The following is a 72,089-nucleotide window of genomic DNA, read 5'->3' on the forward strand; positions in this document are numbered from 1 at the left end:
CACATCGCCCGAAATGAACGTTATGTTAGCGTAAGCTAACAAGCTAATCCTGATCAGCGGCAGAGCCATAGAGAACAGCAGACAGTGTGGACTGGGGAAAGGGAAATGGGGTGGGGGGGGGGCACTCTCCCTTTCTCTGTGTGTGTGCGTGCGTTTGGAAAGACGATGAAGTCACTAGTCAGGACTCAGGAGAGGAGTATATTGTAGTAAACTGAGGATTACTGAGGATGCACAGATAATGTTGCTATTCAAATATAAAAAGGTTTCGAGAGGAGTGGAAGTTTGAAGACAGACTAGACTACAATATGATGCGGGGGTGGTGAGTTGAAACAGTGTGTGTCCCCGACCCCACTTCTATGTTTCAATAAATTATTTGCATTTAAAACTATTAACGCTGACTCATTCCTTCAGTCCACTCAAAATTATGCTAATATTCCTTATGTTGTTTATGATATTAATTGAAAATAGCATATGAGAGTATTATATAGTAATAATAACACATGGCCAGGCCTGCCACGATAACACATTTTGCTGGGTGATTAATTGCCCCCGAAAATATCGCGATAAGCGATATTATTGCGACCGGTTAGAGATTTTTTTTTTAGACATTTATTTCCCAAAACTTTTATTTTGAAGCCCACCGCTCCGTCTTTTCCGGTGTTTTAGACTTTTATTTTGAAGCCCACCGACCGGACCGGAAGTATTGTTGTGATTATCCTAGCAGAACCTATGAGCCGACAACTTGTCTCGTCCGGTTCTGTGTTTTTGAGCTAATGATAAAACAAATATTGAGATTGTTGGTGAACAACTAACTTTAGGTTAGTTTTAACGTTAGCTACTAACGTTAGATGCAGCTACTACAGGCAATCAACGATGAGGAGGAAGTGTCAAAGCAGTATATAATAGAATAGCTGTGGTGCGTAGGCACTGCAGCACGACTCGAAACTACCTACTACGTTATAATAAATGAATTCATGTTTAACTTGTCCCCGTGTCCAGTCCTTTGACTAGCCCCACCCGTTCATTGTAAACAATGATGCATGTAATTGTATTAACGTTATTCTGTGTTGTAGCTATGCTATACGTTGTATTTCGTTTGTTAGCTATTTAGCTAATGTTGTTAGCATTGAATGAGAATCAACACTCGATCTTTCATCTTTATTTAGCAGTCCAGTTTCTCCGGGCAGTAGCGAGTAACTACTTGGGTCTAAAAATAGCTAACGTTACACTATAAATAACGCTACTTGGTTAAAAGGAGCAACACTATTGAGAAATGTAGTTAAGCTATGTAGCGTTGCCCCACGGAGCTCCTGTGCTGTGCTCTGTAGTAAAGCCAGCGGCCCGCCTCCCAACACGGACAGTGACTGACAAGGGGCACTGGTTCCGCCTCATTAAAACAAACGCGCAAATAGCAATTAATCGCGCCCGTCAAAATCATTGCATTAATTTTAATTATCGTGGCAATTAATCGATTTATTGCTTATCGCGGCAGGCCTACACATGGCGATATACTAAAAAGCTATTTAAAATTTTTGGCTGGTAAAAAATCTGCCTGGCTGGTAGTTTTTAAAATCTACCAGCCAAATGGCTGGTAAGTCAAAAAGTAAATTTTGTTCCCTGCCTACACACACACACACACTTACATTTAGTCATTTAGCTGACGCTTTTATCCAAAGCGACTTACAAGTTCTGTACGACAAGACAGCAAGAAGGGTACAACTCTATCAGCTGAGTAACAATGTTCATCAAAGTGTTGCGTGTTACAGTGTAGGTTAGTTTATTAGGACAAGTGCATGACAGTAAGGTTAGTCACGTTTTTTTTTTTTTTTTTTTTGATTATATATCATTTCAGATAATGGTTGAAGAAGTGAGTCTTTAGTCGACGGCGAAAGATTGGACGGGATTCGGCTGTCCTAACTGGGATGGGTAGTTCACACACACACACACACACACACACACACACACACACACACACACACACACACACAAATCAAAGTAAAAAAAAAATTGTTTAAAAAAAATTTCCTTTGAAAAAAAAAATTAATTTTTTTTTTTTTTTTTAACTTCGATTTTTTTTTTATGTTCGAAGCTTGTGCCATCGAACGAAGCTTCGAAGTATTTAAGACAGCCTTACATAAGTCCACTTCTTCATGTTGCTCAGTTGCTGGTTTATACTTCGGTCCTAATGTTGGCGCAAAGTTTAATTTAGCCTACTGTGTTGTTATAGCTGTACAGCTTACTAAACTACTAGCTTGCTCTTTCAATGCTGCCTTGCACACAGTCAAACCAGTCCAGCTGCAGTTCCGTAGGTTAGGTTTAGCTGGGGCCAATCTCAAGTTTCTCAAGTTTCTTTATTAGTTGTCATACAGAAGTACAGAATACTTTTATACAAAATGCTTCTTTCTGTTACATTTTGTATAAAAGTATTCTGTACTTCTGTATGACAACTAATAAAGAAACTTGAGAAACTTGAGATTGGCCCCAGCTAAGCCTAACCTACGGAACTGCAGCTGGACTGTTTTGACTGTGCAATGCAGCAATCTCTGATTGGATTTGAAGGTTGTCAATCATTCAACCCGCGTTCGTGGGTGGCTGAGGCAAATCTGCACAGGCAGTGCTTAGATGACTCAAATAGCCTATTTTGATTGGATAATAGAATGAAAAGAACTGCCTGTGCAGTGAAAGTTTCACTTAGTGATTGACAGCTAGCCATGACTGACTGCAGCCCTGACCAAAGAGCTCAGAGCTGTCACTTTTGGCAATTTTTGAAGAAAAAAATAATTCACTGGCATTTTTTTTACAGAGGAAAACATGTCTAATAAATAATAATAATAATAATTAAAAAAAAATATATATAATTATATATATATATATATATATATATATATATGTAAATTAATAATAATTATGAATTATGAGTGAATTTGTGTTTCACGTGTTGTCATAGAGAAACCTCCACTGTGGTAAAGGTAACGCTTAAAATGTATTATTGCAGCGGCAAAAGGCGCAGTGAAAATGTTGGGTGCACCTAAATTATGTGCTGGTGCACCTAAATGAAAAAGTTGCAACCAATGTAAAAAGTTAGTCTGGAGCCCTGGTCTGTGATCAGTACATAACTATCCTACATGTCTGTGATCAATACTATCCTACATGTCTGTGATCAATACATAGAACTATCCTACATGTCTGTAATCGATACATAGAACTATCCTACATGTCTGTGATCAATACATATAACTATCCTACATGTCTGTGATCAATACATAGAACTATCCTACATGTCTGTAATCAATACATAGAACTATCCTACATGTCTGTAATCAATACATAGAACTATCCTATGTCTGTGATCAATACATAGAACTATCCTATGTCTGTGATCAATACTAGAACTATCCTACCTGTCTGTACTTTTGACTGTTGCATGGTTTGGAGAGCTAGGAGGCAACATTACGCTCTAGCCTAAAGCTAACATTTCCTTTTTTTCCATTTTAAACCTTTATTTCAACTTGTTAGGAAGTGGCGGTTTCCCTCATGTAGATTAGATTAGCTGTCATTATACAGCACAAGTACAGTACAACACAAAGAAGTTTGGCAGATGTAGGCTATTGTCGGTACATTATGAACCATGACATGAAGGTATCTTTTTCTCTTCACCTGCTGTAATTTAGCCTTCAGTTTTTTGGCAAATAATCCACTGCGTCCACCATGATTAATTTGTTTTGTGCATCTTTGTGTCGACATCTAGAGAAACCCCTAATGGATTGTCCAGACGTCCACACGCTGCCCATCACCCGCGGCAACAAGGATGGGCTGCTGGACATGGATGAACTTGCCAGAGGTGATCATTTTACCACTTCATTTACATTCTTTACATTCTTTAAAGTAATTTTGTTCTTAATTTTCATCATTCCTAAATACCTCATGGATGTCAATTGTTAGGTATAATTAACCGTGTACCGTGCTTCAATCTGCACTGTAACCAGTATTGAAACAACAAGACAAGAGAGGTTTGATCGTACAAGTTCTGCAGTAACAGGGAGCGTGTCTGATGGTCAGCACACACTGAAGAACACTTCCCGTTTGCAGTGTTTTTATTACAGAGAGCTTACACAGACACAAAGGGAACATGTGCTACATTTCAAGCAGCAGTTAATTAGAGCTGTCTGTCTGGGAGGCCCAAACTTTCATTGACCTTCCGTTAGCGAAATACATGTCTGTCACCAGAAAGAGGAACTCCACTTTCTAAGCCGGTACGTGCACTTAGAAGCATTTACCAAGAGACATGTTAGTACAGAGACATAATGAATTAGGAAACACAGATACATATAGAAATCAAGGATAATGACTATAGTCGTTCATCTGTCATTCATTTGCAGATAACGTATACATAGAGTATAAACATATCTTTGTTTATCTTTGACATTTCCCCCCTTTTATCAAAAATGAATTACAACACTGTACTTTTGTCCTTCAGTTACCTACATCTGCTCACGCTTTTCTGCAGGAACGTCATTTGTTTTTACAGTGCAGATTGAAGCACGGTACACGGTTAATTATACCTAACATCAATCAATCTACATTTTATTACGGACTCAGGGTCCATATAAAAGACAATACATAGAATAAATTACATATAAAAGCACCATAAAAAACATAGTTTAAAAGATAAGTCTTGCATAAAGACAACGGTCTCTGGTGGGGTTGAAGGACAAAACCAAGATGATCTCATTTACCTGGCAAATACATTTCTACATACAATCTCTTAAGGCAGCTTGGGATGGAAGTCCTGCAGCCACAAACATCTTACTTGCACTACACCACCCTCACTGACACCCCCCACTGTGTTACATTAACACACCCTACTGGACTATATACTTGTCCACTGTATTGTTACTCTTTCTAATTAGTGTATATAATTGTATAATTGACCACATCTGCCCAGTTGCACAGCCCTGGCCTATTCCTATTACATTTTACTTATAATTATACTATATCTATTGTGCTATATTTAGTTAGTTTATATCTCATATAATTGTATTCAACCTCTTGTATACAGTCGTACAGCCCTGGCCTATATTTTATTTCATAAATATATTATTCGATTGTGCTTAAAGGGGAACTCCAACATTTTGGGAAATTAGCTTATTTAACATCTTCCCTGGAGTTAGACAAGAAGATACATACATTTTTTGTCTCTGTGCGTGCATTTAGCTTTGGGAATAGACGCTCCGTTAGCATAGCTTAGCTTCATCACTGGAAGTGAGGCAGATCCGTAGCCTTACAGTGCCTTACAGTGTATTGCAAGGTCTGACATTGACCAAACTTTATATGCATGACCTTGGTGGGCTCTAGGTCAACTCCTGAAAAGGGGGTCAATGTCAGACTTTGCAATCAAAAGTTAGGGGGCTAATAACCCTTGCCATAATTTCAGTGCGCCCCCTAACTTTTGATTGCAAGGTCTGACATTGACCCCCTTTTCAGGAGTTGACCTAGAGCCCACCAAGGTCATGCATATCAAATTTGGTCAATGTCAGACCTTACAATACACTGTAAGGCACTGTAAGGCTACGGATCTGCCTCACTTCCAGTGATGAAGCTAAGCTATGCTAACGGAGCGTCTATTCCCAAAGCTAAATGCACGCACAGAGACAAAAAAGGTATGTATCTTCTTGTCTAACTCCAGGGAAGATGTTAAATAAGCTAATTTCCCAAAATGTTGGAATTCCCCTTTAACTCATTCAGCGCCGGGGATTAGACGGGCCCTGTTGTAGCTAGGCCAACGCTTTAAAAGATGAGAGTGCGTCACCTTGTTTGCAGGGCTATATTATATTCTATATTATAGCTATGGATACAATACTATGGCCCATTTGACATCAAATATCTATCGCTCACTATGTGAAAAAGAATAAATTTTTTCATCCATACGTTCCTGTGTTATAAGTGGTTTTACAATGGTCTGGGGTCATTCCTGAAATGCTCAGGAATAGCCTTCTGCGTTTATTATACTATAACCGTTGCCGTTTCTTGCCTGGACCCGCTACTATTCTCAAATCAAATAGTTTTTTGATGCTTTGATCGTCACCAACGGCATACGTTGTGGAGTAACGTTACACACACACGTTCGGATCAAGGTGAAGACATGGTTGGATCAATGCAAGATTGATATCATATAGCCCTTACTTTGACTAGGATGTATCCCAAAAAGAATATTCCAATTATCTGATCGCGATTCCAAGTATTGATGTCCATCGTCGCCAACATTATCCATCACACATCATGCATCGGGAGCATTTGACACTTCTCAATCCGACCGGTATAACTGCTCCACTTGCCCAAAAAAAAGCTGACCCGGAGATATTTGATCGACGCACAGGCCAAGATACAAGGTTTCAAAGGGTGCTAGATACCGCCATCTAGCTGGATGCGGCCGGTATTGCACTTTGGCGATCTCAGACTCATTCCCTATGGTAACGCCAAGGTCCCCGGATGAATAATGAATAAAAATATCGAATAAACGACCAAAACCCGAGATATCTCTGGTCTGGCGCCCAACCGCTGGCGAGTTAACCCGACGTATCTCGGGTTTGGCGCCCAACGTGTTAACGTAGCTCATATTTTTTTTTTTTTTAATTGATCTTTTTCCCCCTCCATTTTCCTCAGATTTTCTCCCATCCCAATGTTAGTCGTATGCCAATTCCCAATCCCCTTCCTGGTCGCTGCTCACTTACCCCCCACAGTCAGATCATCTGGGAGAGTGGAGGCTATCACGTGCTTCCTCCGACACACGTCCAGCCAATCAACCGCTTCTTTTCACCTGGCAGCGCGGAGCCTCCCTGAGAGGGCGTAGCGTGTGGAAGGATCACACTATCCCACTCAGGTCCTAACCGCTCTTAGCAGGTGCCCCGACCGAACTGTAGGAGTCGCTGTTTACAACGACCCGGACCCACCCCGCCAGCTTCTCCCACCCTCTAATACAGCCAATTGTATTAGTGTGAACGGCCAGCCAAGCTGGTGACAACCCCGGAGCTGTGAGCTGGATTCGAACAGGCGAATCCAGCTCACAGCTCCGGGGTTGGTGACGAACGCAATCTCCGCTACGCCACCTAACCGCCCGCTCATATTTCATTTTATTTTACTCCACCACTTTATTGTATTATCTGACTGTTAACACATTGAGTGCCACACCCCTTCTGGGAAGTGACCCCTTCCTTGCCGTCCATTAATCCCATGTAAACGTAGTTGTAGTTTGTAGAGCTAAACCTATATTTTATAGTATAGCTATGGGTCTAATAACGGGGTCGAGTCTCAGTGACAAAAACAGATTATTTTTTCATCCGTACATTTCCGTTTTATACTGTTTTGAATATAAATATAGTTTGGGTGCTTCTGAGTCATTCCAGGGAAAAGACGCGAAACTTTTTTTGTGTAATTCAATAAACACGTAATTTTTCGCCTGATTATCGAATCTTCCTGAAATCAACGCTAGATCATAATTATTATCCTTCCTCATGCACGCATGCCAGGGCCGCCTCAAGGGGCGTGCGAGCAGTGCGGTCGCACAGGGCCTCGCGGGGAAGGGGGCCTCGTGAGAGAAAAAATTAAAGAATAATAATACTTATTGGCAATCACTTTCCATCACAGACCTAAAATCTAGTTTTGTTTACATGCTTATATAATTCACATTAGACACGTTTGTAGAATGTGTCTGACTTATGGGCTCTGCAGATATACTATTGGAGCTCTGCGGCTCTGCAGATACACTATTGGAGCTCTGCGGCTCTGCAGGTACACAGGGCCTCGCATTTCTCCCAGACGGCACTGGGAGAAATGTCTCCCCCCCCCCCAGACACAGAGACGGCGTCGATTGGGGTAGAAATAAATATCAGATCAACGCAAGCTTTCATATAGTGTCCTTACCTGGTCTCTGATGTAATGCAAAAAAAATAATCCAAATATCTGATCGCCATTCCAGTTATCCACAGCGATCCTGTCTCCGACGTTGTTGGGCATTGCACTTCAACGTGCGGGTGGGGTCAGTAGTCAAAACCATCCCTACAAGCGTGTGTTTTGCCGGAGTGTTTAGGACCTGCCCCCATGCCGCAGCTCGGTAGAGAAAATAAACAAACCCGTTTCTAACAGGGTGCAATAATGGCCGGTATAAGAGGGCGGTATAAGACCGTCTGCCAGCTCAGACACATTCAGTACAGCATACACAAGGTGCCCCGCTGAATTATGAATGACAAAAGCGAATAAAAGAAATACAGTGAGAAAAACGTAGATCTACGTTTCCGGCACTCAACGATCGGGCGACAGAAACGTAGTTCTATGTTAACGGCACCGGATGTGTTGATATCTGTCCGCTAATGTCGCACCAGTAACGTCCAAAGCAAATTCCATGTATGTGAAAAGTACATGGCAATAAAGACCATTCTGAATATGTATGTATATAGTTGTGTATATGTATGTGCGCGGATGTATGTATATTTGTATGTGTATATATTGATATGTGGGACTTCGGACCCCAGGAAGACTAGCTGGTGCCATTGGCATCAGCTAATGGGGATCCTTTTTAATAAACAAATAAAAATATGACTGTTCTCTCAGTTTCAGAAAAGGACACAGACTGGTTTGTAATCCAAGGTTATGAGGAGCTTGGAGAGAAAAGTGGAGCTAAACTACAGACGAGACTCTTGGAAATCCCGCTCAAGAGATTGTCAGCGGTAAGATGGGGAAGAAAATATTACATTGGGAGTTGTTTTGCATAATCCATTTGCAGATTTGAGACAAAAACCTTTACATAAATTATGATAAAAATATAGATATACCGTATTAATTAAAAAAAATTATAATAATTGCTTGCCTAGTCTCGTTCTTGGCTGGGTCTTGCTTAACTAGGCTTGCCTAGTCTTGTTCTTGACTGGGTCTTGCTTAACTAGGCTTGCCTAGTCTTGTTCTTGCCTGGGTCTTGCTTAACTAAGCTTGCCTAATCTTGTTCTTGGCTGGGTCTTGCTTAACTAGGCTTGCCTAGTCTTGTTCTTGGCTGGGTCTTGCTTAACTAGGCTTGCCTAGTCTCGTTCTTGGCTTGGTCCTGCTTAACTAGGCTTGCCTAGTCTCGTTCTTGGCTGGGTTTTGCTTAACTAGACTTGCCTAGTCTTGTTCCTGGCTGAGTTGGGCTTGACTGGGTGTCTGTTTGTAGCCTAATGTCTCTTAGCGAGAGAGAGAGGTGTGGAGAGAGACACTAACCAAACACACTGCAGCACAGTTTGACACTGGTCTTGGTTGATCAGGTGGAGAGCATTAGAGAATCTGTTTGACACTGTGGTATTGGTTGATCAGGTGGAGAACATTAGTCTGTTTGACACTGTGGTCTTGGTTGATCAGGTAGAGAGCATTAATAATAATAATAATAAACTTTATTTATATAGAATAGAATAGAATGATCTTTATTGTCATTGTTAAAATGTTACAACAAAATTTTAAATGCAGCCCTAGGTGCTAGCCGTCATCAAAGAGAAGTCGCCTATTCTCAGTCCTTGCCCCACAATGGTGGAATGAACTACCCACCCCAGTTAGGACAGCCGAAACACGTCCAATCTTTCGCCGTCGACTAAAGACGCACTTCTTCAACCATTATCTAAAAAAAAAAAAAAAAAAAAACGAACTAACTAATTCTACTGTCATGCACTTGTCCTAATAAACTAACCTACACTGTAGAACTCAACACTTTGATGAACATTGTTGCTCAGCTGATAAGAGTTGTGCCCTTCCTGATGGCTTGTCGTACAGAACATGTAAGTCGCTTTGGATAAAAGCGTCAGCTAAATGACTAAATGTAAATGTAGCCGTCACACAGTCCTAGATCATAAAAACACAGTCCTAAACACAGTATTAAATATTAAACAAGAGTAAGGCATAATAGACATAACATAAACATAAACAGGGGGGTATAAAAGATAATTGCACTATCCCTTAGTGTTGTGTGCATGTGTGTGTGCATGGGGGGGGGGGGGGGGGGGGTGCAGGCAGAATGTTGTTTAAAATTTTAGCTGAGTTTAGTGCACATATGGCCCTGGGATAGAAACTAAACTTCAGTCTGTTAGTCCGGATGGGTATAACGCTGAAACGCCTGCCCGAGCGCAGCCGTATGAGGTGTTTGTTGCCAGGGTGGTGGTGTGCTTTGCATCTTCGCCATTCCTTTATGCCCACGTCGCGTTAAAGACAGAAATTGGTTTGGAGCGGGGCGCCCATCCGTGCCGTGATGTGACCAACGAGACACAGCACATACACATTCCACACAGAGAGGCTTCGATCGCGGGAAAAAAAATATCGGATCAACGCAAGATTGGTAATATATAGTCCTTGTCTTTGATGTAATGCAAAAAGAATAATCCAATTATCTGATCGCCATTCCAAATACTGGTCGCGGTAGTCTGTCCCACGTTATCCAGCATTGCACATGAACGGGCGGGCGGATTAACTCGTCGAGGCATCCGTGGTGACCGCTTGTCTTGCCGGAGTATTTAGACCCCGCCCGCACGCTGCAACTCGGCCGAGAAAACAAACTACATAGTTTCAAATGGAGTGCAATAGCGGCCGCAAGACCATATATAGTCATCATTTTCGTTGACAAAATTAACACTGGATGTATGCCGCTCCCGCCATATATCCAATCAATTAAGATCTATAAGTTATTTCTAAGGACCTTGGCCGCTGAGGTTAAAGGGTGGGGAAGGATTTATCCATTGCGGGGTCTAATACCAGGTTAAAATCACCACCAATTATGAGCTCCGAGGGGGTGCATGTCACTTTAAGAAAAAGGTTCAGTTATAAGTTAGGGTCATCTTGGTTTGGACCATATACATTATCTTAACTGCCACCGACCCGGCCCGGGACGTTTTAAGGATTCGGGACACATCAGTAAAACGGAGTAGGTGGATCACTATGGCTCAGGGGAGGCTGCCTTCATCTGGTCGGCGTTGGAGTGTACGGTGAGCCTGTTCGATCTCAATGGATTGCCCGGTGTCTAGGTCTACTATTTTCGGGGGCCATACTAGCGTTTTTACCCTCCACACCTTCCGGGAAGACTGCCAGTCTTAGGTTCCGTCTTCTCTCTCTGTTTTCCAAATCGTCACGCTTTTCTTTCAGACCGCTGACTTCTTCCTCTGTATTTTTATTATGTTCGCTGAGGTCTTGTTGTAGGGAGTTGAGGCTATCACTATAGCTAGCATGCACTTCTTCTATTTCCTTAACACGGTGCCCTAGCGCCCGGTTGTCACTGATAAGACTTTGCACCGAGACATTTAGAGAGTTCAACTTGAGTTCCATCAAGGTTTGTATTCTGTCGAATACTTTTTCCAGTTCCCCAAGAAACCATGCCGGCGGGGTTTCACTGCTAGCCTCGGTGTTAGCTAACATATTAGCCAGAGAGTTAGCTAGAGAGTTAGCTCCTTGTGGTTTCACGCTAATGCTAGCACCACCGTTGGGCGATGCAGTCGGCTTCTTGCATTTATCTTACTTCGCTTCAGGTTCTGGTTCTGGTAGTTTGCAGGCTGTTTGACGCAGAAATGGGCAAACACGCTATTGGGCGCGCATGTCACATGACCTGGCCAATCAGAGCGCCAAACGGGAACGCGGAAGGACAAGCCAGTTGCCGAAAGGATACACGCTGCCACCCCCCCCCCCCCTCCACAACAGCCGGCGCGCCAGTGACGTCACTAGCCGTAGACCTAACGGTGCCACTGAGCGTAGAAAGAGTTGAGTTTGTCCGTGAGAGAGGCGTCGTCGCTCCCCATTGAAGGGGCGCTGACTTTGTAGTCAGTTATCGTCCTCAGTCCCCGCCATAAGCCTCTTGTGTCATTCTGTGCCATTTCTGCCTCCATTTTGTCAGCATATGTCCGTTTTGCAAGTTTGACAGCCTTGCGCAGAGTGTAGACCGAAGTCTTGTACTCTTCCATATTTCCTGTCTCTCTGCCCAGTTTGTAGGCAGTGGTGCGAGTATTCAGAGCTGCTCTGATAGTACTGTTAGTGTCCACCCACGGTTTCTGGATCGGGAACACCCGCACCTTTTTTGTGGGAACAATACTATCAGCAAGTGTTATGAAGCTCACGACAGTGTCTGCGAACTCGCTGACGTCACTGGCGCTTTCTTGAAACATATCCCAGTCGACACCCTCGAGAGCGTCCTGAAGCGTGGCCTCTGATTGGTCGGACCATCTTTTTACCTCACGTGACATGACTGCGTCACGTGATCTGAGCAAGATGGAGTCATGGTCCGATGTGCTTGTGGCTCCCGCTAGTGGAGGAGCCGGTACGCGTGTACCACTTCCGCAACGGATTTGATTTCCGGGGTTGGCCTGATTGGCCACTAAGCCCACGTGACCCTACGCTGGCACGCCCCCCTTACCCCGCTTACGCCTGAGAGTCACACACAGCTAGCGCCAGCCAGAGAGCCTTGCTACTACTAGCCGAGTGATGAATGAAGCTCTATCTGTTTCACCTAACAGCACTATTGCTCCGTGATCATAGCCATCCATCTCTAAAGCTAACCACTATTTGTAAAAGCCACAACCACGTTACCATATGTAATAATGTAAATCATTGTCGTTGTACATATTGTGTATATACCGTTAGAAGCTAACGCAGCTTATCCTGGTAGCTATTATTGTTGTATTATTGTTGGCCGGCATGAGTGCCCGATTTGGGGATGGTTCTCTCCTCCTTGTATACCCTTGTCCTCACAAGTATTCTGCCAGGGAACTTATGGACATGACAATAGTATTTATAAGGTGTTTGATCATTGTGTCGTTGTACATATTGTGTATACACCGTTGCGTTAGAAGCTAACGATAGCTGCGAGCTAACTAGGCTACAAGCTCAAACACCCTACAACCACCACTATTGTCGTGTCCACAAGCTCCCCCGGCAGAACACCCGCAAGGACAAAGGCACACAGAGGAGAGAACCACCCCAAATCGGGCACTCATGCCGGCCAACAAGCGACATGCGTCTATGCCTGTTAGCACAACAATAGCTACCAGGCTAAGCTGCGTTAGCTTCTAACGGTGTATACACAATATGTACAACGACACAATGATTTACATTATTACATATGGTAACGTGGTTGTGGCTTTTACAAATAGTGGTTAGCTTTAGAGATGGATGGCTATGATCACGGAGCAATAGTGCTGTTAGGTGAAACAGAGCTTCATTCATCACTCGGCTAGTAGTAGCAAGGCTCTCTGGCTGGCGCTAGCTGTGTGTGACTCTCAGGCGTAAGCGGGGAAAGGGGGGCGTGCCAGCGTAGGGTCATGTGGGCTTAGTGGCCAATCAGGCCAACCCCGGAAATCAAATCCGTTGCGGAAGTGGTACACGCAGCTGGTACAGCTTTGTACCCGGCTCTGAACGGGGGTGTAGCAGTGGTCGAGCGTGTTTCCTCCCCTGGTGGAGCAGGCGATGTGCTGAAAAAAGGATGGCATAACTTTTTTCAGATTCGCCTGATTGAAGTCGCCGGCAATGACCATGGCTGCGTCTGGATGTTTAATCTGGTGGATGTTGAGATGGTCCGCCAGCTCTGCCAGAGCCCTGGCGGTGTTCGCTTGGGGAGGGATGTACACCGCGGTCATAATGATGGCGGTAAACTCTCGGGGGAGGTGGAATAGGCGACATTGAATGGAGAGATCTTCCATGTCCGGGGAGCATGAACCGGAGAGTATCTTTATCTCCTTGGGGCTAACCCAACCGTTGTTGGTAATGAGGCAGACACCCCCGCCGTGCGATCTGCTCGGAAGACTGTGAAGGAGTCCGAGGGAGAGACGCTGTGGTCCGGAGTCGCTGGTTTCAACCATGTCTCCGTAAAGCACAAGACGTTGCAGTCTCTCACTTCTCGTTCTCGTTGGAATCTGACCCGCACCCTTAAATCGTTTATCCTGGTCTCCAGCGAACGTGCATTTGCCAGGAAGATGGATGGGATCGCCGGTCGGTAAGCAGATATTTTTAGCCTTAATCTGACTCCACTTCTCCTACCTCTATGCTTTCTCTTTGTCCTACCGCCGCCTTTGTCCCGCTTGATCTCCGATGGCCAATCTTGGCATAAAAGTTTAGGTCAATAAGTGACTGGCGGTCGTATGACGTCCCCGCCAGTGTGGTTTCCATAAAAAAAGTAGTAAAAATAAATACGTATGATACTGTATTATGGTACTATATTGTATTGTATATATCACGTACTATATATCTCGCATCACATTATATATGTTATATATGTGCTGTATACACTATTATGTACTATATACTATTATATACTGCAGGTATACTATAATGTAATGTGTACTGTAATGTGCACTATATGTGTGCACTGAAATGTGTACTATATGTATCTATGTATGTATGTAAATAAAAACAAATAAAAAAAAGAAACGTAAGTCTTCAGGGGTAGGGCCCGACAAGCCTAGTGCTTCAGCCCTTTTCGGACAATTGGACAATGCTGCAATAGCAGCTGGTAAAACTTTGGTGTTATGGAATGACCGTTGTTATGTGTCCAAAGCCCGAAAAATAACTGAACTGAACTGAAACTGAACGAATGCAAAACACACAAAAAATATGAACTCTTAATTGGTGTACTTCTCTCTCCTCCAGGCACAATTGCTGCATTGCTCCCCAACAACAAGCAGAGATATAAATGAGTCAAGGCCTCACTGCTGTGACCAGTGTGGAAAGCGCTTCATCAAAAAGGCAGCTTTTCTAATACACCAGCGTATTCATACAGGAGAGAAGCCCTGCCACTGTGACCAGTGTGGGAAGAGCTTCAGTACCTTTGCACAATTAAAGATTCACCAGCGGCGCATTCATACAGGAGAGAAGCCCTACCACTGTGACCAGTGTGAGAAGAGCTTCAGTCAATTTGGACACTTACAGAGTCACCAGCGCAATCATACAGGAGAGAAGCCCTACCACTGTGACCAGTGTGGGAAGAGCGTCAAGACCTCTGGAGAATTAAAGATTCACCAGCGCATTCATACAGGAGAGAAGCCCTACCATTGTGACCAGTGTGGAACGCGCTTCCGTAACTCTGGACACTTACAGATTCACCAGCGCATTCATACAGGAGAGAAGCCCTACCACTGTGACCAGTGTGGAACGCGCATTCATACAGGAGAGAAGCCCTACCACTGTGACCAGTGTGAGAAGAGCTTCAGTACCTTTGCACAATTAAAGATTCACCAGCGGCGCATTCATACAGGAGAGAAGCCCTACCACTGTGACCAGTGTGAGAAGAGCTTCAGTACCTTTGCACAATTAAAGATTCACCAGCGGCGCATTCATACAGGAGAGAAGCCCTACCACTGTGACCAGTGTGAGAAGAGCTTCAGTACCTCTGGACACTTAAAGAGTCACCAGCGCATTCATACAGGAGAGAAGCCCTACCATTGTGACCATTGTGGAACGCGCTTCCGTAGCTCTGGAAACTTACAGATTCACCAGCGCATTCATACAGCAGAGAAGCCCTACCACTGACCAGTGTGGGAAGAGCGTCAAGTCCTCTGGAGAATTAAAGAGTCACCAGCGCATTCATACAGGAGAGAAGCCCTACCACTGTGACCAGTGTGAGAAGAGCTTCAGTACCTCTGCACAATTAAAGGGGAACTATCTTATAAATGGCCTTTTTGAGTGTTTAGCATTGTTTCCTAGCTATGTGAACTTATATTAATATGATCTATGTCTCAAAATTCTCATATTGGCGCATTCTTCCAATTCTCCTCTCACAATATTCACCCTCACTGAACTGAGTCGTTTGAAAATGTGCCTATATGTGATGTCATATAGTCGCTGCTGCATGTTAATGTTCAGGGGAAACAGAACCTGCACAGTGGTTTAGGTGGCACCTGCAGCTGCGGCTGCAAAACAGCTCGAAATCTTGAGGTAGAAAAATGCTGTTTTTGAGGACTTGATTAGAAATACAAAACAATGAATAAAAAAAATATATATATTACAGAGGTGTTCCATAGACTCACAGGAATTGTGTAAAAGTGCCCAAATAGTGAAAGAAATAGTAAAATAGTTCCCCTTTAAAGAGGCACCAGCGCATTCATACAGGAGAGAAGCCCTACCACTGTGACCAGTGTGGGAAGAGCGTCAAGTCCTCTGGAGAATTAAAGAGGCACCAGCGCATTCATACAGGAGAGAAGCCCTACCACTGTGACCAGTGTGGGAAGAGCGTCAAGTCCTCTGGAGAATTAAAGAGTCACCAGCGCATTCATACATGAGAGAAGCCCTAACACTTTGACCAGTGTGAGAAGAGCTTCAGTACCTCTGGAGAATTAAAGAGTCCAATCCGATCCAAAATGGCGGATATCCATTATAAGAATGGAACTCTACTTACAGTACATTTCATTCTCAGTTCTTGCTGCACGCCTGGTGATACTAAATCCAGATTTAACTTTGCCACTGGAAAGAGATTTGGGCCAATCCATAAATGTGCGAATTGGCTATAATATGGTCATTTATAGACCTGATATTCTATATTCTATAATAATATTTCAAATTGCCTGTGTCCGGATGGCAGAATTCAGTACTGTATCTACAAAACCTTCTGTTTAATCATCTTCCCTTTATTCATTTCCTTAGATTTATTTGTACAGGTGATCTCAAGAAGGTGCTGAACGAGCTCAGTGGCCATTTTTCATGTCTGGTCATTTTTAGCATGGTGTTATTCACTGTCAAAGATGCTAAGAAAAATCATAATTTATATTGTCCTTTGTTGCATCACAATTTACTCAAGCCTAGTAACAGACACAATATACCTGAATACATTCCCTGAGATCCATAGATGTCCCTAGATATTAAAAATAAAAAGATAAATAATATATGTCTAACCCTAACTAACCTTACTGTCATGCACTTGTCCTAATAAACTAACCTACACGGTATCACGCAACACTTTGATGAACATTGTTACTCAGCTGATAGAGCTGTACCCTTCCTGATGACTTGTCGTACAGAACTTGTAAGTCGCTTTGGATAAAAGCGTCAGCTAAATGACTAAATGTATGTATTTAACGTTAAAATATTTCTTCTTTTCTATACCTGACATCGCTGCAAATGAGGGCAATCTTAACTTTTTTCTAGTTAAAATAAAGGTGTGAAATTAAATGAATTAGGATCAATGGTATTCAATACAGTGAAATAAGCAACCAACAGTGCAAAAAAAAAATTACATTGTGAAACTAAATTTTTTACAATCCAAAATGTTTATTTCTCATGAACGATTCATTTTGGATGACGAGCAAACAGTTCACATATCTGATTACTGTGCAGGTTGTCGGGAGTCCAGTGCATGTGTGAAAGGGGCTTCAGTGTGTTTTGGGGGGACAAGCATGCTACAGATCTTTTCCCCTCAATTTACTGTGTATGTGTGTGTTCATGCGTGTATATGTGTGCATGCATTTATGTGTGCATGCGTGTATCTAGTAATTCATGCATGAAAATAATCTCTTAGTTACATCAAGATTGTGCCATGAAGGCAGTGTTATGTTTATATGTGATGTATTTACAATGATTACATGTCTCTGCATTTATAGATTAATGGTGCAGTGGAATATATTGGAGCACATAATCCTCTCAAAGTAACTCTGAAGTAATATGTTTATGCATTCAAGATATATCTCTTTTAATGGCTCTCTATGTTACCATACAGTGAATCTATTATATTACAATATATTTTTCACGTTTTGTTTAGACATTAAACAATATATAAATGTTTATACATTTTATTCTCATCATTGAGCAGTCCTTGAATATATGGGTACTAATCTTGTAGTTCCACTTAGATGGAAAGACATGCAGGACACAACTGCCATAGACAATATTGTATTATGTGATTGAATGGAAGAAACTTCTTGATTTAAAACAATACAGCACTTTGGCAGAACATTTTCAATCTTTAGCAATCAAATGTACTGCAGTTCAGAAAGAGTCAACCATCAATATTGTCCGCTCTGGGAGTGGAGACCACTAGTCACCACCACTAGCTTGTGTTTCAGAAACCCTGTTTAAATATGCTGATACTAACGCATATACATGTGAAAAAGTAGAGCCAGGTACTAATATTGAATTGTGTGCCCAGGTAAACGAGAAGCCATTCTTCTTGTTTTCAATGATCAATATTAAGATCTGGGGGAAAGTCCAATGCCATGTATACAGATATCCAGGAGAGGTTATATTCCAGGTTGAGTTAACTCCTATCAAGCGGAGCATGTAACACCTTACTTTTATAAATAATAAATTACCTTGGACCTAAATGTTAACAAAGTATATTAAACTGGACTTTGAAGAAGTCTTTATTCATTGCACACATTGACATGCAGGGGACCAATCCAAGTGCTCCTGTCCGTCTTTGTCAAGGACGCGACAGCGATCTGTTCTGCATGTTTTTCCATTGGGTTTATCTTATCGGGAGGGGAAACCCTTGCGAGCGCGGTGAGAACATGCAAACTGGGTACCTGGCAACCTGGTCCCCAAGCGGGAATCGAACCCTGGACCTTCTAGCTGTGAGGCGACAGTGTTAACCACTACTACACCATGCCGCCATAGAACAAATATTATTCACCTGATGGTTTTCACTTTGAATTGGAGGTAAACAGATGGACAGGTCTTTACTGAATGTGTCATTAGGAAGTGGAAGGATTTCAGGTCATCAGGTCTGCGACTTGACTAACGATAATCAATCGTTTAACATTACTCAATAGGTGCTTAACACATTGACTGCCAATCACGTTGTACGACGGGTTTCAAGGTCATGCTAATTCCGCCATTCCACGACGTACAACGTTATTGAGATCATATTTCATTTTTTCGCCATGGTATTCATAATTCCCTCACCCAGCCTCGGCTGATACAGTGGGAGCCTGCACAACTTTGCAACGCTTCAATACTGCCGCCTGGTGGTGATCGGGCGAGTTACAACCGGAAATGGATCTCTGGTGATCTCCGTGCACCGGGGAAATGCGTCCGGCACTCGCATAATTGTTGCGGGACTCTAGACACACATCCGTGTATATGGATCCCTGCCATAACTCAATAATCGATATGATTTGGGCGTTTATTATTATTATACAAACCGGAAATGGATCTAGTCGATCCACGTCAAATAAGTGGGATCTTTTTCCTCCAGTCTCATCGGCGAACGGTAAGAGGACGCTGATGTCATTTTCAGCGTGATTGTTTATTATTATTAATGCAAACTGCTCTGATCAATATATCACCCATACTACATAAAGCATTTACTGACGATCACGTAATTATAAACGTATAAACGTTCATCCGCGCATGATGAGTCATAACGTTTAGGATCATGTACAGTTGAAATTTTTTATATAGCGTGTATCGGCAACAAACAGCAGTTGATAATCTATATATGCGTTTATGCCTATAACTCTCATTCTAGGAATTACTGCAGAAAACGATAAAAACATATTTATATTCTAGACTGTATTTTCGTATGAATCTATGAATGAAAAAGTATAACGTTCCTACATCCTGAACGATAGATAATCGATGTTGAATGGGCCATAGTAATGTCAATTTAGCAATACAATTTAAAAAGTTATAGCCCTGCAAAGAAGGTGAACATCTCCATAGGCTTAGAGTGGTGGCAGAGAGTGGTTTGAGACGGGCAAACTCTGTGGCAGTTAATGTGTTAATCATGATTATTATGCCCTCTAAAGTAATTGCTTAACATAGAAATATACAATCAATAAAATAAATGCAACACAATAATTGAAATAATAAAACAACAATAAATAACTAGTGGTAAGGAATTAGATCAAATGAGCATGGTGAGACAGACTAAAGCACCACAGTAAAAAGAGTAAAATTAAATGTATTATTATTATCATTTCAAATGAGCAACTGCTTGAACGGCTGATCTAATCCCAGCAACTGGTTGGGTTGATCTAATCCCAGCAACTGCAAATAGTCACCTAAAAGGTGAAAATCTTCTTTGTGATATCAACAACTTCCACATGCCCATCACCCAGCATCAGGAGACTAAATGCACCCATGGGGCCGGCAAGCCCAGTATATGTTTACATGTATTTAAACATGTTAGGGATGGGGTTATGAGAGTGGTTAAGGTTACTAGGTTAGGGTACACTGTGTAGGAGGTCATGCAGCAGGTGATGGCTATTCACCAGCTGACAGGCAGAGGGCGCACATGATTAATTTACAGTACAGGGTGTCCCAGATGGGAGTAAGTTTCCCTTTCTGTACCATTCCATTACATAGGACCAAGGGTAAAGAAAAACAACCCGTCTATCTCAGGTTGTAAAACATGGGCATCCCTGATAAAAATCACAATGATAAAAATAGTGCAGCTATATAATTATATGTAGGGTAAACTAAGAGCAAAATGTATAACACTTCAGATATATCGCTAACATGTCTCCTAATAATCAATTATCCTAATATATCACATTATGGTCATTTCTACTACTCAGCATTTTGGAGACAGGGTAAGGGAGAATTCTGCTATAGGATCTGATTCCAGACCAGAAGGGGTATGTGGCTCCAGTCCAGAGACTGGGGATGCTTGAAGCCTTTCTCCAACGTGTTTGTGTTTCCGCGTCTCTGATTGGCCAGGTCATGTGACATGTACGCCCAATCGTGGGACCGCAAGTTTTTACACTGGTTAAGCTGTGTCTCTACATTTCGTAGCCGCATTTCTGCAGACCCCTCTCTGATTGGTTGAGCGAAGCCCCTCTCTGATTGGTTGAGCGTCATGGTACAGTTAGCGTAAGTGGGGAGGCGTCTCTACAATTCGTAGCCGCATTTCTGCAGACCCCTCTCTGATTGGTTGAGGCCATTTCTGCATACCCCTCTCTGATTGGCCGAGCGCGCGCATGCGCATGAGCCGCGACAAGCTCCTCTAGCCAGGAGTCGAAACTCCGTTAAGCTCCAGAGAGAGGCTGAAAACCCACAGTTGTTGCCCGACAGATGGGAGCCGAATCCCGGATCCGAATTTTCTGATGAATAGCCCCAAAACATGGAGGTCGCGAACGCAATTTATACGCATGGAAGTATTGATTACGCCATAACGAATCATTAAAAAAATATACCGTTAACTGGAATATGTTGTGTGTGCCTTTACACATATGTTGGATAGGATTATGTAATTGGTTTGTCATTAAAAACCAATAATAATCGCTCGCCGGCTTCGCTGACCAGAGCTCTCTCAGATTCAAAGTTTTAAGAGAGAGTCTGGTGGTCAATTGCTACGGAAATGTGTCTTACTAATAATAACTAATTCCTTGGTCAATAGAAGTCTCTGTGATACTTTCTGAATATGATTTGGGAACATCAAATGGGCAGGCCGCGAAATAACAACGTTACAATGTAGTTTGACAGCTGGCTGTGTTGTGAAATGTGCATAACGTTATGAATAAACCGCGAAGTCACGCGAAATAACGTTATAAGCGAATCTGGTAGTACATTTCCAATCAGAGAGGGGCTTCGCTCAACCAATCAGAGAGGGGTCTGCAGAAATGGAGCTCAACCAATCAGAGAGGGGTCTGCAGAAATGCGGCTACGAATTGTAGAGACGCGGTTAAGCTTAGGCGCTCTTTCGAAGTTGGTTAAGGTTAGAGTTTGTCTTAGAGCAGGGCGATAGAACGCCTGCCCTGATTCCAAACTCTAACCTTAACCAACTTCGAAAGAGTCGCCTAAGCTTAACCAGTGATAAACTAGGCGTTAGGTAGTTTGCAGGCTGTTCGACCCGGAAATAGGCGCAGAACTTGCCGCCCCACGATTGGCGCACATGTCACATGACTTGGCCAATCAGAGCGCAAAACGGGAACCCGGAAACACGGACGCGTTGGAGAAAAGCTACACGCAGTGGGGGCACCACTCGGCATTTCACATCTAGATTCTAGATCTAGACCATCTCTCATCTCATCTCATCTCTCATCAGTAACAAAAAGTCAAAACAGGTCAACACTGACATCCAGTGTTGCGTTGCTGATTTCAAAGCTGGTTGCACAGTGTTTTAATGACGCCACGTGCCTGCGTTCCCGCGCATGCCCATAAATGTTCCCTCGCATAATCACAGACTAAAGACAATGCCTAATTGCCTATACGAATGGAATGTAACACTTTCATTTACAAGTTGTGTGAATGTATCTCAGAACGTATTTGAACACACCTGACGATCGGCGCTATTGTTATGCAAAGTAGTCAGGTGGGTACTTAACAAGTTGGCGCATCAGTCGAGTGCAGCGCATTCCTGTGTGCACATCCGTGCATTTGCGTGCACGTGCTTCTGCTCACAGCCGGTTGCACGAGCAACGCACCCCTGCTGACATCGTACACTTCTCACCACTAGAGGGCACAATCGCACACTTTTCTTTTGTTATTGTACAGACTTTGAATCCAGTGAAAAAAAACAGTTGGATATAGAGACATTAAATATAGCCTCGTAAAGTCACATTTAAATAAATAAAAATGAGTCAATCAAGTGTTGCAGCGTCTGATGCAGAGTACAAAACACTGACATAGTTCTTGATGCAGAGTACAAAACACTGACAGATTTCTTGATGCAGAGTACAAAACACTGACAGATTTATTGATGCAGAGTACAAAACACTGACATTTCTTGATGCAGAGGACAAAACACTGACCGATTTCTTGCAAATGTTTTTAGACTGGATGATCACACCCACAGAAAATCCTATTTCCTTAACCCTCTGTTAGGATTAGGGGAAGAACAGAACCCAATATGCAGAACGATGGAGGAGCCCCAGAACTACAGAATGACAGGATAACGGAGACGGTGGTGCAGAATGATAAGAGAACGGAGATGGTGGTTGCTCTTCACAAAAAGGTGGTGTTCTATTTATTTTAGAACCGAGGGAGCAAGGTTAAACTACAAATAACAAAAAGAACATAAACGGCGCAGCAGTGCTGGCACTAGTGAAACAGCAAACTTGAGAATACGGAAAATAAACCGGAACAACAAAACACTAACACTTACTTAGAATGAAAACACAGTGCAACGCGACGTGGACAGGAACGGGGGGAAACTGGAGGTATGTCGCCACACAGAACAGAGGAAGGACACACACTTAAATACTAGACTAATTACAATTGACAACACCTGGCATGGCCAGTCCAAAAACATAGAAACAATTAAACACCAACTAGACACAAAAGCAATTCACAACAACAACCAAGGCAATATCACAAACAACAACCAGACAGGGGGATGACAATTAAACAAGGAAAGGAAAAGCCCAGGACAACATACATGAAGAAATTAACTCAACTATTTTAAAGAAACACAAAATGGTGGCTTGCATCATATGGCCCATCTGATGGTGACCACTAGAGGGAGGTAGGAGACCACTGTTTCCATTGTGGCCAATGTTCACTTTGTGAGCAAAGTTCTCATTGTCCTCCCTGGAACTGTTACACCCTCATGTTGTGTTAGGAATTGGCACCACTGACTGTTGTTAGCGGTCAATGTTGACCCGGGGTCTAAGGGCCCGGGTCCACCTGCCTCATATTTCTGGGCGCAAGCGTCTTTTTTCAATGTATTCCAATTGGGAGGGAGCGTATGCGGCCGATTGCGGCCGCATACAGGGAATGCGCTGCAGTCAGCTTCTTTTTTCAGCGCCTTTCAGCTTTTTTATGCGGCCGCACACAGCCTAGAGAGTTGAAACTTTCTGAACTTTCCAGAGCGGTGCGCCGAGCGCATATTCAGACAACCAATCACAGCAGTGGCGCTATCTGTAGGGCTCGCGACACAATAGGTGTGTTCGAGATTGATTTTGGCTCGCCTCGAAAATAGACGAGAGTAGCCGAGGGAGGAGTCAGAACGTCGGACACTTCAAATTTCACGAGAGTGTAGCACTTGTGTCACCTACTTGTAACAGCTGTTCGCCACTGGCACAGTTCTAGGTACGAAACGAGGAGAGGAGTAATATACACAATATAAGAATAGTGGACCAGAGACAGAGTTATAACAATAACCGGTTTATTAATTAAATGCATGCTAGCTAGACATACAGACGTAAACGGTAGCAGTGGTTTGAAGTATCCCTTTTTGGTTCTTTCAATAACCTCTCCTTTAAGGAGGGTTAGTTCGATATCAAGTCCTAGATTGATTAGATCAACACATTAGGTTTGGTTCAGACGTCTCTGAGGTTATCTCTAGCTAAAAAAAGATTGGATATTAGACGTATCCTTTTATCATCAGTAAACTCTATTTCAGTTTATCATTTCACCAGGTAAATGTCTACATATTCATTTAAACCTTTAAATGTGCAGGGAACGCAAATACCTTAATAGGTGAAATGCTCCTTTAAACTCTTCCTTGGAAGGTGTAACACAATAAAAGTACCAATTGGAATATTCTAGGTTATGGGAATGCAATTACCTTTTAGGTGAAATTACCCTTTAAACCTTCTTTCTTTACAGAAGAACCATCAGTGATTCAACTATAATCAATGTCATCAATATTCTAGGTTATGGGAATGCAAATACCTTTTAGGTGAAATTACCCTTTAAACCTTCTTTCTTTACATGAGAACCATCAGTGGTTCGAGTAGCTTATCAGTGGCTCTAGTAGCTTACTGGGTGTAATTACCCTTTAAGTCTCCCTTCTTATAGGAGAAATATCAGTACCCATATATCAAATTAAATCAAATCAAATACAAAATACAATATCAAAATAACAAAAGGTGAATGGGGTCGAAGCCCTTGGAATGTCCTTGTGCTCTCGTTCAATCAGTTCAATCCGTGGAAGTTCCTATAATTCAAGTTCAATCAGTTCAATCCTACCGGACCGTTGAGGCAACAGGGGTTGAGCAACAGGGGTATTCAATTCAGGCTGGCATTAGCCTTGAGCTATATCAGAGGTTCAATGGGTTGGCTCGCCATCTTGTATCATCCAGCACACCGCCTCGTCCCCTCGTGGGCACATGTGGTGATGGAGGTGGTCTGGAACTGCTTCCAGGGTAGAACGGAGTGCTGGGGTTACCTAAAAACCTGGCCTGCTTGTGAGCAGGCATTCAGAAAATAAAAGCTATTTACCATCTTTATCAAATCATCATCTTTTCATTGCTCTCAGAATGAATAATCAACCAGGCTGCTTTTAGTTATGCTAAGCTAAAGCAGGCTATCTTATCACTGCACGTGGGATCATATGGCACATGCTAATTTAGGCTAAAGTGCGCTAGCATGTGGAACATTCCTCACGTTCATATAAAACTCTCAAAACATTCAAAACGTATATAGACCTTGTTATTATCGTACAGCACATCAATACAATTATAAGTACTTCTGAAATGGTTCCTTCCCAGTTTCCATTTAACCAAATCGAGCTTGGGCAGTTCATGTATGACTCAGAATGAAACTACGTTTAACGTTATTAGCATGTAGCATGAAGCTAACCATTCTGTACACTCGACAATTGAATAGCACACGATATTGATTTAACTCACCAAAACCGCAGGCTACAGTTACTTTACTGCAACGCTTCTTCGGTTTTGCAACTGGGGGAATCTTTTATAACTGTTTGATAACTGTTTTTATCATACTATTATCTCGTTATCCAGCAACATTATCAGCTCTGTTCAAGTGCGGCTTATCCATGGAATGAGTGTCTGCATCTGCGCAGTAGCACGAGACTCTGTAACGTTGAGACATTGTAAGGCAAGGCGTGCGCCGTAAAGCAAAGCGTGGCTGTCGCAACATCTATCTCACTCACGTCATGACGTGGATTAAAGGGCAATGTTGTAATTCAAAAGACTTGGTACCCAATAATATCACATATGTTCTTATATACTATACTTTAACTGCTTATGTTCTTATCCAATGGCATTAACTATTTATGTTCTTATAACTTAAATAGGTATGCATCTGAAACCTGGGTTACAAGAGCCTCTCGTCTCGCATGGCAGATACGTGTCTCCACCTACCCGGAGCTGTATGATATGTCCGATAAAAATTATCATAACAAAGACAGGAAAGCCCGTTTGTGGGACCAGATTGGCAGGACCCTGAATGTTGCTGGTGAGTTATTTGTTTATATCATCCACTGTACAAAACGATATCGTCGTTATATTGTTAGCATAGTTATCATTAGCTAGCGATGTCAATCTGATACCTTTTACATAATGTCATTATTTAATAATAATAATTGTCTGCTATCTGATTATAGGTGATCGTTGCCAATCAAAGTGGAAGTACTTGAGGGACAAATATAGGAAAGATAGAAAGGCTGACAAAGAGAAGAAGAGTGGAGCAGAAGCTGGAGAAAGAAAAAGATGGAAATATTTGAGCATTCTCAGTTTTTTAGAGCCACACATGCAAGACAGGGAGACCAGCAGCAATTTCAGGGAGATGGAGAGCCGGCAGACTGTGGACTCCTTGCTCGCCTCCATGTCTCCATCATATATGTCAGAGTGTAATAATTGACTTTAAGGCCTGATCACTTCAGTGCAAGCAGGGAGTAGGAGATGAAGGTTGTTGTGGAATATTCCAATGAGCCAAACAGTGAAGCTGTAGGAATTCAGATCGAGTCAATTTGTATAAAAATATAGAACATAGTTTATTTCTGTTTTCATGCCCACAGAAAAGTGCTCAGTTCATCATCAGAGACACACCAGCGTCTGACCAGAATGTCATATCTCCTCAACCTTGGCTGTTGTTTATAAGAGTTATATATTAACTAGTCAAAAGCTGTACAGAGATTTAACACAGATGGACATAGATAACATTTCCAGTCACAAGGTTTTTATTGTTAAACATTCTCAGAATGTGTGTGAGATACCGCTGATGTAATCAGGTTTACATAATGGCAAACTATATATCTATATATATATATATATATATATATATATATATATTTACATTTTACATTTACATTTAGTCATTTAGCTGACGCTTTTATCCAAAGCGACTTACAAGTTCTGTACGACAAGCCATCAGGAAGGGCACAACTCTATCAGCTGAGCAACAATGTTCATCAAAGTGTTGAGTGCTACAGTGTAGGTTAGTTTATTAGGACAAGTGCATGACAGTACGGTTAGTTAGGGTTAGATTTTTTTTTTTTTTTTTTTTTTTTTTTTTTTTTTTTAATTCAGATAATGGTTGAAGAAGTGCGTCTTTAGTCGACGGCGAAAGATTGGACGTGATTCGGCTGTCCTAACTGGGGTGGGTAGTTCATTCCACCATTGTGGGGCAAGGACTGAGAATAGGCGACTTCTCTTTGATGACCCTCCCGGAGCTTGGATAGGAGTAGGTCTGAGGCGGCCAGAAGATGCAGAGCGTAGGGGTCTTGAGGGTGTGTAGTTAGAGACCATTGACCGGAGGTAGGCGGGAGCGGTTCCCTTTGCCGCACGGTATGCTAGGTCGAGGGCCTTGAAGCGGATTCGTGCAGCAATGGGGAGCCAGTGCAGGTCCCTAAGAAGTGGGGTGACATGGGCCGACTTCGGTAGGTTTGAGATCAGGCGGGCCGCTGCGTTCTGAATGAGTTGAAGAGGCTTAGTGGCAGTGGCCGGGAGGCCAGCGAGCAGTGCATTGCAGTAGTCGAGGCGGGAGATGACTGTTGATTGGACGAGGAGTTGGGTGGCTTCTTTTGTCAGGAAGGGGCGTATCCTTCTGACGTTGCTCAGGAGGAATCGGCAGGTTCTGGTCGTCGCTGGTCGTCTGGTCGTCGCTGCGATGTGAGCAGAGAAGTTCAACTGGTCGTCGAGGACAACACCAAGGTTCTTGGCGGTCGGGGACGCAGTCACAGCTGCATTCTCGACTGTGATTGAAAGGTCGGTTAGGGGGGAGGATTTGGCCGGCAGGTGGAGCAATTCTGTTTTGCTTAGGTTCAGTTTGAGGTGGTTGGACGTCATCCAGGCTGAGATGTCGGACAGACAGGCCGAGATCCGCACAGAGACGTGGATATCTGAGGGAGGGAAGGAGAGGAAGAGTTGAGTATCGTCGGCATAACAATGGTAGGAGAAGCCATGAGACGTGATAATGTTACCCAGTGATTTAGTGTAGAGGGAGAAGAGAAGGGGTCCTAAAACCGAGCTTTGGCATTTTGTGGAAAACTGGAAAAAGTGGAAACTTAATTGAACTATTCTAGTCATTTATCTCCAAAACTGAAATATTCTGTCGTCTGTCACCCAGACGACCCAAGGTTTGAGCAGTGAGGAGGAGGAGGGTCCTGGTCCATCCACAACATTGCCCCGCTCTGCACCACCAGCGGAGATGGGGATAGCTGCTCCACCACCTGCTGCACAGAGTGAGGTCCCTGGCACCTCCATCATTCGTCAGGGACATAACCGCAGGGCTCCTCCTCCACCACCACCACCCGCGGCCCCCCTGACTACCTACCAGCAGGAACTGATGGGGGTAATCAGGAAACTCCCAGTCCCGGTCAACGGCAATGACAATTTTTTATTGAGCCTGCTGCCAGCTTTGGACACACTTGCCGGTGAAAAGAATTCACTTGTCAGAATGAAGATCCAGCAGGTTTTGCATGAGGCTCAGTTTCCAGTTTAGTTTTAGGTTTTCTTTGTTTTATTGTAATCAGTTCAATTGTTTTTAGGTTTGCTTGTTTTTAATGATTTAATTTAATTGTAATCAGTTCAATTGTTTTTAGGTTTGCTTGTTTTTAACGATTTAATTTAATTGTAATCAGTTCAATTGTTTTTAGGTTTGCTTGTTTTTAACGATTTAATTTAATTGTAATCAGTTCAATTTACCCGTGCCTTTGATGATCTGTAAATAAATAAATATGTAACCCACTGTTTAAATAATCAGTTCAATGTCTAAATGTACCTGTGCCCATATTGTAATCTGTATATATGCATTGGTCAAAGTTTAATCTTGATTTGCATCGTAATAGCCAAAACATTATGCTAGTTATGAATAACATTTATACAAAATTGTTGGTAATAAATAGTTATTGTGGTCACCGTCCAAGCATGTTGGATACAAGGATAATCTTGGTTGAGCTGCATAGGAACAACTCTCTCAGAACAAAGTGGGGGGCTCTGAAAAGCTGGTGAATACAGGAGGTAGCAGTATAGGAGCTCCTCAAATGATCCAGGTGAATACAGGAAGTAGCAGTATAGGAGCTCCTCAGATGATCCAGGTGAATACAGGAGGTAGCAGTATAGGAGCTCCTCAGATGATCCAGGTGAATACAGGAGGTAGCAGTAGGAGCTCCTCAGATGATCCAGGTGAATACAGGAAGTAGCAGTATAGGAGCTCCTCAGATGATCCAGGTGAATACAGGAGGTAGCAGGAGGAGCTCCTCAGATGGTCCAGGTGAATACAGGAGGTAGCAGTATAGGAGCTCCTCAGATGATCCAGGTGAATACAGGAGGTAGCAGTATAGGAGCTCCTCAGATGATCCAGGTGAATACAGGAAGTAGCAGTATAGGAGCTCCTCAGATGATCCAGGTGAATACAGGAGGTAGCAGTATAGGAGCTCCTCAGGTGATCCAGGTGAATACAGGAGGTAGCAGGAGGAGCTCCTCAGATGATCCAGGTGAATACAGGAAGTAGCAGTAGGAGCTCCTCAGATGATCCAGGTGAATACAGGAGGTAGCAGTATAGGAGCTCCTCAGATGATCCAGGTGAATACAGGAGGTAGCAGTATAGGAGCTCCTCAGATGATCCAGGTGAATACAGGAGGTAGCAGTATAGGAGCTCCTCAGATGATCCAGGTGAATACAGGAGGTAGCAGTATAGGAGCTCCTCAGATGATCCAGGTGAATACAGGAAGTAGCAGGAGGAGCTCCTCAGATGATCCAGGTGAATACAGGAGGTAGCAGGAGGAGCTCCTCAGATGATCCAGGTGAATACAGGAAGTAGCAGGAGGAGCTCCTCAGATGATCCAGGTGAATACAGGAAGTAGCAGGAGGAGCTCCTCAGATGATCCATGGCACCTGTCCTGCTGCTGAGAAGTACCCAGTAAAGGTTTCCCTGACAGTAATGGCCTCTCTGGTGGCGTTGTTGCTTCCCATCCTTCTGAGGGCCTGGGCACCAGGGAGTGGCTCTGCTGGCATTGATTGATTGATTGAAAACTTTATTAACAGATTGCAGAATGGGTACAATACAGTACAGCTCAATACACACAATTGTTAAGGGGATGCAGACCAGAGAAAGACTTTCGTCTTGTTTACATCAGGGTCCCCCATTTTCAATTCATCAGGACATATAAGATAAGATAAGATAAGATATTCCTTTATTAATCCCCTTGGGGAAATTCATGACACACACATACAGCTTAACGTCTCATAAATGATATTAACAACAACACAATCATTACATTTTTACAGTAACAATGGCACAGCATAAATTCAACAGACATGTACATTTGTTGAACATGTCAGCATTACAGGAGGCCTGAGACACTGTATGTGATAGCCGGCCGCCTACGTATGGCTGTGGCGCCTGGTGAACTGGAGGGAGGGCGGAGTGGGTGGGGGGGGGAGGGCGGTTAAGGAATTTGGTTTGTGGAGCAGTCAAGGGGGGGGTGGGCCCCCACCGTCGAGCATCAGAGGCAGCCTACGTATGGCTGTGGCGCCAGATGAGTCACAACAGCAGGTGCGGATGGGGTGGGGGGGGGTGGGTGGTGGGGTGGGGGTAGGGGGGGGCCTCATCAATCTTATCGCTTCCAGCTAGTACAGACCGTCCCCTCTTTCTCAGAATCACGCATCGCCGGCGAGTCAACTCCTCCGCGCTGACCCTGGCCTTGGTCCGTTCCACAGCAGAAAGGATAAGGAGGGTGTGGGAAGGGGGGAGGGGGGGGGGGGTGATAACAGATGCAGCTCGAGGCAGATATGCCGCATATAGTTAAAAACAGGTCAATTTTGTCTAATCATCGTCACCATCGTCGTATCCCCTATTACGGTACGGTGGCATTTTTATTTTCACGTCCCTGATTTCTGACGTCATGTCCAGTATGGCCTGTGACCGCGAAAGTTCCTCCACATGGTTAGAAGCAAGTCTCTCAAGAATTGTCTTCAAGCATGACTGTTCGTCTACATGATAGTCCAACATGGTCTTGGAGCTCAATTGTTCATCACCGCGCAGGGTACTTAGATCAGCGATCTTCTTAAACAGTTCCATCAGGTTATCCTTGATCCCAGCCAGATCCCTGGCCTGGGAAATCAACTTCTTCCGAATTAGCTTCAGACAGTACCAGATCCAGCAGCTGACGGTGCCCAGGCCGAGCAGCATGACAATTAGAAGATATACGTCCTCAACGTCGTTTATCTCCAGTGGGAAAAAAAAGCATATTGCGAGCCAGGTCCCGTAAGAATTTATGGTGTATCCCGCCTGATAGCTCCCAAGAGGGCATAATGGGTCATCCGCATTCTGCTTCCTTGTAGAGAATATGCGATCAATCGCTGTAAAAGCCCAGCTTATTAGATCCATATTACGGTCAAAAGTCGAGTTGAGTTGAGGATTCTGCTGTAAAAAAGAAGAAGAAAAAGGCCAAAACGTCTGAGCGTTCTCCAGCGAGTGCAGGTGAAAACGAGCTGTAAGGGCTGGTACGGACGTCTCCAAGCGGATAAGAGAGAGGCCTTGAGGTGTTTTCTCTGGAGGAGGGAGAGGAGATAAAAATGCGACTGCTCCTGGGAAGAGTGGGAGTGGGACATACATGACATACAGATAGACAGTACTGCTACATCTATACATTTATGACATACCAGATTTGCAAATACAGTACTGTTTGTGATACAGAAGGAGTCAGGAAAAGGGAGTATATACATTTGACGTAGAAACTGTACATTGGAGGAGGTTGGGTGGGGGGGGGTTGGGTACACTGGGATATTGACAACCATACTGGGTAATCTACATTGGAGGTGGTTGGGGGGGGGGGCACACTGTATAAACAAGCAAAACTGTACATTGAGGGGGGGGGGGGGAGACACTGTACAAACAAACAAAATTGTACATTGGACTATTGACAAAACCATACTAGGTAAATGACTGTACATTGGCAAAACTGTACATTGAGGGGGGGGGGGAGACACTGTACAAACAAACAAAATTGTACATTGGACTATTGACAAAACCATACTAGGTAAATGACTGTACATTGGAGGGGGTTGGGTTAGGATATTTACAGGGGCCAGTGTTGAATAGCAGTCTCCCGTAGGTGTCCCTTGAGAGAGGTTTTGAAAGTGGGTAGTGATCCACATTCCTTTACAGCTTTGGGTAGGGCGTTCCACATTGATGTGGCATAATTGCGAAACGTGTTTAGTCCCTTATTTGAGCCGAATCTGGGTTTAACATGATTTGTGGAGCTCCCTCTGGTGTTGTGATCGTGGTATTCACTGACCTTTGGGAAGTATTTTGCCATGTACATGGGTACCTTGGTCGTGTAGTGTATCTTGTAGACCAGGCCCATTGCAAGTTGCTGTACTCTGTCGTCTACTCTAAGCCATCCTAGGTTGTCAAAGTGGGCAGGGGTGAGGTGGGTTCTAGGAGGGAACCGCAGGCACCGGCGCAGATCCATCATCCCACCTGATTGATTGATTGATTGAAAACATTATTAATTGCAGAATGGGTACAATACAGTACGGCTCAAAACTGTTAAGGGGATGAAAGATTTTCATCTTGTTTACATCAGGGTCCCCCATTTTCAATTCATCAGGACATTTATGACATACAGATATTTATATATACCTCATGAAGTTGTGGAGCATGCATGTTGCTTTCACAACTTTCTCCGCAACCTCTGGAGACACACCCAGCACCCTCCTACACAGCCTCCACTGACACACCCAGCACCCTCCTACACAGCCTCCACTGACACACCCAGCACCCTCCTACACAGCCTCCACTGACACACCCAGCACCCTCCTACACAGCCTCCACTGACACACCCAGCACCCTCCTACACAGCCTCCACTGACACACCCAGCACCCTCCTACACAGCCTCCACTGACACACCCAGCACCCTCCTACACAGCCTCCACTGAGCCGCCGTGATGCCGAAAGAGCACTCCACCATTCTTCTGCCGTGGGAGAGCCTGAATGAATGAATGAATGAATGAATGAATGAAAACTTTATTTAACAGATTGCAGAATGGGTACAATACAGTACGGCTCAATACACACAATTGTTAACCCTTTTCACTGCCACACGACAGCAGGTTAACCCTTTCACTGCCACACTACAGAAGGTTAACCCTCGGTTGTGTGATAGTAAAGGGTTAACCTTCTGTAGTGTGGCAGTGAAAGGGTTAAGGGGATGCAGACCAGAGAAAGACGTTTGTCTTGTTTACATCAGTTTACATAGGTTTCAATATGTAAATATTAATAATACAGAATCACATCTTAGAAGAGTAACTTGTGGTGTTCCACAGGGTTCCATATTGGGACCCAAGTTATTTATACTTTATTTAAATTATATTTTTACAGTATCGAATATTTTGAAAATTGTTACGTTTGCTGATGATACTAATTTACTTTGTTCAGGGGAGGACATAAAAGAATGATTGAAAACAGTAGAAAGGGAATTGATAAAGTTAAAGAAATGGTTTGAATAAGTTGTCTCTTAATGAAAACAAAACAAAATGTATAGTATTTGGTGGTGTTCCTACGGACTGTGAAATTTAACTGAATTTAAATGGAACCGAAATTGAAAGAGTATATGAAACAAAATTCTTAGGTGTGATTATAGATCACAAACTCTGTTGGAAGCCACATATACAATATATCAAAGGTAAATTAGCCAAATCTGTTGGCATTCTGTACAAAACAAGGGAGCTGTTAAACCAGAAATGTTTGCATATATTGTATTTTTCACTTGTGGTGCCATACATGTCATATTGTGTTGAGGTCTGGGGGAATATTTATAAAACAAATATAGACCCTATTATTAAACTACAGAAAAGAGCTATTAGAATAATAAATAAAGCTAGTTATCTTGAATCGACAAATCCATTATTCATAAAGTCCTGCACATTAAAATGTGTAGATATGGTTTACATAAAAAACCTTGGAGATCATTTTTCGTGCTAAGAGTAAGAACCTACCAGCTTGTATTCAATGTCTCTTTCAACCAAGAGAAGGAAATTATAATTTAAGAGTGTTGTGTATTCTTAAAACATATAAAAAGGTAAGAACTAATGTAAAAGCTAGATGTGTTTCAATTTTGGGAGTTAAATTGTGGAATAGTCTTAGTGGCGGGTTGAAGTTGTGTACCTCTCAGGGGAGATTTAAAAAGGCCCTGAAGGATAAAATAATTCAGGAGTACAGTTTTGAGTAAAACATCAAACATTTATTTTCTCTTTTCTTATATCTTGCAGCATATTTTAAATGTTCTTTCTTATATTAAAGTATATTTAGTTTTTAAGAATTGTAAAGGATAGGCAAAAATAAGCATGTGCTTCAGCCTATTCCTTTTTTCGGTCATTGAGTTTGGATTTCGTGTGTGAGCTTACTTTGAATATGTACATTTGTGATTTTTTCTTTTTTTCTTTTCCTTTTGAAAGTCCACACATGTGTGTTTTTGATTTATCTGTAAACAAAGACAGAAAATAAAACTATTCATCATCTTCATCATCATCAGGGTCCCCCATTTTCAATTCATCATGATATTTATGGCATAGGGACATACATGACATACAGGTATATAGTACCTGTAGTTAAAGACCCTCTTCTCTCCCTCTGTTCGCCCTGCGTAGGGCCTCGTCATGTGCCTTCGCAGAGGGAAGGCCTCATCTGCCACAAAGACATGGGGGACGGGGCCCAGGTCCTCTGCGCCTGGGAGAGGGGTGTCCTCTGGCAGGTCCAATGTCCCTTGGCGTAGGGCCCTGCCGAATGCGGAGGCAGACGGCGTTCCCCCATCGCTGCTTCTCCCATATGCTCCCACATCGACCATGCGGAAGCGGTAGTGGGCATCCACTATGGCGAGGAGTACGATGGAGAAGGTTCCCTTATAGTTAAAATAAAGGGAACCGCTGCAAGGTGGGGCTTGAATTATGACGTGCTTCCCATCAACTGCACCTATAAAACAACACACAATAAAAAATTCGCAATTATGGCACAACAATGTGGAACGCCCTACCCACAGCCGTAAAAAGATGTGAATCCCTGCCCATGTATGTCCCTATGCCATACATGTCATGTATGTTGTGTATGTCATAAATGTCACTATGAATTGAAAATGGGGGACCCTGATGTAAACAAGATGAAAGTCTTTCTCTGGTCTGCATCCCCTTATTAACAATTGTGTGTATTGAGCCGTACTGTATTGTACCCATTCTGCAATCTGTTAAATAAAGTTTTCATTCATTCATTCATTCACCTAGGCAGTTTGGGAAAGCCCAGAGGGAACTGAAATCCTGAGCTATTTTCTGCCAGTCTTCTTTCTTGGGCACAGGCATGTAGTCCTGTAGAAGACAGCTCCAGATGGGGGCACACACGTCCCTGACGATACGTCCCACCGTACAGTTCCCCACTCTATAGCTGGACGCTATGGTCCTGTAGGAGTCGCCAGTAGGTACAGTTCCCCACTCTATAGCTGAACGCTATGGTCCTGTAGGAGTCACCAGTAGGTACAGTTCCCCACTCTATAGCTGGACGCTATGGTCCTGTAGGAGTCGCCAGTAGGTACAGTTCCCCACTCTATAGCAGGACGCTATGGTCCTGTAGGAGTCACCAGTAGGTACAGTTCCCCACTCTATAGCTGGACGCTATGGTCCTGTAGGAGTCACCAGTAGGTACAGTTCCCCACTCTATAGCTGGACGCTATGGTCCTGTAGGAGTCGCCAGTAGCAAGGAACCTAGAATGTGAGACAAATGTTATAAATGGCTCAGTGAGGTGGTCTCAGGAGGGGATATGACACGCTGGCTCAGTGAGGTGGTCTCAGGAGGGGATATGACACGCTGGCTCAGTGAGGTGGTCTCAGGATGGGATATGACACGCTGGCTCAGTGAGGTGGTCTCAGGATGGGATATGACACGCTGGCTCAGTGAGGTGGTCTCAGGAGGGGATATGACACGCTGGCTCAGTGAGGTGGTCTCAGGATGGGATATGACACGCTGGCTCAGTGAGGTGGTCTCAGGATGGGATATGACACGCTGGTTCAGTGAGGTGGTCTCAGGATGGGATATGACACGCTGGCTCAGTGAGGTGGTCTCAGGAGGGGATATGACACGCTGGCTCAGTGAGGTGGGACACAGATTGAACATACATGGCTTGTTGCAGGTGACCTGAGTGTGGAACTGACACTGTCTGCAATCAGATCCACGATCCTATCATGCCTACAGATGTAGAGCCCTCATGACAGCCATTGAGGATGTGAGACATGGTTTCTGTTGTCTGTTCGTGACCATGGTGTATGCTTATTGTGTATAAGCCCACTTATGTACGTGTGTGTGTTTTCCTGTCCACACCGCAGTCTCACCCCATCCTCTCCTTTACCTTCCTCTACCTCTACCTCCTCCTCTATTCTCTGTGTGTGGGTGTGTGTGTGTGTGTGTGTGTGTGTGTGTGTGTGTGTGTGTAATTATTTCTAATATAAGTGGCTGTTTACTTCGTCATGATGGGGGAAAAAATTATTCTCATTTACTTCTCAGTAGGTTGGATAATACAACATTTGCATGCTAAAATATTTGCAGTATTGATGCATATTGATCACAACCCTGCTCAGTACAATGGATTACTAAAGCAACTTATTATTATTATTAACCGCGTAGTTGAATAGGGTGTGGACACTGCAGCTCACCGCAGACAGATAGTTATTATTAACCCCGTAGTTGAATAGGGTGTGGACACTGCAGCTCAACGCAGACAGACGCACAGACGCTCTGCAGGGCTGATCGTCTCCCTGAACCTCGTCTGGGATCTAGCGATGGCATCCGCGGTCTCGGTTCGCTTCATCGGACCAAACGCGGACCAAACGTAGGAAGTCACCTGATAAACTGTGCATCTTGGGGTAGAAGGAAGAAAAAAAACACAGCAGCTTATTATTATTATTATCGCGGCGCGCAGCATTCACTGCAAAACAAGCACACTGATCGACATATGGGCAGAAGACCAAATAAAACAGCTGCTTGTGGGCACTCACAAAAACAACGAGGTGTACAAGTTGTTTAGCGAGAGGATGGTGGTAATGGGCTTCAATAGAACAATGGATCAATGCCACGTCAAAATAAAAAACTCTGCCTCCGCTGATCTGAAGTCAAACAGGGCTCACAGTTCACAGTCCACACACACACACACACACACACACACACACACACACACACACACACACACACACACACACACACACACACACACACACACACACACACACACACACACACACACACACACACACACACACACACACACACACACACACACACATTTCCACTCTCTATTGTCCAATAGACGAGCGCCCTTTTCAACAAAGCTAGTTCCAGTAATTTCATTACACAGCTTTGTCCACTGACTCCAGATCTGTACTGTCCTCTATACAGAGTATAGTGTCTTCAGTACACAGCTTTCTCCACTGACTCCAGATCTGTACTGTCCTCTATACAGAGTATAGTGTCTACTCTTCAGTACACAGCTTTCTCCACTGACTCCAGATCTGTACTCTCCTCTTCACAGAGTATAGTGTCTTCAATACACAGCTTTCTCCACTGACTCCAGATCTGTACTGTCCTCTTCACAGAGTATAGTAACTTCAGTACACAGCTTTCTCCACTGACTCCAGATCTGTACTGTCCTCTATAAAGAGTATAGTGTCTTCAGTACACAGATTTCTCCACTGACTCCAGATCTGTACTGTCCCCTATACAGAGTATAGTGTCTTCAGTACACAGCTTTCTCCACTGACTCCAGATCTGTACTGTCCCCTATACAGAGTATAGTAACTTCATGTAGATGGGTGGATTATCCCTACTTTATGAGAGTAGATATGAACTGTCACCAGGTAGTGGGAACACAGCAGATCTGGGTCCGGCTGAGTCCCCGACTGTAGTGTAGGAGTATTAGAATTGGGATTTAGCAGAGGGAGCGAATGGGCCCTAGGGTTTACTAACCTAGGGGTGATGCGCTGGTCCTTCTTGCCCTCCAGGGCGACTCGCAGTAATTCCCCAAACACCCACACTTCCCCTAATACTTCCCACACCCGGTGGCAGTAGTGATAGATGATATAATTTCTCCCCAAAGCAGTACCTTTCCTTGTTGACGAACGGAGACCTGTCCCAATGGTACATAGGCCGTGGGTAAGAAGGGGTTAAGCAGTAATGTACATTAATCGAAAGGAAGGGGTTAAACAATAATACACATTAATGGACACGCACACAGTGATCCCCTTTGTACGCCTCTCCTTTTATATAACTTAGAATGCAATCACTACAAGGCACAATGCATGGCACTTAGATCTTACACGTGTAAAAGGGTTAATACAATTTGCACTCATCCGCAGGGAGAGAGAGAGAGAGGGTACTGGCGAGCTCCGCGAGCTACTCAATGGGAATGGTTATTATTATACACATGTGCGGTCTGCACACCTTAACCACACAACACATGTAACCAAAAATACAGTGGGCCCACAATTGAAACAAAAATCCTATCTAAGCCGGCATTACACAAAACAACAAACGTCGGGGCGCCCCTAGTCACTGGTGCACGTGCCAGTTCAATGTATCTATTCTCTTCGCCCTTAGAGGGCACGCTCTCGAAAAGGAGAATGTTCGCCGATAAAGTTCCAGCGCTCGGAGCGCTAACAGTACCTGGCTTGAGTGTACCAACCGAGGGCTGGCCTGCTCCCGCAACGAATGTCCGTGTTGCAAGATGGCCGTCGAACGGTCCCGTGGTTGTCACCTGTGATAGCAAGGGGCTGGCTGGGCTGACGTTTAGGCAGGCGAAAGCTGGAGGCTGTCGGCTAGGAGAATGCTGGAGGCGGGTGCGGTCCGGCGACGTCTGTTGCGGTGTTGCTGCGGGGCTGGGAGAGGTGGAGCGACACGCAGGCTAACTGTGCTACTAGGCCTATACTTGAAGCTAAGCTTTGGGTCAGTGTGACCCCCTAGCCTTCCGCCTAAACTTTACTAAAACGCAGCGCGTGCAATATCCACAGCACTCTCCGGCAGTAGAACGTCTTCTTCTTGGTTCAAACGTACCCTAAGCACTAACTGGGAAGCTAAACTATCGCATACGACGTTACTATCCCGCACCGTGACGGGAGTCGTATTCCGCGTGTCTTTAGTGTCTGGAGCTCCAGCTCCACACGTCTGCTTGCTTCAATGGAAAAACGACAAAGAGGTCGTCTCGCTGTATGAGCAACTCCTTCAGCCAGCCTCTTCCTCACCTGTCCTTTGCCAGCCCAACGTCGCACCAGCTCCCCCTGGCGGCAGTCCAGTGCCATGTCCCCCTACTAAATGTCAATATTAGGAGATGGAGAATCAGACGGGTCAGCGAGTTTACACAACGTTATCATGAACACAGTAGTGAACGCAGTAGAGTACAAGGAATTAGAGTTAGACACATTGAATTATTGTTAGACATATTCAGGTGTCTACATTCAGTACACAGCTTTCTCCACTGACTCCAGATCTGTACTGTCCTCTTCACAGAGTATAGTAACTTCAGTACACAGCTTTCTCCACTCAAGTCAAGTCAAGAGTTTTAATTGTCACGGCATACAGGTATACAATGAAATGCGGCTGGTCTTGCCCGCGACGATATGCAATACAGTGGTACAACATATAATAGAATCCAATAAAAATACAGTGGTACAACATATAATAGAATCCAATAAAAACAACAGTGCAATAAACAGGTAACATGGTGTGACATCTCGGTATCTGTACATAGTATTTACAGAGCATATAGGACATGCTAGGTAGCTTTAGTAGTGCAATACACTGTTCCTTTTGTTATACTAATTTAAAGTGGCCTTTCCTCTTGGCCATAAGTGTGCGTGTGTGCGGCATGAGTGTTAAAGTGGCTGCTAGTGTGTGAGCGTGCTCAGCGTGCGTGTCGTGTGTGTGCTTGTGTGTGCTTGTGTGTGGATAGTTCAGTTTCTGTGGCTCTCAATGTTCTGACTCCAGATCTGTACTGTCCCCTATACAGAGTATAGTAACTTCAGTACACAGCTTTCTCCACTGACTCCAGGTCTCTACTGTCCTCTTTGCAGACACATGACCCTGGAGCCGGGTTGTAAACGGCTTCATCACCGCGGTAACAACCTGGAGGAGCTGTGGAAGCTTCAGCTGCTGCCTCAGGATGTCGGTCTTCTGCCCTCGGTGTCATTTCATGAAGACGGGGACAGAAAGGACCGATCTGGAGACTAGAGACGAGACAGCAGCACATCCACCTATCTGACCTCTGGAGTCCTATCACTCACACACACACACTGGGGTTTAACCATATTTTAATTTGTGTGAACTTCTAATGTACAGTATTTCTAATGTACCTACTGCTCTCACTGTCTATAACTGCCCTACACTGTAATCATAATCATAACTACCCACCTCATACTATAGTCTACCCATATACTCTGTATGATAGCATGTACAATAGTGCTGTATATACCATATATATGTAGCATCCTGAATATTCTGCTAATTATTCAGAAGTGGTGACTAACCTGTTACTTCCCCTGTGTGCACGAAGATGTGATAAACAGTGTTCCTTTTTGATATCTCGCCCGGACTAATGATGCGAGGTGCTCTTCGTTCTCCGGCTTCGATATGGACCATTAACATGACATTGAAGCATCTTTCTTCCTGCCTTGAGTGTCCTATAGTGGGACCAGTTTGCGGTCGCCAGCAGGGGGCAGTGGTGGCAGGCGGAGCGGAGGAGGAAGGAGCAGCGAGTGAGAGATGATTACCTGGAGGGCGGAACAGAAGGAAGTCCTCTTCGACAGTGAACTCGGACGTGAGCGGACGTGAACGGGCGTGTGCTCTCGACGAGCCCCGTTTGAAGAGTCGCGTTGAAGAGCCCCGTTGAAGAGCAACGGGAGATAACGAGTACTCTGCTATAACACGGGTTATCCTAGAAGTACAAGCGATAGAGAAGTGTATGAGTAAGCGATACGGAAAGAAGAACCAACGTCCATAGATAACGTGTTATCCTAGAAGTGTGAGCGGTGTATTAGCTTGCTGCTAACGGCTATAGTGACTCGAGTATACCACCAGGCGAGCGTCGCTGAAGACCGGTGGTGCATACAGCCACGTTGCGTTAGCAGTACAGGCGATAGCAGGAGGGTTCACTAAGACCCACAGTTTAGCTGTGTTTAGTCAAGTCAAGTCAAGTCAAGAGTTTTATTTGTCACGGCATACGAGTATACAATGAAATGCGGGTGGTCTTGCCCGCAACGATGTGCAATACAGTGGTACAACATATAATAGAATCCAATACAAAAAACATTGTGCAATAACAGGTAACAGGTAACAGGTAACATGGTGTGACATCTCGGTATTTGTACATAGTTATTTACAGAGCATATAGGACATGCTAGGTAGCTTTGGTAGTGCAATACACTGTTACTGTTGCTAATACTAATTTAAAGTGGCCTTTCCTTTTGGCAATAAGTGTGGGTGTGTGCGGCATGAGTGTGTGCCCGCTCATGTTAAAGTGTTAAAGTGGCTGCTAGTGTGTGAGCGTGCACAGCGTGCGTGTCGTGTGTGTGCTCATGTGTGCTTATGTGTGGATAGTTCAGTGTTCTGTGGTACTCAATGTTCATTGTTCAAGACTCTGATGGCCTGGGGGAAGAAGCTGAGCCTAAGCCTCTCTGTCCTAGTAGCTGGGGTTCGCAGGCGTCTGCCTGACCTCAGCAGCTGAAACAGGCTGTTATTGGGGTGGTGGGGGTCTTTCATTATTCTGCAGGCTCTGGATTTGCACCTCTTGGTGTATAGAACTTGCAGGGGAGGTAGTGCAATACCCGTGGTATGCTCGGCTGAGCGCACCACTCTCTGTAGGGCCTTCTTGTCCTGTGCCGTGCTGTTTCCATACCAGGCAGTGATGTTTCCGGTCAAGATGCTCTCTACAGCTCCTGAGTAGAAGGACTGGAGTATCTTCCCCGATACTCTGAACTTCCTTAACTGTCTCAGGTGGTAGAGGCGCTGTTTCGTCTTCTTTACTACTGTGTCTATGTGTGTTGACCATGTCAGATCCTCTGAGATGTGGACCCCCAGGTACTTAAAGCTGCTCACCCTGTCCACGGTAGCCCCGTTAATCATCAGTGGTGTGTGTGTCTCCTGCTGTCCTCTCCTATAATCCACGATCAGCTCCTTGGTTTTACCAATGTTCAGGAGCAGGCTGTTGTCCTGGCACCAGCGTTCCAGTACCTCAACCTCCTCCCGGTAGGCCTTCTCGTCGTTGTCCGAGATCAGCCCCACCACCACTGTGTCGTCTGCGAACTTCACTATGGAGTTGGAGCTGAACTTGGCCACACAATCGTGTGTGTAGAGTGAGTACAGCAGGGGGCTCAGAACACAGCCCTGGGGGGACCCGATGCTCAGGGTGATGGTGTTTGAGGTCTGACCCCACACCCTGACCGCCTGGGGTCTTTCACTCAGAAAGTCCAGTACCCAGGCGCTTAGGGCGGAGCTCAGACCCAGCTCGATCAGCTTGTCCACCAGTCTGGTGGGGACTATGGTGTTGAACGCTGAGCCAACAGTTTAGAGCGTGCCAGCCCAGTCAGCAGCCCCGCAGTGGACGTCTCATCAACGCAGCAGAGGACACCTCTTCCTCCAGCAGAGGTCGCCACAACACAGCACGCTCCTCCAGTTCCACCACTGCCCATGCTGCCTATCCCAGCCCGCTGGCTGTGCTCGCGGGATCGCCCGACGCCATCTTGTCACCCGGACGAGAGGTGGTGAGAGTGGATCCGCCATCTTGGTTAAGTACAGCGGTACTTCGTGTGCCCAAAACAGTATCCATTCGAGCGAACGCTAACGACCAGTGTCTAGGGGTACCCCAACCATTATAAGCCGGCTTTAGTGTAGGTTTTTATTTGGTAACGTGGGCCCACATGTAACTTATTTCTTTTGTATTGTGATAACTGTGTGACGTTCTTGAATTCCCATTGAACTCCTTAACATGTGCCTGGGTCTTCCCCTAATCCAAGCGGGGTTTTGTAATAATGTATTGAGCACTAGGTGCCTATGTTGGGAATAGCGTTCCCCTATAGTGCAAGTGAGAGCACCCGGTGCCTAATGTGAATATATGCCATATGAACCACATAAAGTATAAATTGTAACTTGCTAATTGACCAGGCTTACATAAAGGAGAAGTAAATGGGAGCACGGTGTGAGTGTCTATTTCTGAGCCCATATTCTAACCTTGTTGACCGGGTAAATATATATGACTGTCGTATATTTATTTAACCCTTCCACCCCATTCGCAGCATATTATTAAGGGTCTCTACAGGTGGTCATGGAAGGGTACTGCTTTGAGGGAAGCCCAATATCTTTATTGAACTAACAGTCACCGGGTGTGGGAGGGCTAACGGAGGTACTGGGGGAAGTGAGAGTGTGTGGGGAGCTACTGCTGACCGCCCTGGAAGGCGAGGAAGACCAGAGTACCACCCCCCAGGTTAGTAAATCCTGGGCCCCATCCGCTCCTGCTGCCCGCCCTCCAGAACGACGTTCCGGGCCCAAAGACGGGGGTCCAGATAGATTGAAATCTACTGTATCCCGCTACCAGGTGGCTATGTATAACTACTCCCATAAGCAGGGATAATCCACCCTTCTACAATGGTATTTGACAAGCACATGCTTATTCTCTTATTATTTAAAGTGCTGTAAAATCCTGATGTAATGACTACAAAACGTACATTTTGTGATGGGTGTAGCAGGCACTTGTAATGAACATGAGACACTTCATCAGGAACCCTGCATAATTAAAAAAGGAGGAATACATTTGGGGTTAAATGTGTCAATACCAGGCCTACTGGTAAATTATATGACCGATTGTGAGCAAGTGCTGTCCTGAATTGTCAAGAAAAAGTCCTGAAGAAGTCCTGGAAAACCTTTTCTCAAAAAGAGTGGAACGCCTGTCAGGGCAAATCTCTCTCCCTCTTTCTCCAGTTTGTAGGAGACTGGATGGCCACAGAGGCTGGACACGCTCCACCTCCAAGATAATAATAATAATAAATGTATTTTATATAGCACCTTACATGAGGTATCTCAAAGCACTTTACAGACATTGCATTACAGTACATGGACAGACACAGTACATGGACCTTTACAATGACAACATGGTGGTGACACTACAGAGAAAGGGAGACAGCTTAGAAACGAGACAGAGACAATTAAAAAAAATAATAATAATAGAAAATAATACTAATGTGTGTACAGATGTGAAAATGTAAGTGATGCAGGGGTTGGAGGGTCAGGAGTGAGGGTATGCAAGTTTGATTCAAATGACAATACTCCCCATGCTTGATCATAGTCTACAGATCTGCATGTAAGACCTCACTCCACAAACTTGATGTCCTCTACCACTCTGCTATCCGGTTTGCCACCAGTGCCCCTTTCAACACTCACCACTGCTCCCTTTACTCCTCCGTCAACTGGCCATCCCTGCACACTCGTCGCAATATGCACTGGTTCATGCTCATTTACAAAACCCTCCTTGGGTTGTCCCCCCCCCCCCCCTTACCAATGTCACCTGTTGCAAATTACATCTGCCACTTACAACACTCGTTCTGCTCAACACATTCTCCTAAAGATTCAACAGACTGCAACACTGTATACCGTATACATTTATCTATATCAGTATGGATATATCTGCATATATACCTGTATACAATTCTGTACACTGTACACACTGTATATATATACTTTATCTGTTATGCACTCTGGTTAGAACTTATTTTCATTCTACTGAATTTGTGTGGTATGATGATAATAAATCTGAATCTAATCTGATCTAGGACGTTTGTTGTGAGAGTCAGTGTGTCTGTTTAGAGAGAATAAAGCATATCCTCCAAAAATGACTTTAGTTAGTCAGTGTTTTTGTGTAAACCTCCCATTGACTGCACTTCATTTTACACTTACTGCACTTCGAGCGCCATCTGCTGGCAAAGTTAGAGTTGGTCCAAGAAGCGCATTGAGGAAGTCCCCGCCCAGCGGAAATGACGTCAGGCTTTGTGTAGCTTCCTCACCTCGTTGTATGTTGCTAATGGGCTAATGCTAACTTGTGATTCTGAACAGATCTAGAATGTAGCGATCGTGTAAAGAACGGACTAACTAAAACCTGCAAACCCAAATAAACTGTTTCCTGGTTTACTGTCACCACCTTCCAGAGGGAATGAGCCCGAAGTCCGGCTACTTCTAACCAGTAGTAAGTTACATGAGCGGTGTTGTTGTGTCGGACTCCCTGCAGAAGAACCACCTCGTGTTGTTAGCAGAACGCTCCTGGACTCTACCACGTTCAGAACAACACAGGAGAAGGGAAACAAAGGTAGGTTCACGTCGACCTCTCCGTTTTGTTACAGTAACATCTGCTTGTATTAATCTACTGACCGCACATCTGATCTGTTGGGCGTTTCTGCCACTTTTCCACCAGACTGGGCCTTGACCAGAGGTAGCTGGAGCAGCTAACACGCTAAGCTGCTATGCTAATGCTAAGCTAATGCTAATGTTACTATTACTACTGAGTTTGTGAGCATATGTGACGTTAGGTCAGAAACTGGTGCGACTCTGTGTATAGAGAGAAATGTGCGTTTATTCAGCTCGTTAATCATAATGACCGAACATCTCTGTTGAGCGTTTCAGCCACTGTGTCGGCTTTACTTGAGAGGCTATGCTAATGCTTCTATTGGGCCGTACTGTATTGTACCCATTCTGCAATCTGGTAAATAAAGTTTTCATTCATTCATTCTAGGGTGAGATTGGCCTCCAGTACGGCCATCTGCACCGCCTGCTTCTGTTCACTTGTTTCATCTCCTCCAGTAAGGCCATCTGCACCTCCTGCTTCTGTTCACTCGTTTCATCTCCTCCAGTAAGGCCATCTGCACCTCCTGCTTCCGTTCACTTGTTTCATCTCCTCCAGTAAGGCCATCTGCACCTCCTGCTTCTGTTCACTTGTTTCATCTCCTCCAGTAAGGCCACCTCCTGTTTATGTTCCCTTCTTCGATGGAAGTGTGGATCCAAGTAACTAGCTTTGTTCAGCAGCATGAACACCCTCTTTTCCTCACTATACCGCTCCTCCAGATCCGTAATGATCTGTGTCTTCAGTGTTTCCCCTGAAAAAAAATTCAGTAGCGGCGCTGTGCCTCTAGGGGGGTCCCGGGGCATGCCCCCCGTAACTTTTTTTTTTTTTTACATTTTAAAGTTAAATGCATCAATCTGGTGCACTTTGAGAGCAAAATAAAGAGGCTAGATCTATGATGAACTTTGTGCTCAAAACACAAAATCGACTAGACTGCAGTGCTTTCTCCCTGCAGCCTTTTCCTCAGGTCAGTCTTTTACATTAAGCACCCCCCACAGCCCAAATAAAATGATAAAAAAAAAACGTGTTTTTTTTTTAATACATTTTTTTAATAGTCTAGAGACTCTAGTTCATAGCAGCGGCGGTCCTAATGCGCCGCTGCTGAATGCATATAGGGGAAACTTCTTCATCAACGCCGGTGGGTCGCCTGGCGTTCGCTTGCCCAGGCGAGAGAATAGAAGGTGTTTTAAAGGCTGTGCGGCCGACGCAGTTCGATATGTTGCCACTTTGAAAGAACCCTTGTATCTGTAGTAAATAAATATGCATTCATATTAGGACAGGTTTGCATTTGTCCAGCCTACATTTACAATATATTATTCACACAAAGTATTGTCAACAATTACAATTAAATTGTTTCAATTAGGTCCACCATTCTACCTATTTTTTTTGGATCAGCACTTGTTGAAGCATGCACGCCAGTGTTGAAAAGACAGCTCTGTTGATCCAGTATTTAAAAACGGGTAGACCAAACTGGTGGCCCTATTAATTGAATGGAAGAGACACAAGACGTAACTGACATAATTGCTAGCATTGTCCACTAGCATTGTCTGTTGTAAATAATGGAGTTCCACAAATCATGTCCAACCCAGATTCGGCTCAAACAAGGGACTAAACACGTTCCGCAATTATGCCACATCAATGTGGAACGCCCTACCCACAGCCGTAAAAAAAATGTGAATCACTACTAGGGCTGGACGGTATGGTCTAAAATGTATATCACGGTATAATTTGAAGCACAGACGGTAACGGTATATCACAGTATATTAATTAATCTTAAAATGTCTATATTTTTTTATCCACTTTTTCTCCCCATTCTAATTTTCTCCCATCCCAATTTCGTATTATCCAATTCTACTCTCCCCTGTCTCGAACGTTGTTAGACCATGCCTCCCACTGGTCGGCTGCAATGTGGATGAAGCCTTGCATCACGTGTCCCCTCCGGTACACGAGGAGGCCGCTGTCGCATCTTTTCACCTACACAGCACGACCTCTCAGTGGCGAGGAGTAACGCGTGGGAGGCTCACGCTGCCCCCGTTGCTTCCTGATTCTGCTGTACAGGCGCACCAACCGACCTGTAAGAGTCGCTGTCCACAACGTCCGATCCCCACCCACCGGCTTTCCCACCCCCTAATACTGCCAATTGTATTAGTATGAACGACCAGCCAAGCCGGAAGCAACACCGAGAGCTGGGCTCGAACCCAGCATCTCCTGCGTTAGTGGCGAGCGCCTTGCCCACTGCGCCACTTAGCCACCCTAAACATTTCTATATAAATGCTTCTGAAGGGGTAAAGATCTGGCAGCTATTACTGTACTCTTGTATTACTAGGACATATTTCACATAGTACAGAGGTATTTTAAGAACATTTATTGTGCAAAACTGCAATAGAAAAATGCAAAACCTTTTTCCAAGTTACTTCCATCTCTGAAAAACACTTTTCATGAAATACAATCAAATCAAGCAGCACAAAGTGAAAATAAAAACTACTGCAGGACACGAGGTTTCTTTCCCTCAAACAACGCAAACACAATAAAACTCCAACATAACTTAACTTTAGTGTTTGACAACGTAGAGAGAGAACGCGATGCAATAGGTTTACGTTTGAGGTTTGAGCGTCCTAAGTTGCTGTAGTTGATGTCACACCAGGATGTCAATGTCAAGACACAGAGTTGGAAACGAGAGCAGCCCGATGGATAAAGCGATATAAAGAAACGAATAGCCAATAAATGCGAAGTTATCTTTGAACCTCTGTTGTCAAGCCTTGTCACTATAACCTCCCTTTCCTCACTAATGAAACTGGTGCCGCACAGTCACGTAAGAACGTTAGCATAGCGGCTAATGTTAGCCCGTTGCTGCGCTAAAGCAAGTCTCCTCTCAGCCTCCTTAACCAAATTGAAATGCCCAAACTATATGACAAGGTCCGTGAGCAAGTGGAGAAAAACTCAGTAAAATTAAACACGGCAACGACCACTGCAAACGTCGAGTGAATCGTCAAGTAACGTTAACGTCATTGCTACTGCTGTGACTAGCTGCTCTAGTCTACCGGTCACAAGGTATGAAGGTATAGTCAAAATCCATACCGTATACCGTTTATACCGTCCACCCCTAATCACTACCCAGTACCCACCTTCAAAACCGCTCTCGAGCACCTATGGGAGGCTGCAATTCGAACCTGGCCCCTGTAAATGTCTGAACCGCCCTCCCACCCACCGACCCCCTCCTAATGTGCTGTTCCCTCCCCCTCGTATGTATATATTTACTGTTAGGATCTGTTTAACAGTACTGTATATTTGCATATCTTGTATGTCACAAATGTAACAGTACTGTATATGTCATGATTAAATTAGATGATTGATTAGATTATTATATCTGTATATGTCATTATGAATTGAAAATGGGGGACCCTGATGTAAACAAGACGAAAGTCTTTCTCTGGTCTGAATCCCCTTAACACATTCGGGACCATTGGGATGAGTCTAATTATTCTCAAGAGGACTGGGGAATGTAAACAAACGTGGGGCTGTTTGTACAGCTAAATCTATACTTTATAGTATTGCTATCTGTCCATTCTCATTGTCAATTGAGTCCATAAACCGTCCCTTCAAAATGGCTTAAAGGAAAAAAAAATCATCGATAGGTTCTCATTTTATAGCGCCGTGAATATAAGCGTTATACCGGATTTGGGTCTAGTATATTTCCTGGAAGCCGAGATACAGGGCTAATGGCTAATAACGTTAAATCCAATGGCATTTCGGTTATAGATACGCTCCAGTTAAAACTCAAACTGCATATGATCGGTACGATCCTCACGCATGTATGCATGAAAGGGGGGGGCAGGGGACGTCGTTTCTAATTATCGATTACCAATAACCGCATTAGCCACATAGGCCGAACGCCTAGTTGGCTATCAAAACAAGGCCCGATCGGGATGTACTTTACGTGAAAAAGATCTTACCGTGGTCCGGTGGGATCGCCCGAGCATTTCCCCGTTATCGATCGCCATCTGGTAGATCGATATGTCCATTGGCTGATGATAAATCCCCTTATTGCATGGTGAAATTTGCGATGCAAAACGTAATCCAAGCTACTATGCTACACATCCAGAATCCTGCTACTGGAAACTTAAAAAAAAAAGAGTCCACCGTTCGGCCACAGGGAACACTGCATTATCGCGATAGCGCCCCTAAGATGATCTGGCCGGTATTGCACCTTCTCGAATTCATAGAGTAGGGTAGATCTGCAGTGCCGCTCGGCGACCTTGAATAGGTTATTAAAATGGAATAAAAGCAATAACAACTTGCCACAGATTTATCCGTGCCTCTGTCCACAACGGGTGGAATCGAAACATGGAGATATACGTCCTTGGGCGCCATTGTGTTAACAATTGTGTGTATTGAGCTGTACTGTACCCATTCTGAAATCTGTTAATTCAAGTTTTCAATCAATCAATTGGGATGGAGGAGATAGCAGCAAACACGTCTCGCCCATGCAGAGGGGAAAACATTCTATCCTCTAGACTGGGCACGGGCAGGATATTCCTTTATTGATCCCCTTGGGCATAACAAAAAATATTGTTTGTTTCCTGTTGGTTGTCAGTTAAGGCCATGGGTAGGTAGGGAATTTATTTTATTTAATTTTTTATTTTATTCGTTCCCACGGCGACTATGGATAGGGAATTTCTTTATTTAATAAAAATGTTCACAACAACATGGATGCTTGTACTCTGCCAGCATGTTTAATATCCATAATACTAAAGGTTTGACTAAGATTTCTACGAAACTTTATTAAAATTTTTTATTTTTTATTTTTTAAACTCATAAAATATATTGGGTCGCACCTAAATCGGCAGGGTCGGTCGGCAACCGGAAACACACCATTATTTTTTTTTAGGCCTTGGGGAGATTCAGTCGTCATAGCAGCAGGGGGTACAGGTATGGTCAGGGTAATAGGAGAGCAATACATATAAGCAATAAACAAATGTAATCAATCAATATACAATTTTAATAAAATAAACCGCAGAGTTGCATATGAGTCTGTATACCCTATTGGTCATAATATAACTTACAATAAATATAGGCAATATAAAATATGACTAAAAGTAAACAGTATACACAAAGGTGCAGATCATAATGAGTTATAGTCCATGCAGGGTTTAGTGGTTAAGAGTCAGACATTCCTAATGGTTCCTCAAGTTCTGCAGCCGTTAGTTCTCCAGCTGCTGGCAGCAGTCCGTGCCCCCGGTTGTGGAGCCTGATGGCCACTGGCTTGAAGAACTGGCAGACGGGCACACAGACACATACGTTGTTGACCTAGTAACGTTAGTGCCAGCTTGCTTGCTGTTGCTGTGGCCTGGTGTTTTGAAAGCGCTCCAGTCCTTACCGAGCGGTGAGGAGGATCTGATGGTGATCCGGGCTTGTTCTTAGTGGTAGAAATTAGGGATGCATGATAATTATCGGGCCGATATCATAGGGCTGGGCGATATAACGATAACGATAAATATCGCGATATATTTTAATAATCGATATCGAATATCGAAATTTAAAAAAAAATTTTTTCCTGCAACAGGGCAGTTTTAAAACCAGAGACAGTGGACAGACTTGTCTTTCTTGCCTGCAACTTAAAGTAATGGCTTTGCTTGTCCAAATGACAATACTGACCAAATTCAGATTTCTTTTTCTCTTGTCCATTTATTTTGTTTGCTTTCTAATTTAAAATACATTTTGAAACCGTCTGTACACAGTAGGCTATGTGTGCTAGCAGAACTAGACTCCAGTCACGAGTCACAGTGCACATGTGCGGTGGTTTGTCCACCAAAAAAGCGCCAAAAGATCGAAAATAAACTAGCAGAGCCAGAACTGTTCAACTCCTCTGGAGCCACAGCCAGCAGAGAAGCCGGTTTACTTTAGCTTTTAAACCAGCTGCAGCCTGAGAACTGGAGTGTGAGGGGATGTAATACTAAAGATGGCGGCAATGACAAAGAATTGCTGCAAAATAAACATACATCTGTTGTTAAAAAAAAAAAAAAAATGTTTTTTTTTTTTTTTGTTTTTTTTATACTTATAACAATTCGATAATTATCGATATCGAGAAATAAAATAAAATTATCATCGTTATCGCGATATGATTTTTTTCCATATCGCCCAGCCCTACGATATCAGCAATTATGATGTCATCCCGATAAACCCGATAACATTATTGATAGCTCCGATAATATATAATACATTTTTTGGTTAAAAGAAATCCGGTGTGGGTGGTTTGGGATGAAGGGCGTTTGTTTTTACTGTAGGCTCCTCCCGTTTTCCCAGTACTGTGGTACGACTGATAGCGTGTGGTTTAGGAAGAGGGAGTTTTTCACAAATCCAGCGCTCCCTTTCTCAGGCCTGGCTGTGACGTAGTCGCGTAACTTTCAGAAGCAGCACAGATAGTAAACAAAGATGGCGTCGTCAGACTTTTTCAAAGTTTCAGAGGAAACCAGTTTGCTTGCTATTATTATTTATTTTTTTATTGATCTTTTTCCCCCTCCATTTTCCTCCGATTTTTCTCCCATCCCAATGTTAGTCGTTATGCCAATTCCCAATCCCCTTCCTGGTCGCTGCGCACTTACCCCCCACAGTCAGATCATCTGGGAGAGTGGAGGCTATCACATGCTTCCTCCGACACAGGTCCAGCCAATCAACCGCTTCTTTTCACCTGGCAGCGCGGATATTCTCCGAGAGGGCGTAGCGTGTGGAAGGATCACACTATCCCACTCAGGTCCCATCCACGCTTAGCAGGCGCCCCGACCGAACTGTAGGAGTCGCTGTTTACAACGACCCGGACCCACCCTGCCAGCTTCTCCCACCCTCTAATACTGCCAATTGTATTAGTGTGAACGGCCAGCCAAGCTGGTGACATTGCTTGCTATTTGTAACAAATGCAGAAGTTCCACGAGGAGGGAAAGGGGCAACAAGCTATAACACATCCAACCTATAATAAGTCACCTGAAACATCACCACCGCTACGATGGTGTATTAAAATCCGACGACGACGCCGAGCAGCTAAAGGCTAAGCTAATCCAAAGCCAGCTGCAAAGGAACCGGCGCGGCTCGTACCTATTGACGAGGCATTTGCAAAATTAAAGACGTTTGACAGAGACGATTTGTTTGGTTTATTTAATTCTTTTTGAGGTGTGCTGTCCTATAAATCCCAAGTAATAGTTGTTTCATGGACCCACAACAGTAGAGCTGCCGCGGTATCGGTATTACCGCGGTATCGCTGTTACATCATGCCCACCGCAGCGTTGGGCTGAATACCGGCATCACCGCTGTTTTTTATTATATTATTATTATTATTACGCTCTCGTTGGTCTTGCGGCTCTGCAGATATACCCTACTTCTCTGTCGAGATTCCAAGCGACCCTATTGGGTACCAGAAAAGTCACATGAAACACTGCAGACCACTGATTGGTCAGAAGAGATACGCGTCACATGCTGAAGCATCTTGCAGTGCTTTTACTTCCTGAATCTCAGCCATGAGCCATTGATCAGAGCTCAGTCACAACACGGCTAATAGTACGTTAGCTCCCACCGGAGACCGGAGTGGATTACCGACGCCGTCGCTCCTCAGGGAACGAGGCATAATGATTTTACTGCAACGAAATGTTATAATAAAAGCCCTTCGTTCTATACACTTGTCTGATTGAAAACTTTATTAACAGACCGCAGAATGGGTACAACTCGGCACGCTCTGAGCAAAGAAAGGAACTTAGATATTAATTGAGTAACGCTTGCCTTGCTATGGTCCGGTAAATACGAACGTGTAACTATACTAACGTTAATGCCACAAATCGAATGCCTTTGTAATCATAAGTAGTAACGTTATAATAATAAGAAGAAGAAAGGGTCGGGGGGGTAACCGGCGGGCGCGCCGCTACCACCCCTGCTCGCGACACCGAGGGGAGACTTCGAATCCGTGTTTCACTTTTAATAACGAATGCGTGCATGCCGAATCCCAAACAATATTCATGCTGCAAAGTCATCCTCTAAAGATAGACATTTAGACTAGAGGCAGGCTATATGCTATAAAGAGTAGACTACAAAAAAAATGCATTCAAACTTTTTTTTTGTGTGTGCGGTAATAACCGTGGCGGTAGGAAATATTTTGCAAATGTGTGCGGTAAGGAAAACATCAATACCGCGGCAGCTCTACACAACAGTCTCCTCTCCTATAGCGTCAAATGTTTTATCTGCTGACAAAGCACAATACCTGTTGGTTTTTAGTTCACTCATTGTTCAGGGAAACGCATTGTTAATGACATTGGCGGATTGTGAATTTTGTGATTGACTCAAATTATTATTAAATATAGTCACTTTATTTGAAGAGTCAAAACTGTTCTCTTGGCTTTGTTTTGTTCATAGTAGTAACGTTCATGTCATGATAAATCTGGTTAGGTCAAAACTACAGGAATATACATAATAAAAAGAAATGATAATACAATAAATATATATATATATATTATCAGTATCGACCTTGAGGAGCAGAAAGTTATCGATATCGGGTTCAAAAAAATCAATATCGTGCACCCCTAGTAGAAATCTGTTATCCAACTGTTGAATTATCTGTGGTGACGATCCATGGCTGTTCTTTTTATATTATTATTATTAGCTGCCGCAGCCTCAGATATTATTAGCCCTTCATTAGCAAAATCCAGAACAAACGTTAGCTTAGCAGTGTTTCTCATCTGTTTATCTGACATACATTATCCTAGTTTAGCTTGGCTTAGGAGTCCATGGTAAAGTTGTATTATTTGCAGTTTACCAAACAATTCTTTTTCAATCTTCTGTAGATGTCCATGATATTACATTTAGAGTTGTTGCGATACCGATACCAGTATCGGAAATGCCTCCGATACTGCCTAAAATGCTGGTATCCGTATCGGCGAGTACGCCGAATGGCTAGCCTCCGATACCATATGACGTAATTTATCAACAACACGTGCGGTATCCTCCTACTGAGAGTCAGCATTATAAAACAAACGTGTTTTTAATCGACCGTGAATGAAAGTGTCAATGCTGTTTGTCATTTTAACAGCAGATGATTTCTTAAATGCCATCGTCCCGAGAGAGGGGTGTTGACAGGGATTTTTTTGACCCCGATATTGATACCGATAACTTTCTGCTCCTCAAGGTCAATACCGATACCGATAATATATATATATTTATTGTATTATTTAAAAAATGTGTATTCCTGTAGTTTTGACTAACCAGATTTATCATGACATGAGCGTTACTACTATGAACAAAACAAAGCCAAGACAACAGTTTTTGTTGTATATTTCCAGAGCTTTATTCCTTGTTGCACCATACACCATACTGAGACACAACATACAGCATGAACAGGAAGTACTACATATCTGTTTACAAGCAGAGGGTGGTATTGACTGATAGTGCCATCTAGTGGTAAGGTAAAAGTACTGTATTACAACACTCCCACTTAATTTTACAATGGCATTCAAGTCCCTTTAAATAATATTACAACACTCCCACTCAATTTTACAATGGCATTAAGTGCCTTTAAATAATATTACAGAGCCATGCTCTCCTTCATAAAAAAAACATCAAGAAAAAATCTTTAAACAACAACAAAAAAATACTTTCTCTTTTTACAATGCTTTTACTGGAACTCTTTTTCACATTTTTCAGACTTGCTTTGACCAGGCAGCGTTCGGCGTTCACCTGTCAAGCACACATAACCACTCTATTTAAATAGGAAAAAGTCCAATCTCTCCCCTAAGGTACTCAAACTTCTGTTTAGTCAGTGGCTTGGTAAAGATGTCTGCTTTCATGTCATTTGTTGGACAATATTGCAGTTCTATTTGCCCATTCTGCACACATTCACGGATGTAGTGGTAGCGAATGTCTGTGTTTTGTCCTGGAGTGGTTCACGGGATTCTTCGCGATTGCGATGGCTCCTTGGTTGTCTTCCAGGATCACTGTGGACGTAGCCTCCACTCCGAGATCGCTCAGTAGTCGTCTCAGCCAGACACCTTCTTGAGCAGCTTGACTGAGTGCGATGTACTCAGCTTCTGCTGTTGAAAGTGCAACTGTTGCCTGTTTCTTGCTAAGCCAGCTCACCACTCCTCCACACAGTAGAAAGATGTTGCCTGTTGTTGAGCGGCGGTCATCCTGATCACCAGCCCAGTCAGCATCTGAGAATCCAATCAAAGCTCCAGAGTCTGACTGCTCATACTTGAGAGCAAGGTTCACTGTCCCTTTCAAGTATCGAAGTATCCTCTTCACAGCAGTCAGATGTGAAGCATCTGGATTTGCATTGAACTTTGACACAGCACTCACTGCTTGAGCTATGTCTGGTCGTGTGGCCATTGCAGCATACAGCAGACTTCCTACCATTGACTGATAGGTATGTTGGTGCACTGGCTTACTGACACCATCACTTTTCCTCAATTTGACATTGCCATCAGCAGGAGTTGCTACAGGATTCGCATTATCCATTCCGTATTTCTGAAGAATGGTTTCAATGTACTGCTTTTGATGAAGAAATACACTGTTCTTATTTCGGATCACTGAGACGCCCAGGATATAGGAGAGCTCACCCATGTCTTTCATCTTGTAGCGCTCCTTGAGAGCCATTTTCAGCTTGTTCATGCTCTCAGTCGACTCTGTTATCAGAATGAGATCATCAACATAAACTGCGAGTATTTCAAGCTGTTGTCTTGATCTCACAAACACACAGGGGTCTGATGTGCTCTGTTTGAATCCAATTTCCATCATGAACTGTGTGAAAGCCTTGCTCCAGCAGCGGGGAGACTGCTTCAGTCCATAGATCGATTTTTTCAGTTTGCATACCAGGTGTTCCTCCCCTGGTTTCATGTAGCCCTCTGGTTGCTCCATGTAGAGTTCCTCTTCCAGGTGTCCATTAAGGAACGCAGTTACGACGTCCATCTGGTGCACCTGTAGATTGTTTTGAATAGCAAAGGACAGTAGTGTACGAATAGAGCTGAATCGTACCACAGGTGAAAACGTTTTATCATAGTCAGCACCATACAACTGTGAGTAGCCCTTGGCGACGAGTCTGCATTTGTATCTCTCCACTCGTCCATCACTGTGATGCTTGACTTTGAACACCCATCTTGATCCTACTGCCTTTCTTTCTCTTGGTAAATCCACTAAGTCCCATGTCTCATTTTCCAGCAGCGACTCATATTCCAAATCAGCCGCCTCCTGCCATTCCTTTGCATTAGGACTCACCATTGCTTCTTTCAGTGTGATTGGCTCTGTCACACGACACATATTGGCATGATGATCAACAGTCACTGTATCAGCAAAGTCATCATATCCATATCTCCTTGGAGCATTTCTGATTCTGCCGCTTGTTCTGACAGTGCTATCGACCTCATCATCTTGTGTTTCACACTCCTCTGTTTTAATGGTTATTTCGTTCTTCACTTCACGTGTTTCACTCTCACCTGTTTTAATCGTCATCTCGCCCTTTACTTCCTGTTTACAGTTGAAGTTTGATTCATCAAAGATGACATCTCGACGGATTAGAATTCTCCTTTTCTCTTCATCATACAGGCGATAACCCTTGGCATTGTTTGCATATCCCACAAAACGAAGCTTCACAGCCTTTTTGTCCAGTTTCCTTCTCTCTGAATCTGGGATATGTGCATAAGCAACACAGCCAAACACCTTCATGTGACTCATGTCAGGTTTCTTTCCATACCATCTCTCATAGGGAGTCTCTTGCTTCAGGACAGATGTGGGCAGCCTGTTCTGTATGTAAGCTGCGGTGGCTACAGCCTCTGCCCAGTGCATCTTCGGCAACTTAGCATGTGACAGCATGCTTCTAGCTGCTTCAACTAATGTCCTATTTTTTTCTTTCTGCAACACCATTTTGCTGTGGTGAGTGAGGTACAGTCATTTCATGGTGGATGCCTTGAGCTTTCAAATATTCTTGAAACTCCTTTGATGTGTACTCGCCACCATTGTCTGTTCTCAGCCTCATGACACTCTGCCCACACTCATTTGAGAATGTTTTCTCAAATTCCTTGAATTTGTGTAACACCTCATTCTTCTGTTTCAGAAAGTATACCTTGCAGCATCTAGAGTAATCATCAATGAAAGTCACAAAATATTTTGCTCCACTTACAGATTCAGTCTGCATGGGACCACAGACATCACTGTGAATCAGCTGCATCTTGCGTTTGGAACGGATTTCTCCAATCGACTTGTATGGCTTTTTAGCCAGCTTGCCTTCCACACATCCTTCACAGAAGGGAACCTCTTTCTCTGCAGAGAAGTCCACTCCATTCACCAGATACTTTAGTTCCTTCAGCTTGGTGGTGTGACCAAGGCGCTGGTGCCACAGGCTGGCTGCTACTGATGCACTATGACAGACAGATGAACTTCCTTCAACATCCAGCTGATAGAGCCCGTCAGCTCTTTGTGTTCCCATTCCATGAAGAGTTCTATCTTTTCCACGTATGTAGCAGCGAGACTTCCTGAACTGCACTGTATTTCCTTTCTTGGTAGCAGCTCCCACTGAGAATAGATTCCCAGATAGCTTTGGAACATACAGCACGTCATACATTGTGACTTTTTTTACATCACTTGATTTAAAAGTCATTTTCATGTTGACATGTCCAAGTCCTAGGGCTTCAACCACCCTGCCGTCACCGAGTCTCACAGACTGTGCTTTTGAGAATTGCTGGTATCCTTGAAGAACCTTTTTATCACATGTCATGTGCTTTGATGCTCCAGAATCAATTAACCACTCAGCATGTTGTGGTCTGTCAGTCGGGGTTGCCTCTCTGGCGACAAAGGCACTTTCAGATGAATCTTCATCATCGTAATACATCATGTTTTTGGCCTTGTGGGTTTTCTTCTTAGTTTTGTATTTCAAGCTTGGACAGTCACGTTTAATATGTCCTTCTTTTCCACACTTGTAGCACCTCCATGTGCTTGCTCTTTCTACTCCCATTGACTGACCACCACTGGAGTTATTCTGCACATTTCCTCGAAAACGTGAAGACATGGCTGATGCACCATCTGATGTAGCACTACTTGAGTTAACATTAGCATTCACTTGCTTTTGCTCTTCATTTGTTAATGATTGCTGAACAAACTGCAGTGTCAGACTGTCAATCTTTGTTTCTAGTGCAGTGACAATTGTAGCATAACATGGTGGCAAACTACCCAAAAGTGTTACAATTTGGTCTTCCTCTTCAATTACAGCTCCTATTGCTGATAGCTGGTCAGTCAGCTCCTTCATCCGTTTTAAATGTTCAGTTAAACCATCTCCTTCCTTCATTTCACATCGAAAAAACTTTTTCTTCAGAAACAGTTTATTTGCCAAAGTATCTCTCTCAAAATGGCCTTTCAGCATGGTCCACGCCTCTTTGGGAGTCTGGCAGTTTGTTATCAGGTACAACTGGGGTGTACTTACATTCAGCACTAACATAGAGAATGCCTTCTCTCTCCGTTTATCAAACTCAGCCCGTGCTTGAGCATTAGCATCTGCAGCTAATGTATCCGTCTCAATTAGCATACCCCATTGACCGCTCAGCCGGTCAATAAACAGCTTGTCATCCATTGTGAAATCCCACAACACTGTTCATCTCACACAAAACTCTGTGTAGCTTCTTAGCGTTGTTCTGGGCCCATAACCTGTTGTATATTTCCAGAGCTTTATTCCTTGTTGCACCATACACCATACTGAGACACAACATACAGCATGAACAGGAAGTACTATCTGTTTACAAGCAGAGGGTGGTATTGACTGATAGTGCCATCTAGTGGTAAGGTAAAAGTACTGTATTACAACAGTTTTGACCATATTTATTTTTCCAAATAAATATAATTTGAATCACAAAATTCACAATCCGTCAATAACTTGTAAACATAACACTGCAAAATGTAAACATTTGCCAATTGCCATAGTGAGGTTCATCACTCAGTGATGTAAAAATAAAATAAAGGCTTCTAGGACTGTTGCAAATCTCAGCATAAGCCTGGGATTCAAATTCAATACTGGCAGGTAAAATCGGACAGTCAGATATGTCTCTATGTAAACAAAGTATACAAACTGAAAGTGCATTCCTCACAGTATCAAAAACAAATAAATAAGCTACTGAAACAAGCTCCACACAGTAACAAACAGTCATTTTACAGAACAAAGGATTAATTATATTACTTATAATAATCCATATAAATGACAGTGAGTGAACCCTTTTTTCCACTAAACTACTAAAGCATTGATGTTTCAAACTTTCAATTGTTTTCGTTTTTTTCTCAAAGAGAGAGAGATATTGTCTGCTCTGAGAGTGGAGACCACTAGTCACCACCACTAACGTGTGTTTCAGAAACCTTGTTTAAATATGCTGATACTAACGCATATACATGTGAAAAAGTAGAGCCAGGTACTAATATCTAATTGTGTGCCCAGGTAAACGAGAAGCCATTCTTCCTGTTTTCAATTATCAATATTAAGCCCAATGCCAGTGATGTATATCCAGGAGAGGTCATATTCCACGTGGAGTGAACTCCTATTGAGCGGAGCATGTAACGCCTTACTTTTATACATAATAAAGTACCTTGGACCTAATGAGGAACTAAATGTTAACAAAGTATATAGAACAAAAATATTATTCACTTGCGTTTTTGAATTCGAGGTAAACAGATGGATAGGTGTTTACTGAATGTGTCATTAGGAAGTGAAGTAGAAGCCATTCTGGATGGATTTCAGGTCATCCGGTCTGAGACTTGAGTGACGATAATCAATAGTTTAACATCAAATTCCTCAATGGGTGCTTAATCATGATTATTATGCCCTCTAAAGTAAATGTTACTGTATTTATAAAGGACATTTCAATACAGTTAAGTAACAAAAGAGCTTCCCAAATCAAAATAAAAACAGGACTTTACACATTAAGAAAATGCCTGCAGGTTGTTTTAAAAATGAAATCAAACTGTATTTATATAGAGCCTTTTGTGCAAGATTAAAATACAAAAGTGCTTAACGAAGAAGTCATCAAATAAATGCAACACAATAATTGAAATGGGAATAAAACAACAACAAATAACTAGTGGTAAGAAGTAATGAATTAGATAAGAGCTAATAAAATAGCATGGTGAGACAGAGACTCTGACCGCTATGAGGGGCGTCTCTGTGGAGTGACCAGTCCTGAAGCCTGACTGATTAGGGTCTAGGAGGTCATTCTGTAAGAGATAATCAGAAGGTTGGTTGGATACAGCACGTTCAAGTGATTTAGAAAGGAAGGAGAGAAGAGAGACGGGATGATAGTTGTCTATGACGGTGGGCTTCAGGGTTGTTTTTATGAGCGGTGTGACTCTGGCTTGTTTCAGGGAGGTGTAAACCAGACCGTACCAAAGTAGTGGCAGACCGAATCACCCACGTCATTAGTTTAACCATTTATTATAATGCAGAATAAATGTCAATGGTAATAGTTATTCTTGGTGAGGTGGTTCTACTCTTAGGGGTGCTCCCTGCTGCAAGAGAGATTAAAGCATAAGGTTTAATGTTGCTCCATGTGAGTAGACCTTTAGGCCGTGGTGGGACATCTTAAATCCAAATGAACCTATAGCGAGCTGAAAGGTCCCACTCTATCCTTCCTCATCATAACTATATTATTAACCTCTCCCTGGACCTAGGCAAGGTACCCACCGACTTCAAGAATGCCAAAGTCATCCCTATATATAAAAAAGGGAGCAAATCTGACCCCAGCAATTATAGACCAGTCTCAATTTTAAGTGTGTTATCCAAAGTCCTAGAGAAGATAGTCCATGAACAAGTCCAGGAATATGCAAGCAGCCATGACCTCCTGTACGACCTCCAATCCGGCTTTAGGAAGTCTTACTCTACTGAAACATGTCTTCTTTATCTTACAGACAGTATCAGGAGGGAGATAGATTCAGGTAAGCTGTGTGGGCTAGTTCTTCTAGACCTAAAGAAGGCTTTCGACACAGTGAACCATGACATACTGCTCTCCAAGCTTAAGGCCTTGGGTATGTCTGAGACAGTGGTCAGATGGTTCTCTTCCTACCTTGCTGATAGGGTGCAGCGGGTTGAGGTCAGTGGCACTATGTCAGAGGCCAAGCCCATTGTATGTGGGGTCCCACAAGGAAGCGTGCTAGGACCTCTCCCTTTTTTACTGTACATAAATGACATGTCAGCAGCATGCTCATGTAACTTGTTTTTATTTGCAGACGACTCAGCCCTGCTAGTCTCACACAAGGATCAGAACACACTAGAACAGATGCTAGGTGAAGAAATTGCAGGGGTCAGCAGGTGGCTTTCGGACAACAGGCTTTCTCTTCACCTAGGTAAAACAGAGGCAGTACTATTAGCCTCCAAGCCCAAGCTCAGGAAAGCACGGGAGTTTAATATCCAGCTAGGAGCTGTAACCCTAAAACAGCAAAAAAAAGCGAAGTATCTAGGCTGTATGATAGACGGGAGCCTAGATGGGGAGGCTATGGCCTCCCAAGTACTGGGCAAAGTCAACGCCCGCACCAGGTACCTAGCTAGGAAAGCCAACCTCCTTGGCAGAGATAGCCTCAGGCTATTAGCAAATAGCCTAGTACTCTGCCACTTTGACTATGGTAGCGTATCGTGGTTCGAGGGCCTGTCAGTGAACATAAAAAAGAAGCTTCAGGTTTCCCAAAATAAGCTAGTAAGGGTGGTAATGGGTCTTGGCCCTCGCACCCACATAGGGAGGAGTCACTTCCAGGAGCTAAACTGGCTTCCTATAGAGGCCAGAGTTACCCAGCTCAGACTGAACATAGTGCACAATATTATAAACCAAAGGTCCCCTAGATACCTCCAAAACTACTTCACCCCGGTCAACGAATCCCACAACCACAGAACTAGAGCAAGCATAGCAAACCTGAAGCCTGCTTCTTTCCGATCGAAACTGGGCCAATGCTCCCTTACTTTCTCTGGAGCCCAGGATTGGAACAAGCTGCCTCTCCCCATCAAGCAGAGCTTGAGCCTCCACAGCTTCAAGAGAAGCGTCAGGAAGTGGCTCATGGACAGAATAGAAGAATAGCCCCCTATAGTTTGAATGGGTTTCCAATCAGTTTTTAGTTATTGTGGGGTATACAATTTTAGCGATAGGTTAGTCTTATAATGTTTTAAATGTATGAGTGTTGTGTTATTGTCGTGTATTTTGTTGTGGCCTAACAGCCCTGGGACCATGACGGAAATAAGGGTTTTACTCTTTCTCATGTTATCCTTTGGATCCTTGTTGTGTGTTTTTAATCCATCAATAAAATCAAATCAAATCAAATGGCTGAACACAGCTCTTCTGCTCAACGTTGACACTCTGAGCCTCCAGATGTGTTCTGCACAATTTCCATTAGAGGGCAGAATGTCCCCATGTATCACCTGAACGTCACTCCTTACAGTGATACAGGTATAAAGACACTATTGTAATAGTAGCTGCTCTAGGGACGTGTTGGCACAGGGTGAATGAAAGTGATGGTGAGCAGAGAAGAGTCACAGGCAGATGACTGGTCAGGTTTGAAGACAGGAGAGAGTTCCACTTTAAACTCTGTGGGTTTTATTCATCACGGAAATGTGTGTGTTCAGATTCAGATTCCTTTATTGAGCCATTTGTGTAAAACACATTGGTAATTGTTGCAGCAATACAGTGTATGCATTTTCTTTTCTTTTTTCACAGTAAACAACACCAACACAGACAAGAAACGAAACAGTGCAGTGGGGGATTAATCAATAAAATACATATATATATATATAAAGTGAAGAGTGCAGAGTTCCAGTACGGACTAGTGCAGTGCAGTCAGTGTCATTGTGCCAGTGTCACTTGGGGGCAGGGGGGGGGGGGGGGACCGAGGGGGGACGGGGACCTGAGGCATTGATCAGCCTGGCGGCTGAGGGGAAGAAGCTCAGTCTGTGACAAGCTTTCACAGCCTTTGCGATCCTCAGCCTTCTCCCAGAGGGGAGCAGGGTGAAGAGGCTGTGACCGGGGTGGGATGGGTCGGCCATGATCTTCCTCGCCCTCTTCAGCGCCCTGGAGTCGTGCAGGGACCTGAGGGAGGGCAGGGGATGCGACGGCATTAGCGATCTGTTGTGCATGTTTTTCCATTGGGGTTTATCTTATTGGGTAAGCCTTGCAAGCACGGGGAGAACATGCAAACTCCACACAGAAAGGCCCTGGAGATACCCCACCTGGGTACCTGGCAACCTGGTCCCCAAGCGGGATTTGAACCCACGACCTTCTAGCTCTGAGTTAACCACTATACCACCGTTTGTTTTATGTATGATATTGTAAGGAAGGGGCAGGACTAGATAAGTAGTTGCTTCCTTCTGCTCCTTCTCGAACTCATTTAGTAGGGGGTGGGTGGGGGACACTACACTGTACATTGGAATATTGACAAAGCCATACTTGGTCATTTACTGTACATTGGAGGGGGTTGGGTTAGGACATTTGCAGGGGCCAGTTTCGAATTGCAGTCTCTCGTAGGTGTTCTTTGAGTGTTTTTGAAAGTGGGTAGTGATTCACATTCCTTTACAGCTTTGGGTAGGGCGTTCCACATTGATGTGGCATAATTGCGAAACGTGTTTAGTCCCTTGTTTGAGCCGAATCTGGGTTTAACATGATTTGTGGAGCTCCCTCTGGTGTTGTGATCGTGGTATTCACTGACCTTTGGGAAGTATTTTGACATGTACATGGGTACCTACCTTGGTCGTGTAGTGCATCTTGTAGACCAGGCCCATTGCAAGTTGCTGTACTCTGTCGTCTACTCTAAGCCATCCTAGGTTGTCAAAGTGGGCAGGGGTGAGGTGGGTTCTAGGAGTCAGGTCAAGCAGTAGTCTGACCAGTTTGTTTTGAGATGTTTGTAATTTTGTTTTTAGTGCCTTTGAGGTGCTTTGGTACCATGAGGTGCAAGCATAGTCGTAGTACCCTTGAATGAGTGCTCCTGCCAGAGTCTTCAGGGTATTCTTGTTTACCAGAGAGGAGATCCGGTACAAGAATCGAGTTTGTTGGTTGACTTTTTTTTATTATATTGGATGCCATTTTGTCACAGGAAAGATTAGCCTCTAGGATGGAACCCAGGTAGGTAACGTTTCTACAGCCAGACTGTTTACATTAACACTATCAGTGCCTACCTTGTTTACCTTTTTACCTCGTTGAATGCCATCATCCACTTCAATGTTAGCGCTAAAAACACCTAATCTATGTTTTAAATTATGGCTGTGTCTAATCTGCCCCGTCGCTTATCAATGACTTGTTTGCAGTCAACATTGTCGAAACGGATTGTTTATTCTGGTTCATTTTCGTTTTATAGCATTTTGAAAAGCCCTCGTTTTCAACGAAAATATAAAGATTCCGTGATAAAAGACATTTACTGGAATATTCTAGAATACACAAAAACGTTGTCATTTTTCGGCCTATTTATGAATAGTTTTCAAATAAATGCTAGATTATCGATAGTATATGTGTACTTATGCACGCTATAGAGGCAATCTGAAAAATCTATTCTCTTATTTCCTCATCAGCGATCACAGCCAAACAGCCACATCACACATAGGGCGCTGAAATCTCAGTGAAAACAGGTCTGATTATCCTAAGACTGGTAAAATAGATTCCTTACCTGAGATCAGATGTTATTATCCAAAAAGATTATTCCAATTCCTGATCGCCATTCCAAATATCGATCACGATTATTGATTGATTATTGGCTGCTGTAAATATATATTCCAGGCTGATTTCCGTCTCACGATCAGATCCCTCTTGATCAGACGTCTCGCCAGCACAATGGAGCCAGTTGGCTCCACCTCTACAGATTTACAGATCCCAGGTCAGTCTAATCGACTGACCTGCAGTTACACAGGGATAGACGATAGGGGGCGCTTTTTTCCCATCTGAGCTCCTGGAGGATCTGCTGTACCAACGGGAGACTCGGTTGATGAAATATAAATTCAGATCGCTAATAAAAAAATAAAACTATAATTGTCGTCGTCGTCGGCACTCAATGGCGGGGCTAATAAAATGAGATATGACGTCCCTGGCACTCAAAGTGTTAAGGAGCTTTTAACTCTCTTCTCTGGTACTAAACCGTTATCAAAGGACAAGTTAAACACAACACATGTGTTATCGGTCACCGTCAACTCCTCCGTGCAAACTTTGAAACTTCTGACTTTGAACCCGATTATGAACCAGATCAAGCAGCTTTGTTGTGAGTCGGAGCAGAGACATTAACACTTTGATTGCCACGCCCGAGTTTTCTCGGGTTTACCCCCCGCGGGGTGAATGCCCAACCTGAGAATATTTGTATTTTCTCTTTTTTTTTATTAGCGATCTGAAATCATATGCATCAAGCAAGCCTACCGTTGGATATCCAGGCGCTCCCGGCGCTCAGATGTGAAAAAAGCGCCCCCCTATCGTCTCCCAGATGGTAATTCACCCTTTTAGATTGAACTCAATGTAAATGGCTGAGAAAAAAGAACCCGCCCTCCACATTGTACTTCTCACTCATGCAACCGGTGTCTACCAGCGTCATGCTGGCCTCTCGGAGCGGCGGGGAATATCTGTTATACAGTATACACGATTGATCACTAAAATGAGTGATTTTTTCGAATGCCGATCAGGAATTGGAATAAACCATTTGGATACCATCTGATCTCAGGTAAGGAATCTATGTTACAAGTCTAAGGATAATCGGACTCGTTTTCATGGAGATATAAGCGTTTCCCATATGTGTCCCCCAGGCTGTTTCACTCTGCGCCCCGTCAGGAAATAGGATAATCGATTTTCGGCTCGCGCCCAGAGCGTGCGTGCCTACACATATACTATCGATCTAGCGTTTATTTGAAAACTATTCATAAATAGGCAGACAAATGACAACGTTCTAGAATATTCCAGTAAAAGGCGATTATAATGGAATGTGTTGTTTTTTCAGTGAAACCGGGTGCTTTTCAGAATGGTAGAGGTTGTCAATCATTCAACCCGCATTCGTGGGTGGCTGAGGCAAATCTGCACAGGCAGTGCTTAGATGACTCAAATAGCCTATTTTGATTGGATAATAGAATGAAAAGAACTGCCTGTGCAGTGAAAGTTTCACTTAGTGATTGACAGCTAGCCATGACTGACTGCAGCCCTGACCAAAGAGCTCAGAGCTGTCACTTTTGGCAATTTTTGAAGAAAAAAATAATTCACTGGCATTTTTTTTACAGAGGAAAACATTTATAATAAAAAAAAATAATAATAATTAAAATAAATATATATAATTATATATATGTAAATTAATAATAATTATGAATTATGAGTGAATTTGTGTTTCACGTGTTGTCATAGAGAAACCTCCACTGTGGTAAAGGTAACGCTTAAAATGTATTATTGCAGCGGCAAAAGGCGCAGTGAAAATGTTGGGTGCACCTAAATTATGTGCTGGTGCACCTAAATGAAAAAGTTGCAACCAATGTAAAAAGTTAGTCTGGAGCCCTGGTCTGTGATCAGTACATAACTATCCTACATGTCTGTGATCAATACTATCCTACATGTCTGTGATCAATACATAGAACTATCATACATGTTTGATCAATACTAGAACTATCCTACATGTCTGTAATCGATACATAGAACTATCCTACCTGTCTGTGATCAATACATAGACCTATCCTACATGTCTGTAATCAATACATAGAACTATCCTATGTCTGTGATCAATACATAGAACTATCCTATGTCTGTGATCAATACTAGAACTATCCTACCTGTCTGTACTTTTTACTGTTGCATGGTTTGGAGAGCTAGGAGGCAACATTACGCTCTAGCCTAAAGCTAACATTTCCTTTTTTTCCATTTTAAACCTTTATTTCAACTTGTTAGGAAGTGGCGGTTTCCCTCATGTAGATTAGATTAGCTGTCATTATACAGCACAAGTATAGTACAACAAAAAGAAGTTTGGCAGATGTAGGCTATTGTCGGTACATTATGAACCATGACATGAAGGTATCTTTTTCTCTTAACCTGCTGTAATTTAGCCTTCAGTTTTTTGGCAAATAATCCACTGCGTCCACCATGATTCATTTGTTTTGTGCATCTTTGTGTCGACGTCTAGAGAAACCCCTAATGGATTGTCCAGACGTCCACACGCTTCCCATCACCCGTGGCAACAAGGATGGTCTGCTGGACATGGATGAACTTGCCAGAGGTGATCATTTTACCACTTCATTTACATTCTTTACATTTTTTAAAGTAATTTTGTTCTTAATTTTTATCATTCCTAAATACCTCATGGATGTCAATCAATCTACATTTTATTACGGACTCAGGGTCCATATAAAAGACAATACATAGAATAAATTACATATAAAAGCACCATAAAAAAACATAGTTTAAAAGATAAGTCTCGCATAAAGACAACTGTCTCTGGTGGGGTTGAAGGACAAAACCAAGATGATTTCATTTACCTGGCAAATACATTTCTACATACAATCTCTTAAGGCAGCTTGGGATGGAAGTCCTGCAGCCACAAACATCTTACTTGCACTACACCATCCTCACTGACACCCCCCACTGTGTTACATTAACACACCCTACTGGACTATATACTTGTCCACTGTATTGTTACTCTTTCTAATTAGTGTATATAATTGTATAATTGACCACATCTGCCCAGTTGCACAGCCCTGGCCTATTCCTATTCCTATTACATTTTTACTTATAATTATACTATATCTATTGTGCTATATTTGGTTATTTAGTTTATATCTCATATAATTGTATTCAACCTCTTATATACAGTCGTACAGCCCTGGCCTATATTTTATTTCATAAATATATTATTCGATTGTGCTTAACTCATTCAGCGCCGGGGATTAGACGGGCCCTGTTGTAGCTAGGCCAACGCTTTAAAAGATGGGAGTGCGTCACCTTGTTTGCAGGGCTATATTATATTCTATATTATAGCTATGGATATAATACTATGGCCCATTTGACATCAAATATCTATCGCTCACTATGTGAAAAAGAATACATTTTTTCATCCATACGTTCCTTTGTTATACCGTGGTGAATATAAGTAGAGATGTTCCGATACCATTTTTCCCTTTCCGATCCGATTCCGATACCTACGCTTTGGGTATCGGCCGATACCGATATTTATCCGATACCAGTGCATACATAAAAAAATTTAAATAAAAAAATTATTATATAAATTATACTTTTTTTTTTTTTTTTTTTTAAAGATACTGTTGTACTGTTTTTTTAGTCATAACTAGAAAGTAATGGTATTTATTCAACAACAGGTGATTGTATAGATTTGTATTAGTATTATTAATCAATGAGTGGGCTGCAGCACTGCAGATATACCCTACTCCAATGATCCACACGGACATTAAACGGTGTTGCACTCGCTACTCAGTGGCTCTGCAGATATACCCTATTCAGTCTGTAAGCTAGTGGGAGATAGAACGTTCATGTTGTGATTTTTGATGCAAAATAAATATTCAACATTCTCTTTTGAAACTCCGCCTCAGACTCTTATCCTTTGGCACTTGCTGTACTTTGCTTGCAGGTCTGCAGCCATTATTGCTGGATTATGCACCAACTTTAGACACGGTAACGTTATCAAGCTAAGCTAACTGACCTAGCTCGTCTTCCCGCATTGACATTTGATAACGTTAGTAATAGTCAGCTAACGCTAGTCAGTAGCTACTTATACAATTCACCGTGGGTGCATTATTGTTGATAGCCGGTCACGGACAGTGTTAGGTCCTGGAGAAAGGACAGGCGATCATCTGATTTGATGTAACGTTAAAGCGGATGTTGTTCCAACTAGCTATCTTTCCAGCTAATGCTATCATAACACCAGCAAAACACATCCCGTCCGAGCTCCCCGTCACACCAGCACTGTCGGGGACAATGGAATTTAAGAAAGTGTATCTGCTGTTAAAATGACACAGCATCACACTTTAAAACATGTTCATTTTATAATCCTCACTCTCCGCAGGACTCGGCAGGAGATAAATTACATCATGGGATCGGAGGCTACAATTCACGTGTACTTGCCGATACCGATACCAGCATTTTAGGCAGTATCGGCGGCATTTCCGATACTGGTATCGGTATCGGAACAACTCTAAATATAAGTGGTTTTACAATGGTCTGGGGTCATTCCTGAAATGCTCAGGAATAGCCTTCTGCGTTTATTATACTATAACCGTTGCCGTTTCTTGCCTGGACCCGCTACTATTCTCAAATCAAATAGTTTTTTGATGCTTTGATCGTCACCAACGGCATACGTTGTGGAGTAACGTTACACACACACGTTCGGATCAAGGTGAAGACATGGTTGGATCAATGCAAGATTGATATCATATAGCCCTTACCTTGACTAGGATGTACCCCAAAAAGAATATTCCAATTATCTGATCGTATTGATGTCCATCGTCGCCAACATTATCCACCACACATCATGCATCGGGAGCATTTGACACTTCTCAATCCGACCGGTATAACTGCTCCACTTGCCCAAAAAAAAAGCTGACCCGGAGACATTTGATCGACGCACAGGCCAAGATACAAGGTTTCAAAGGGTGCTAGATACCGCCATCTAGCTGGATGCGGCCGGTATTGCACTTTGGCGATCTCAGACTCATTCCCTATGGTAACGCCAAGGTCCCCGGATGAATAATTAATAAAAATATCGAATAAACGACCAAAACCCGAGATATCTCTGGTCTGGCGCCCAACCGCTGGCGAGTTAACCCGACGTATCTCGGGTTTGGCGCCCAACGTGTTAACGTAGCTCATATTTCATTTTATTTTACTCCACCACTTTATTGTATTATCTGACTGTTAACACATTGAGTGCCACGCCCCTTCCGGGAAGTGACCCCTTCCTTGCCGTCCATTAATCCCATGTAAACGTAGTTGTAGTTTGTAGAGCTAAACCTATATTTTATAGTATAGCTATGGGTCTCGGGCAGCACTATTATTTAAGAATATGTTGACTGTATGCCCAGCCTCGGGCAGTGCTATTATTTAAGAATATGTTGACTGTATGCAAAAAAAAAATGTATTAATAAAAAAAAGAAAAATAATAATTATATAAAAAAACATTTCTTTTGCATTATTACCTTTAGGGGGGGGGGGGGCTCACGTTTAAATCTCGCACAGGGCCTCGCATTTCTCCCAGACGGCACTGATGCATGCAATGTTGTTTAGACCGGCGTGCCGCCCCGTCCCCGTCCCCAGACACAGAGACAGCGTCGATCGGGGTAGAAATAAATATCAGATCAACGCAAGCTTTCATATAATGTCCTTACCTGGTCTCTGATGTAATGCAAAAAAAAGAATCCAAATATCTGATCGCCATTCCAGTTATCCACAGCGATCCTGTCTCGGACGTTGTTGGGCATTGCACTTCAACGTGCGGGTGGGGTCAGTAGTCAAAACCATCCCTACAAGCGTGTGTTTTGCCGGAGTGTTTAGGACCTGCCCCCACGCCGCAGCGCGGTAGAGAAAATAAACGAACCAGTTTCTAACAGGGTGCAATAATGGCCGGTATAAGAGGGTGGTATAAGACCGTCTGCCAGCTCAGACACATTCAGTACAGCATACACAAGGTGCCCCGCTGAATTATGAAATGACAAAAGCGAATAAAAGAAATACAGTGAGAAAAACGTAGATCTACGTTTCCGGCACTCAACGATCGGGCGACAGAAACGTAGTTCTACGTTAACGGCACCGGATGTGTTAATATCTGTCCGCTAATGTTGCACCAGTAACGTCCAAAGCAAATTCCTTGTATGTGAAAAGTACATGGCAATAAAGACCATTCTGAATATGTATGTATGTATGTATATAGTTGTGTATATGTATGTGCGCGGATGTATGTATATTTGTATGTGTATATATTGATATGTGGGACTTCGGACCCCAGGAAGACTAGCTGGTGCCATTGGCATCAGCTAATGGGGATCCTTTTTAATAAACAAATAAAAATATGACTGTTCTCTCAGTTTCAGAAAAGGACACAGACTGGTTTGTAATCCAAGGTTATGAGGAGCTTGGAGAGAAAAGTGGAGCTAAACTACAGACGAGACTCTTGGATAACCCGCTCAAGAGATTGTCAGCGGTAAGATGGGGAAGAAAATATTACATTGGGAGTTGTTTTGCATAATCCATTTGCAGAGTTTAGACAAAAACCTTTACATAAATTATGATAAAAATATAGATATACTGTATTAATTAAAAAAAAATTATAATAATTGCTTGCCTAGTCTCGTTCTTGGCTGGCTCTTGCTTAACTAGGCTTGCCTAATCTTGTTCTTGACTGGGTCTTGCTTAACTAGGCTTGCCTAGTCTTGTTCTTGCCTGGGTCTTGCTTAACTAGGCTTGCCTAATCTTGTTCTTGGCTGGGTCTTTCTTAACTAGGCTTGCCTAGTCTTGTTCTTGGCTGGGTCTTCCTTAACTAGGCTTGCCTAGTCTCGTTCTTGGCTTGGTCCTGCTTAACTAGGCTTGCCTAGTCTCGTTCTTGGCTGGGTTTTGCTTAACTAGACTTGCCTAGTCTTGTTCCTGGCTGAGTTGGGCTTGACTGGGTGTCTGTTTGTAGCCTAATGTCTCTTAGCGAGAGAGAGAGGTGTGG

This window comes from Notolepis coatsorum, assembly GCF_963971535.1.
Source record: "Notolepis coatsorum genome assembly, chromosome: 11".
In the NCBI taxonomy this organism is placed as follows: Eukaryota; Metazoa; Chordata; class Actinopteri; order Aulopiformes; family Paralepididae; genus Notolepis; species Notolepis coatsorum.